The sequence below is a fragment of the Canis aureus genome, chromosome 34 (assembly GCF_053574225.1).
Source record: "Canis aureus isolate CA01 chromosome 34, VMU_Caureus_v.1.0, whole genome shotgun sequence".
In the NCBI taxonomy this organism is placed as follows: Eukaryota; Metazoa; Chordata; class Mammalia; order Carnivora; family Canidae; genus Canis; species Canis aureus.
In genome coordinates, this window is record NC_135644.1 from 4,916,355 (window position 1) to 4,987,198 (window position 70,844).

General features: G+C 47.5%; 1 protein-coding gene and 2 long non-coding RNA genes across 3 annotated transcripts; 2 read left to right on the top strand and 1 right to left on the bottom strand.

The window, feature by feature from the left end:
- Positions 1-1,687: 1,687 nt before the first annotated feature.
- On the top strand, positions 1,688-17,612 carry LOC144304650 (uncharacterized). The gene is made up of 3 exons (XR_013371578.1): positions 1,688-2,266; positions 12,980-13,065; positions 13,664-17,612. It is a non-coding gene; the product is annotated as an uncharacterized LOC144304650 (long non-coding RNA).
- Positions 17,613-19,860: 2,248 nt separating this feature from the next.
- On the top strand, positions 19,861-50,526 carry FRZB (frizzled related protein). Its single transcript, XM_077883657.1, has 6 exons — positions 19,861-20,356; positions 27,668-27,715; positions 42,367-42,432; positions 46,427-46,631; positions 47,035-47,098; positions 50,132-50,526. Exons 1-6 carry the CDS (start codon positions 19,876-19,878, stop codon positions 50,246-50,248), a joined length of 981 nt encoding a protein of 326 aa, XP_077739783.1. The 5' UTR covers positions 19,861-19,875; the 3' UTR covers positions 50,249-50,526.
- LOC144304535 (uncharacterized) lies at positions 31,358-35,165 on the bottom strand. Its single transcript, XR_013371488.1, has 4 exons — positions 34,990-35,165; positions 33,466-33,739; positions 32,420-32,989; positions 31,358-31,798 (listed from the first exon to the last, which is right to left on the bottom strand). It is a non-coding gene; the product is annotated as an uncharacterized LOC144304535 (long non-coding RNA).
- Positions 50,527-70,844: the final 20,318 nt, after the last annotated feature.

The window sequence follows — 70,844 nt, forward strand, 5'->3', positions numbered from 1 at the left end:
AGCCAAAGGCAGACGCTTAACCACTGAGCCACCCCGGCGTCCCTAATGAAGAACTTCTCAATGCTGCTGTGCTTTTGTGGAACAGTCAGGAAAGATTCTTCTTCATACTTATTCTTTTTTTTTTTTTTTTAAATTTTTATTTATTTATGATAGTCACAGAGAGAGAGAGAGAGAGAGAGGCAGAGACACAGGCAGAGGGAGAAGCAGGCTCCATGCACCGGGAGCCCGATGTGGGACTCGATCCCGGGTCTCCAGGATCGCGCCCTGGGCCAAAGGCAGGCGCCAAACCGCTGCGCCACCCAGGGATCCCCCATACTTATTCATTAATTTGTGACACAAATATTTTTTGAGTGTCTACTAGGCGCCTGGTTCTGTTGTAGGCTCTAGAACAAAGTGGTCAAATTCCTATGCTCGTGAGCTTACATTCTAGGCCACAGGATATCCACATATATATTACTGTTTGCTACCAGGTCCAAACAGCTATGGAGACAAATAAAGCAGTAGAAGAGGAATAAAGAGGCCATAGGATTGAGCATTTACCTTTTTAGATTTACCTTTTCAGGGAAGTCTTCACTGAGAAGTTAACATCTGAATTTAGAGAAGTTTGGGCTGAGAAATCCGTGCATCAGGAGCATTTCCATTCCCAGCATGTTCAAGAAGCAGCAAGAAAACACGTGGGGGGGTGTGTGTGTGTGTGTGTGAATGAGGCTAAGAGTAGTAGGCCATTCAGCCAGAGGGAAGGGGGATCCCTTGGAGCCTGGGTGGCCGCCGTAAAGACAGGGTGTCTGCGTTTCGGGAAAAAGAAGGCCGTTGGAAAAGTAACAGGATCTGACTTATATTTTTAAAGTGTCTTCTGTTGGGATTAGACAGTGAGGAGCTGAACACGGAGGCAGGGAGACGAGTCGGGAGGCTCTAGGAATAATCTAGACTTGTACCGCTGGGCTAACAGTCGCGGTGATGACAAGCAGTAGACTCTTTATATATTTTGAAGGTAGAACTGAAGGAAATAGAGGCCCAAGGATTGTGGCCTGAATTAACTAGAAGGATGGATCCATTAACTGAGGTTGGAAAGATTGCAAGTAGGCCAACTTTTTCATTCTTTAGTATTTTATTTTAGGTGGGTGGGGGTGGGGGCAGTAAGCAATCAGGTGGGGAAGAGCAGAGGTGCGGTTTGGGCGTACTAACTTTGGGGCATTCAGTAGATACCCCAAGGGGAAATTGTGGAGTAGGAAGTTGAGGAGAGTTCAGGGCCAGACTTGGGCTAAGAGACATAAACCTGGCGGTCATCAGTTTCTAGATAGAACATAACAAGCCACGGGATTGGATGAGATCACCATGGGAGTGATTGCCAGGGAGAGACTCGGATCTCACTGAGCTCTGGGCTCTCCAGTTCACAATCGAGGGAGATGAGGATTTCTCTTTCCTGGATTTCTCCGGGATCATCTTTTAGGTACAGAGCATACCAGGATTCTCCTACATACGCAAATAGTTCTCTGCTGCCACCACCACCACCACGACCACCCCACCCCCCCGCCACAACCACCACCACCACCACCCCCGCCACGACCACCAGCACCACCACTATCACCATCACCACCACCACCACGATGACCACCACCACCACTATTACCATCACCACCACCATGACGACAACCACGACCACCACCACCACCACAAACCCCCCCACCATCATACCACCATCATTATTACTTCCACGACCACATAGCTATTGCATGATGCTGGTTATGTGCACTGGATCTGCCATCATAGTGCTTTGCAGAGCAAGAGTGACCTCTTTGCGTACCCATAAGGGTGGTGAAATTGCTGAGTGCAGCCTTTGCTTACCTGACTTTCCTATGATAAGACATGCCTCTTATTCTACTACGATAGAATATGGCTGCAGAAAGGGCTTTGCCTTGGATTAACATGCCTTGATTAAAGAAGCCACATAAGCTAATTCTAGAGGAAAACAATAATCTCTTCTCCTTTGGGTTACAAATCCTAACCACATACCTTGGGAGTTGCTCACTGGGAAGTAGGGCAGGGTATCCAGAAGAGTTGCACTATGGCTCTCACCCCTAAGGCCTCGGAAATTGTTACATGTCTCTCTAACAGAGTAATCTGATGAAGTGAGGTGGTTGGGGATGAGTCACCGCATGCTGCCGGGACTGGGGAAGAGTTCGTGAAGGTCGTGCTCATGCAACAGCCTTCCTGGAGCAGACCACGTGAATTGGAAGGCTGCTCTGTGACTTGGAGAGAGGGCCAGGTAAGGTCTCAGGGGCATGGGACCAGGGCTTGGGAGCCTTGGGGTAGAGGTGGTTTGGGAGGGGAGCATGGCCACAGCAGTGGGAAGATGTCAGGGGTCCGGCCGTCCTGGGCCAGGCCTCTATAGGGTTTTGATTAAAACTTTAAAGGGTAAGTCTCAGCCCCAGCCACTTACACTGCTTTAAAGAGACGGGTTTGGGGAAGCCTGGACATCAGGACTCGGCACCTTCTCATACTGGAGGTGGAGGCTGAGCAGCCCCACTGACCTTCTGGGTCCTTCTTAAATTTCAGGACCGGAGGCGCACAGGGGTGACTTCCGAGGATAGCTTGCTTTCTTCCTTTCACGCCCACTAGATTTAGTGTTAGATTTAACCTCACTCGGAAAACGTGTTGTGAAATTTTTACTGGTCTTTTATATCAAAACGTTCTTAAAGAACAGAAAGTTGCTATACTGGACAAAAATGACACATATCCTTTTGCTTATTTTTTCATTCACTCTCCGCTCTCATAATCTACATTTATTGAACGTGTATAGAAGACATCGTGCTGAGGGCATAAAATGGGTGGAGCATAATTTCTGCCTTCTGTGGAGGTTCCTGATGTTCACATCATATGATGTTATACTTGGAATACTTCCTGGTAGAAAAAAAAACCCATTGAGGTAGGTGCCCCATCACATCCACTTCATAACCTCAAATAGTGGATTCAGTTTAATTTTGCACCTGTGAGCCTCCAAGGGGAAAGCAATGACCAAGCGTGTTGTTAAATAAAGCTTAACTGTTCTCTTAGTTGCAGTCATCATGTGCTCACCTTGAAGGCTAAGAGACTACAGAAGAACCCAGTGCTGAAGTTATTTGAGTTTTATCATTTTACTCCACTAATAAGTGATGCTTTTCCGAGAGGGAAAGAGGCATAAGGCATTCAGTGGGATAGGTCGTTTCAAGACTTTTCACTCAAAGGATTTTTATTTCACTATTAACAACCTCAGGTTATTCTCTGAAAGCTTTCTTTAGGAGAGACCATGTTGAACCTCAGAATGTATTTTAAATGCCTTAATCACTGTAATAAAAAAAAGATAAACACTGTGGCCGTTTTCATAAATTTCAATGTGCATTTTATGTCTTTGCTGCAGAAGAAAGTCAAAAGAAAAAAACGAACTCTAGGACTTTGGCATAGTTCATCTAGAATTTATTTTTTTATTTTTTATTTTTTTTAAGATTCTATTTATTTATTTATTCATGAGAGACACACAGAGAGAGGCAGAGACACAGGCAGAGGGAGAAGCAGGCTCCCTGTGGGCAGCCCGATGTGGGACTCGATCCCGGGACCCTGGGATCACGTCCTGGGCCGAAGGCGGCGCTAAACCACTGAGCCCCCCAGGCGTCCCTATTTTGTTTTTTTGCTCTCTTTACAGTTAGGGCTATATTTACCATTTGGGGACTGGGTAAATGCAGCAACAATGACTTTGGCAAAAACTTTTTATTTTTATTTTTTAAAGAAACTGAGAATTTTGGAGCATTTCCAAAGCATTACACTAAAGAACATTTAATTGGTAGCAGTAAAGTTTTGTTTAAGCTTAGCCATTTGCTATGTTATGTTTGTCTGAAAAAAATTGCCGAGCCCGTGGCTGCCAGAGAGCATACAATACACACCGTAAGTCAGATCTGAAGCTCAGTGTGGCATCTTGAAACAAAACGGTGACCTAGGGCAATTTTCAAGTCAATGTCACATCTTATGCGTCTGGGAAATATTTAGCGTGGGTTGTTGTCGAGTCTTCTCCTTTAGATTGCCACATTAATTCGACCGTCCTGGAGAGCCTGACCCTGAGGTGTTTCTAGTTAGTTCGCTGTAAAGCAAATGGATTTAGAATTCATTGGTGGATAGTCACAAATTGGAAGAGCCCTATAAATTAAAGTCTGAAAATCTTATTTTTTAGAATACAGTGGAATGCCTTCCCAAGGAGTTGTATTTTGCTCACATTTAATCCAGTTTCAAAGCCTCCTACCTTCTTATCGAGCCGGGCTGTGCAGATAAAGGCTCTGGGGGGACCCTGGCTATGGTTAATGGCACGATGGCAAGTGTAGACGGTCTTGTCTTCCTAGAGGCCCTAATAATGAGACAAGGCATCTAATTCTAACCTTATGGTGCTTCATTCGTTGAATGAGGGCCATGTAATCAGAGTTCGAAAGAGGGGAAAGAGGTGGTGTTGATAAATCTCTGATGAAACTGGTGCAGAAGGCGACTCCCCTCTCCCTCCTCCTGCAAACTGATTCGGAGCCCAGAGGTTTTCTCTGCATGTCTCGATGATCTGTTTTCTCCTTCCTCTCCATTCCCCTAAATTATCATTATCAACAAAACAATTAATACGTACTTCTGATCTAATAGAGTGCTTTAAGTTACATAAATCTAACTGGATTTTCTTAACATTGAAAATAGGATTAAAAAGCCCCAACACCGCCACCAACCAGACACGTCAAATTTCTACTATATTCAATCTGGCCCTTTGTTCTTCATTAGTCAAATTTGTTTGTTAATATATAGATTCAACCATAGGGACCAGAAATTTATTTTCTGTTTTCTAAGGCCATAAGACGTAGGCATAAAACATTGATCTAAAAATAAAATTGAGCATATAGATATGGGTATACGTGTGTGTGTGTGTGTGTGTGTGTGTGTGTGTGTGTGTGTAATGAGGGGGAGAGAAGGGGGAGGAGGAAGGAAGGGAGAGGGGAAGAGGGAGACTTAACCTTCCAGGTGGTGAGGGACCAACATTTGAAGGTCCCAAGGTGGAGAAGTTGTGCTTTCTACGGAATATTTGCAAATGTAAATAATTTCCAGACTGCATCTCCTCTTAAGGACAGAGGAATACATTTGGAAGATTCTAATTTCAGTTTTCTTCTCCGCTCCTCCTCTGTTGTCCCCTGTGTTAGTTTGAAAGTGTTATTGGTAGTGGTTCCCCGAGGCACTTTGAAGGACATGCTTAACCTATACAATCTAATGTTAATAATTAGACAATCAGGGATGCTTGGCTGGGGAGGGAGGGCTCAGTGGTTGAGCGTCTGCGTTGGGCTCAGGTCATGACCCCGGGGTCCTGGGGTCGAGTCCCTCATCGGGCTCCCCGCAGGGAGCCTGCTTCTCCCTCTGCCTGTGGCTCTGCCTCTCTCTCTCTCTCTCTCTCTCTCTGGGTCTCTCATGAATAAATAAATAAAGTCTTTAAAAAAAATTAAAGAATCAAATAATCCTTCCAAGCAATAAAGGATCACCACACCTTTTGGAATTACATGCTACTATTACCCAGTACGTAGGTACCTGTGTGTGGACATTCTTTAAAAAAATAAAAGGAGGGATCCCTGGGTGGCGCAGCGGTTTGGCGCCTGCCTTTGGCCCAGGGCGCGATCCTGGAGACCCGGGATCGAATCCCACGTCAGGCTCCCGGTGCATGGAGCCTGCTTCTCCCTCTGCCTATGTCTCTGCCTCTCTCTCTCTGTGTGTGTGACTATCATAAATAAATGAAAAAAAAAAAAATAAAAGGAAATCGGGGCAGACCCATTAAGGGTTCAACAGATGTAAATTTTAAAAACAATTTACGTACTAATTAATGTTGGAACTGTACAGGAATTTTTATCCACAAGGCCTCCGCATTTTGTAGCCATTCCCCATCACGGGACAACATATTTATGTCCTGACTCGAGCCTTGGTTCAGAGGCTCCTGCGAACGTACTCAGAATTCATGACTTTTATCAATGAAGAGTTGCAAAAAAAATAAGCAGGAGCATCTTGGCGACAGCACATGATACCCTGGTGGGACAAGTGGTAAGTTGCAAGTGGGGTGCACAGCGGCTCGGGGGTTTCATGGATCTTGCCTCAGAGACTTCTACTGTTTTATGGCTTTAGCTACACACTACAGTGCAGATCAGATTCCTGAACAGGACCCATAGGATAAAAAGGTACAACAGGATTTTAGCCTTAGAGAAACACACAGTGTGCTAAAAGCACCTCCAGCCCCCGGTTTTCTGGGGAGGGGGCAGGGTTATTTAGCACACCATCTGTTCCATCTTATATTTACGTCATGCTTAGTCTCCAGGGCATTTCTGTTCATAGGTGGGCAAAGAAGAGGCAATACGAGAGAGAAATTGGTGGGAAGGCCTTGGCAAACATGAGAAAAATAAAAATGGCGAGAGTTGAAGGATTGCTAAATAGTGTATTTATCATCTGTGACCTATTTATTCTCTATGATCCTACTTACAAAATTACACAGTCGTATTGACAAGAGTGGTGCACATCTTTTTGGAATCGAATCCTTTTTCGTGGTGTATCGCTGAGGCCTCCCTCAGCTGAGGCAGGGCCCGTTACCATTCATGTTCCAGGGGAACCGGATTCCAGCGGCACACAGTTGTCCCGGAGGCCCATCGGGTGAAGTTGGGCTGTTGGTAAATCTTGAAGGAGTCCAATCAACAAAGCCCTCTCTTACCAGTGCTGGGCCACCCCTCGAAAGACCACCTGGGACGCCAGGGGCAGTGGAAGGGCTCCCAGGGAGAGAGGGGAAGCCTGAAGTACTCTTTGCTCGAATTCACAGGTCAGAAAAATTGCCCCTTGTCCAGAATCCTCCCAAGGTCTTCCATCCTGGGGAGAAGAGTGCACATCACCTCCTATCTGTTGAAATATCTCCTGGTTTCTCTACCAGCATCAAGTTTGTCCCCAGCATCCTACCAGCCTGTTCCTTTGCTCTTCCCTTCATTCTCTTTCCCTTCCAGGGGTCAGGGGGTGCTTGCATGCTGTATCGATCACGGGTAGCCATCAAACATTATTTTCTGCATTTTCTTCTAATAACTTATCTCCATCAATGCATCCTAGCCTTAGGAATATAATATCAATATTAGTTATACCCATTTAAGATGCAAGAATGGGAACATGTATTTTATATACCTTGAGATCTATATGTGACTATGACACAGATCTTAATGATCTGTATCCAGGAAAGAAAAATTAATTTTGTACTTTGGTTGAAAACATGGAGTTTGTGAACACCTAAGGAACATTACATTTCTTAAAACTATGGAATAAGTTTATTTATATACAGAACCTACACATTTGTTTCCCTAGAGGGTACAATAAAAACAATTGATTGGCTGTCTATTTGGGTAATTTTTTTCTTTCTCAAATGTGACTGAATTCTGTTCTGTGTAGTTTTTTTTTTTTTTTTTAAGATTTTATTTATTTATTCATGAGAGACACAGAGAGAGAGGCAGAGACACAGGCAGAGGGAGAAGCACGCTCCCTGCGGGGAGCCCGATGTGGGACTCGATCCCAGGACCCCAGGGTCACGCCCTGGGCTGAAGGCAGACGCTCAACCCCTGAGCCACCCAGGTGCCCCTGTAAAGTAGTTTCTTGATTGCCTTTTCTTCCTTTGTTATAGCCTTACTATGAATTAAGTGTTACAGTTTTGTGGTTTTCTGTTTGGTTCTTCTTGAATACTTTAGGGAAAACCTTAGCTCTTGTGAACTGCATTCTTCAGAGAAAAACAAGTCCTAAAACAAAATGCATAGCAGATGGAAAGCCCTGAAAAGTTCCCCACCTCCTCTTTCACTATGGATGGTATCTGTAACACCGGGCGGCCCACCCCGAGTTAGTGATGCGGTGCTGGGTGACAGAGAGCTCCTTGTGGCTTGCACAAAGCTGGCAATTCAGGTCTTACAGATACTTCTGTGAACATTTTTTATATCTAGATGAGAAAATGCAATTTCCTGCAAAAAAAAAAAAAAAGCAAAAACAAAAAATAAAAAACCAAAAAACCATGTCCATGGATATTGTAGGGGAAGAAACAAAAATAAAAAGAATATAGGGACCTGTAAGTTGGTGAAATGAAACATTAAATGCCACCTGCCAGACAAATAATCATTTCAATTGTATACACTTAGGGTACTAAGTGTGACTAAATAAATATATACACCAGCATCACAATATGTCAGTGAAATGTAAGCAGTTTTTCAAAAGCTGTTTATATGCACTATCAAAAATGCCAAATTAACCATTTTTCTACCTGCCATTTCTTCCTAAACTTCACCTCCCAGGGCCTCCGTCTTCCACGTTAAGCGTAGGGCCTGACTGAATATGAAATGGCGATCTGTGACCTGGTTTGCAGGTGGACCTGGTTTGCAGGTGGAGTCGTCTACACTCTTGGAAGAGAAACATGTTCTCTCTTTCAATTATAACTTAATTTTTAAGGGAACAAATTCAGGACTTTATCAACTTCTACCTTGAACATTCTTTCGATCTAATGTAATTCTTTCTTGCTGTAGCATCATGTTGTAACCTGGTCCTTCCTTCCTCAGTTAAGACACAGGGCTGACCATTTACAGTTCTTTCCATTTTGTACAGAAAAAAAAAATGATCAGAATGCCAATTTTATGATGGCCATGACTTTGTTTATTGTGCTGCTTATTCCACCTAAAACTATCTGGAGCTTACAAGGCCGGCCGTAAGTGTTGAATGAATGAACGGGCCAATGTTCTTCTCCAGAACAACACTATTCTTTTAAGCTTTCTCCAGAGATTACATCCCATTCCTGCCCCTCAAAGAAGATGCTTCATGTTTCCCACCAATAGTTTGGTGCTATTGGACCCAGATTTCTGGACCTTAACCGCTATGTTCTCGTGTTAATCACCATCCTTATCATAATAAAAAAAATGAAAGCATTTATACTGTTTATAAAACTGTAAGTGGGAGCCCATGGACTCTCCTCTCCAAGGCCTTCTTGAAGACCTATAAACTGTTTTCAATTTTTTGTTTTTCGTTTTTTTGAAGATTTTATTTATTTGACAGAGAGAGAGAGAGAGAGAGAGAGAGAAAGAGCACGAGTAGAGGGAGGGCAGAGGGAGAGGGAGAAGCAGGCTCCCCGCTGAGTAGGGAGCCCCTTGTGAGGCTGGATCCCGGGACCCTGAGATCATGACGTGGGCTGAAGGCAGACGCTTAACCCACTGAGCCGCCCAGGTGCCCCTAAACTGCCCCTAAACTATTTTTGTTTAAAGCAGATTATATTATGCTTACCAATTAGAATCACTTAAGTTTCAAAACCGACGAGGAAGAAGAGCCAAGAAAAGAGGCACTCTGTCTTATTCTTAAAAGATATTTAAAGAATTCAAAATGTTTCTGTTTGGCCATTACTAGTGATGAACTTGCATCAAGACAGGAGGTAGATTTAGAGAAATTCTGTGCTTAGAAAGTATCTGGACGGCCTCTGATCTTCCCTTGTGTTGCTGCTTTCATAATTTCACCAGGTCTTTTTTTTTTTTCCACCAGGTCTTTATCTTTGACCGGCCAGCAGGAAGGATGGCTGATTCTTTGTCCCCATGTAATCAATCTTCTAACCTCAGATAGAATAATGGAGCAATGCTAACTCCATATAGCATTTCCCCTAATTCTCTCAGGGAAACACTCCACGCACCGTGCTGCCTTTCAGAGGACGTGGAACAAGGGAAAGGAGTGCTTTCCCAGACCTACGTGCAGAGTCCTAGCCAATCCTAAACTTCATCAGGTCAACCAATAAATAGGAGAGCCGGGGATCCCTGGGTGGCTCAGAGGTTTAGCGCCTGCCTTCAGCCCAGGGCGTGATCCTGGAGACCTGGGATCGAGTCCCACATTGGGCTCCCTGCATGGAGCCTGCTTCTCTCTCTCTATAATAAATAAATAAAATCTTTAATAGAAAAATAAATAGGAGAGCCTCTCACTTCTCTGTTACTTTAATAACGTACAGGATCAGACTGACAGCTGGGATTGAGGATCAAAATAAATATTACTTATAATTACTTATGAATTATAATTATTAAATATTTTTGAAATAGGCTTAGAACTGATTTCTTTAAAAAAATATTTTATTTATTTATTCATGAGAATACACAGAGAGGAGAGAGAGACACACACACAGGCAGAGGGAGAAGCAGGCTCCATGCAGGGACCCTGATGTGGGACTCGATCCCGGGTTCCCAGGATCATGCGCTGGGCTGAAGGCAGCGCTAACCGCTGAGCCACCCGGGCTGCCCCAGAACTGATTTCTTATAAAGGTTATAAGTAAAAACAAATTTTTATCTAGATGGAAGGTATAGAAGAGAGAGAATTATAGAATAATTATAGAATAATTCTCCCCTAGAATGATTCCAGAGACTGTCATGTATCATAATGTAAGGAATGGGTTTAACCGGATGTTTTTCCTTTGGGCTCAAAAAATCTTTTGCTATTGTGCTCAGTTAATAATATCGCATTAATAACATATCACGTCATACATTCAGGGTAGGATCTGAGAATTATCATCTTCCCGTCTTGCCTTATTATTTCTGAGAGATTGCTCAAGGAAGACAGGCTTTACAAGACAAATGTCCTGAGATAAAACCCATCTTGGTGTTAAGGTCTTCACTACTTACCATCAGATGGAATCAGGTTATCAAGAGAATCAGTGGAATGGAGTTAAGAATCCAGGCAGACCCTTAATGTCCATGTTCACTTGATTTTTTTTAATGTACTTAAAAACATTTATTTAAATCACACATTAAAGTAACAAAGACACAGAAATGACACAGTCAATAAAGTTGGATTCCAAAGCTTGATAGAAGCGCGAACTCTTCTCACAGTAGCCTTCCAGCTGTTCTCTCTTTAAATCTCAGGCCGAATTCGTAGGTTTTCAGGATGGTTTGGAAGTTACCTAGGTAAGTTGGTGGGGACAGGTGACTTGGGGATCCGACTCCTCCGCCAGCTTGCCCCGTCTAGGTGTTCACTTGATTTTTGACAGAGGTGTCAAAACAAGAAATGGGGTAGGAAAAATCTTCTCTACAAACGGTGCTGAGACAACGAGATAGGCACATGCAAAAGAAGGGAGTCGGACCCCTTCCTCACACTCTGCACGAAAACTAGCTAAAAATGGATCTTGGCCCTAAATACAAGAGCTGAACCTATGACATTTTTAGAAGAAAGTGGAAGAGTAAATCTTCGTGACCTTGGGTCACTCAAAGCCCGCTTAGATATAACACAAAGAGGGAACAGAAAAAAAAAAAAGATAAATTGAACCTCATCAATATTAAAACCTTTCTGTGCTTCAAAGAACACTATTGAGCAAATGGAAAGACAAACCGTAGGATGAGAAAAGATATTTGTAAATGATATATCTATCTGATAAGGGGCTGGTGTCTAGATTATATAAAGAACTGCTACGACTCAAGAACAAATCATCAATGACAAACAACCCAATTAAAAAATGCAAAGGGTCTGAATCAAGATCTCCTCCAAGATGATTAGTTAAGCAGCAAATCGGCACTTGAAGAGATGCTCACTGTGACTAGTTGTTAAGAAAATATGCACCCAAACCACAGAGATGTCCTCTTACCCGCCTAGGATGGCGATGATGGAAAAGACGTTGATAGTAAGTGTTTATGAGGAAGTGGAGAAATGAGAACCCCTTCCACATCGCTGGTGGGAATAGTGGTATTGCTACTTGGAACAGAGATTGGCAGTTCCTCAGAAGGTTTAACATAGGGTTATTATGTGGTCCAGCAAGTTCCCTCCTGAGTATGTACCCAACAGAAATGAAACACACGGGCGCCTGCGTGGCTCAGCGGTTGGGCCTCTGCCTTCGGCTCAGGGCCTGATCCTGGGGTCCCGGGATCAAGTCCCACTTCGGGCCTCCCTTCATGGAGCCTGCTTCTCCCTCTGCCTGGGTCTCTGCCTCTCTCTCTGTGTCTTTTATGGATAAATAAATACAATCTTTAAAAAAATATGTCCACCAAAAAAAATGTGTGCACAGATACTATGGCAGCATTATTCGTTGTAGCCCTAAAGTGGAAAAAACCCAAAAAATCCCAAACAGGTGCCCATTAGCTGATGGGTTTTTTTCCAGGTTCTGGCTACAATGTAGATGGACCTAAAACTTCGTAGGAGGGGAAAGCAGCCAGCCGCGGGAAGCTGTGCTGTACGGTCCCATTTGTGTGAGTTTGCATAAGTGTTAAATAGGCCAATGTGAAGAGAGATTCGCTGCCATCTAGGGCTGAAGGGATTAAGGGGGAAACGAGGAGTGACTGCGAATGGGTATGGGTTTTGGGGGGAGGTGGGGGAAACGGTCTCAAATTGACGGTGGTGACTGCTCGGTGCCTGTGGGCGAGCCAAGGACCACACGGTTCTAGGCTCCGGAGGAGTGAGCTGTGTCCGTGAAAGCCACCTGGGGGATGGCATGCGGTGTAGTAGGTAGAGGGTTTTTTTTTTTTTTTTAAGATTTTATTTATTTATTCATGAGAGACACAGAGAGACAGAGAGGCAGAGACCCAGGCCGAGGGAGAAGCACGCCCCATGCAGGGACCCCGGGGTCATCCCCTGGGCTGAAGGCAGGTGCCCCACTGCTGAGCCCCGGGGTCCAGGTAGAGGGTTTCTGTTGCACCCAGCTCCCCCCCAGCTGCCCAGGCCGCCGTGCACCGTGGGGACCCCCACCCTGACATGACCTTTGCTTGCGTCTGGGGCCTTGGGAAAATGGGTGACCCGAGACCAAGCTTCCTCATTCGTGAAGTGGAAAGAGGGACGCTGCGGGCGGCCGCTGGGCCGGTCGGGGAGGTGGAGGCCCCGGCAGCGCCAGGCCGAGCCAGGGCCCGCGGGCAAGCCCTTGTCGCCCGTCACCGAGTGGCCCACGTCCAGAGCCATCCTCTGGCGCTCTCTGAATTCCAGCTCTTTCTGTCTCCAGCTTAGTGAATAAATGCGCTGAGAAAGGCGCCTGTGCTCGAGGAAGGAAAACAGATCGCCCAGGGACGAAGTTCGAAGTTCGGGCAGGTAAGGAAACAAGGTGGGGAGGAAGCGTAGCATGAGGTCTGCGTTTGCCTCCTGGAGGCCCAGTTCTGGACGAGAGACGTGCGGGGAAGGACTGGAAGGGAGGGTGGCAGCCAGAGGCCGGGAGGTGGTGGTGGGAAGGGCAGAGTAGCTGAGGCCCCTGTGACGGTCGGGGCATCAGTTAGAAAGGACGGGGGCTGGGGGGATGCACGGGCTGGTTTTTTTTTTTTTTTTTTAAGATTTTATTTATTTGCAGAGAGGAGGAGGGAGCACAAGCAGGGGGAAAGCAGACTCCCCACCGATCGGGGAGCTGAGGGGCTCGATCCTGGGGCAGCCGCTTCTCGGAGTGAGCCGCCTGCCAGGCGCTCTTAAGGCTGATTGATGCCCTGGTGGCAGGAAGGCGAGCAGGTCAGGATTCGCACAGGGGCCCAATCAGTTGCTTGGTGACATAGGACTATCCCCCCAGTGCCCCAAAGGTTCTGTTAACACTCGGAGGATGCGTGGGAAGATTTAGGCCCCTAACCCGGCCTTGGTTATTCTTGAAATACCTCGCTGTGAGCCGAGGAGTCCTTCAGTAACCATTTCTGATATTCCGGTATAGGCTCATTCTTCAAAACCGAGGAGACGATTTTATACTTAAAAAACAACAACAACAAAAAAACCCTCCCTCATTGGTTTCGAATTGATGCGTCTGCCACGCTGGCGGACTCACGCTCTCGCTATCTACCTGTTCTTGGCAGAGAACAATCCATCTCCCAGGGTAAGCCTGCGATGCACGACTCACGTGCGACACGTCACAGGTGACTGAGGACTCGCTGGGTTCTGGCCTCTTACTGACCGTTTTGCAGGATTCCTAGTACCGTGGGGATCCTTTTCAGGCTTCTCTGACTCGGTCTTGACCGTCGCAGTCAGTTGCTCAGTTGTTCAGTCACAGCTCAAGCCTAAAGTCCCTGTTGGGATGACGGGTGAGCCACCTGACTTCCCTTCGCCACCAGAGGGGCACCCGGGGAGTAAATCGAGACTTTAAAGATCCAAGAGGAAAGGCGTAGCACAACGTGTAGGTCTGTCCCAGAGTAGGATGGCGGAGGGTTGGTCTAGCAATCATCTCTAAGTAAGTGTTGTCGAAGGGAGATTAGGAAAAAATTCGGGATCAGTTTCCCGCCGACGCCAGACAGAGGGAGCACTGGAGTCTGGAGTCCACTTGGATGTGTCCCACACCCCTCCTCCTGGACCCTCAAATCCTTTGGGGCTGTTTGGAAGGTTTGGATGATTTTAAGGGATTGTGAAAGCTGGATACCATCAGGTGTCATTATCCTACATACTTTCTATGGTGTCCCCAAACATAACTTCCGACGGAGGCTGCCGTGTAAATAGGTCATTGAAGGAGCACCCGAGCACCCGTTAACCGCCGTTGGCTGCATGATTCTGCACAAGTGATTTTTATCTCTGAGGGTTTTTTTTTTTTTTTTTTTCCAGACTAAGCTAGGGAAGGCTGGGAGGTCAGAGGGGGAGGAACAGGTGGGCGGGCTAGACTGCGGAGGTTCCTTCCATTGCTAAGATACTATGGTTACGTCTGGAACTTCTTTGAAGCTGGATCTATTGTTCTTCTGCGGCGGTGGCAGTGGAGGGTGCTAGTTTCCTTTAGCAAAGTCACTGGGGTCAGAGAGCCAGCTGATTTTATTGTCAGGGCTGGCCTTTGAAGGACCAGTAGGGAAATCTCATCCTCTTTTCCTCCCTCACCCCCCTTCAGAGTGTACCTTAGCTGTCAGGCTGCTTTATTGAAATTTTGTTTCTAGATTCCTCCTAAGGAAACATAACTAGGAGATAAAATAATGAAATCTTCGTAGCTTGCAGAATTTGCTGAGGGCAAATCGGAGCCTCATATCTAAGTGCGAAGTGTGGTCCGGGGACAGCAATACCAGGTCACCTGGGAAGGTGTGGGAAATGCAAGTTCTTGGGCCCGGCCCAGACCTACTGCCGGACACTGGGCTGGGGCCCGGGCGTCGGGGCGTCAGAGGCCCTGCGGTCCTGCACTTCACCAGGTCACCGCCCTGATGTCCAGGTAGCTCGCAGGCGGCAGCTTTCATGGGATGGCTTGTGGAGGCCGGAAAGGTGACACGTTCCCAAAGGTGCACAGCACCTCGAGGGAGGCCCTGAAGGCCCCCCCATTTGGAGAGCCTGTTCCTGGAAGGCAAAGCCAACATCCGACCAGGACAGGCCCCGGGAGAGACCTAGGTCCCCAGGGAGCAATGGCCCTTGCGCTTCCCGCATGCCCTCTGCCAAGGAAGTGATGGCTTGAGTGGGGGAAGGGGCAGGGTTCAGGTGGCATCTCTGGCCCCTCTGCAGCTGCCAGAGCCCTGGGAGATGCCTCATTGCCTGGAGCCTCGCCTCTTGGTGTTTGCAACTAGCACCTCTGCCAAGCACCGGCTGGTTTCTGCACCTCGCAGGTAGTGGGTACTCAGTAAACCCGGCTCCTTGCTCTCGGGGCTCGGGGGCCGACCCCCAACCCCCCCCTCCCCCCAGAACGGGACTGGCCTCAGTCTGCAGGCCGGACGTCCCCAGCCCCCCGAAGAGCCACCGCATGTGCTTTGGGGAGCCTTTCGAAGTCCTGGAACCAGGTCTCCATGGATCTTTCTCAGGAGGGTATTGGTACATTAGTTATTTGCATTTGCACCTCGACAGCCTTCTCAAATCTTCTCAAAAATCTTTGAATTCCGTCCTTAGTTCTAAAAAATGAGTTTTGTTTATTTTTAAAGATTTTATTTATTTATTCATGAGACAGAGAGAGGGAGAGAATGACAGGCAGAGGGAAAAGCAGGCTCCATGCAGGGAGCCTGATGCAGGACTCGATCCTGGGTCTCCGGGATCATACCCCGGGCTGAAGGCGGTGCTAAACTGCTGAGCCATCCAAGGATCCCCTAAAAAGTGAGTTTTAAAAGATTCCTATTGCTACGTGCAACAAAATAGCCCTTTATCTGATTCTCCAGCCACTTGTGTGTTGCCTGCAAATGATTTCGTCTGCCCTCTCTTCAGCAGACAGGGGGAAAGGTCTGAGGCAGTCAGCTGCCCTGCATGCAGCCCAGGGGCACTTTCCAGAAGGATTCTGTCCTTTTAACAACTGGTTAAATAAAACCGAGTGAATAACGTAAGACAAACAAGCCACCTATGATCCACTTCCTCGGAGGACCCGGATTCACCCTCCCTTAGATCTCTCTGAATGTGGGCCTGCTGGAAGGCGCTCACTTGGGGCTACGGCTCATCCACTAGCGGAGACCGCAGGTCACATCTGATTTGTATTTCCCTCACCATCACATCGCCTATTTTTCAGACTTCACTGTTTATTCAAATCGTATCTTATTTCTCTTTAAGATGGTTATTATTTTTTTATATTTTTGGCATTAAAATCTTAATATTTAAAGTATTGCGTTCTAAATTACATCAGCTCGCATTTCTCAAATGCCTATTTCGAAAGAAATATTAGATGAATTCTCTTCTTGAAAAAAAAAAACACACATGCCATCTAGGAGGGCAGAGGACACCCAGATGAAATAATAAGAGAAACAATTTTCAGGCAATAACGGGACAGGTGCTAAAGAATAATTTGCAAAGTTCAAGAGGAACTAACTAGAAAAATGCACGGAACCAGGCAGTGTACCCAAAAGCCTTGAGGGAGGCAGTGAAATTTAGTTTGGATTTTGATAAAGACAGATTTGGATTAGAGAAAAACGGTGGGGGCACCTAGTAGACCAAGTGGATCATTTCTGTGCCGGGGGAGGAAAGCAACCTTCATTTCAGAGACTCGCAGAACCATACAGACAATTAGCTTGTGTCTTCTAAGACTTACGATGAACCCGAGAACATTAATAGCACAGAATCTACTAGATCTACTCTTTGCTTCTTCCTTCTAATTTATGGAAAATCCCAGCCACCTATTAGATGCAGATTAGCCCCCAAAGGCTCTAATAGCCACGATTTTCCAATCCCTCCCCCACCTTGCACTTGCAGTATCTCTTTTCTTTTTCTTTCTTTTTTTTTTTGTATCACTTTTCATCTAATTCATTTCTGTAATTCTTGGCTTTATTTTCTTACACGACATGAAATAACTGCAGATCAAAGTTTGCATACTTGCTAAATGGCTCGTTATCTATCATCTATTATGGGGTGTTTTTTTTTTTTTTCCTCTCCTAAATGGAACAAACTTTCTTCTGAAAAAAATTTACTGACAAACTGCTGTTTACGGTCATCTTAGAGATAAAATTCCATAAACTCAAGGGAGCCGTGATGTTTTCGGGGCTGGGGGCTGGAAGATGGCATCTCCCCGTGGGCTCGGGAGGGGGGGGGGGCATCTTTTTCCTGCTTCTTGCTGCCTGGGAGAAATGGCTGGATTCAAGCAGCGAAATATCTCAATGATGTAGAGCAGAGGTGACTTCCTGTTTTGTTTTAGGGTTTGTTTTCCTCTCGTCTCAATGAAGGCTGTGTTTTCTGACATTCTGTAATCCTTCTGCCGAGTGAAAGGGCAGGGTGCTGGGCCTCCCCAGGTCTTCCCTCCACAATATCACAATATGCCCGGGAGGGGGGGGGGCTCATTAGTGGAGGGAGAGGACCGGGAGGGGATCTGTTTTCCATTTTCTTCTCTAGATTAAGCTACTTTGGTTGGGAAGGGTTTTCTCGTTGTCAGCGGCATCTTGATTGTCACGACCCGGGTGGTGTAAATTTCCTGCACTTTTCTCTCAGGCTTTGGGAGAAACCTTTGGTGACAAGAGATAAATAGGAAGTGCCATTTTATTGTAGTGAGTGAAATCGGGGGGGGGGGGGGGGGAATATCCAAATACTTCAAAGCAGGTAGCTTTTCACTCTAAACCTTAAGAAGCAAAACTCCAAACGTTCTAATTCTGCAGGCAAACAAGACGAATTTTCTTTTAAACCTGTTTCTTGCTTCTGGTGGCCTACTTGAAATTATGTGCACTGTGCTGCCTCTTTCTTTTTTCTTTTTTTTTTTCTTTCTTTCTTTCTTTCTTTCTTTCTTTCTTTCTTTCTTTCTTTCTTTTTTCTTTCTTCTTTGTTTCTTTCTTTCCTTTCTTTCTCTTTTTTTGAAAGGCAGTGTCCCCCCCCCCCCCTTAGTTCCTCACAATGCAGACTCTGTAGTCCTGACCTTGGGGCTGATAAAGCCCCACCACTGCGTGCAGGGGGCTGTTTTCTGTGACTTGGACATTTAAAGCGACACAGCTGACGTCCATCCTCCGTCTGGCTCGGCGGGGCCGACCCGCAGAGGGAGAGCTGTAGTTTGCTTACGGAGCTATCCCCAGGGCGCGAGGGTGCAGGGGGGGTCCCAGGGGGGCAGCCTGGGGTACTCCTCCGTGACAGGTTAGCGAGGGCCTGGGGGGGGGCGCTCTTCTTTGCAGCCAGTGTGGGGATGGGGAGGAGGTGCACGTCCCAAGTCCGCGCCGTGTCGGGCGATCGCATCCTGGCAGCTTCTCGAGGCTTCCCTCCCCTCCGCCTCAGCGCGCAGCCCTGCTCTCCCCCCTCCCCGCCCCCTCCCGGGAACAGGAGCTGCCGTTCGGGGGCTGGGAGTGCACGGGGTGGGGGGGGGTGCTCGGGGGCTGGGACTGCGGGTGGGGGTGTGCTCAGGGCTGGGACTGCGCGGGGTGGGGGGGTGTGCTCGGGGGCTGGGAGTGCACGGGGTGGGGGGTGAGGGCTCGGAGTGCAGGGGGGGTGTGCTCGGGGGCTGGGAGTGCACGGGGTGGGGGGGTGAGGGCTGGGAGTGCACCGGGTGGGGGGTGAGGGCTGGGAGTGCACGGGGTGGGGGGGTGAGAGCTCGGAGTGCACGGGGTGGGGGGTGAGGGCTCGGAGTGCAGGGGGGGTGTGCTCGGGGGCTGGGAGTGCACGGGGTGGGGGGGTGAGGGCTGGGAGTGCACGGGGTGGGGGGTGAGGGGTCGGAGTGCACGGGGGGGTGTGCTCGGGGGCTGGGAGTGCACGGGTGGGGGGTGAGAGCTCGGAGTGCACGGGTGGGGGGTGAGGGCTGGGAGTGCACGGGGTGGGGGGTGAGGGCTCGGAGTGCAGGGGTGGTGTGCTCGGGGGCTGGGAGTGCACGGGTGGGGGGTGAGAGCTCGGAGTGCACGGGGTGGGGGGTGAGGGCTCGGAGTGCACGGGGGGGTGTGCTCGGGGGCTGGGAGTGCACGGGTGGGGGGTGAGAGCTCGGAGTGCACGGGGTGGGGGGTGAGGGCTGGGAGTGCACGGGGGTGTGCTCGGGGCTGGGCCTGCGGAGGTCGGCGGGGGCGGGCTCGGGGGCCCGGCGGGCCGGGGGGGGGCGGAGCTGCGCCCGGGGCCGGGGCGCGGGACGCGGCGAGCGGCGGTGGGAGCTCCCGGCTCGGGCGGCTCCGGCGGCTCCGGCTCCTGCGGGCGCCCCCCCCCCCCGCCCCATCCCAGCGCTGCGCCCCCAGCCTGCGGGCCCCGGGCCCCGCCCCCCACGTGGAGCCCCGCCCCGCCCCGCCCCGCCCCGCCCTGCCCGGCCCGCGGGTGAGCTCCGGCCCCGGGTGGCTCCTTAGCCGGATCCGGGGACGCGACGGTCCGGGGCGCCCGCGGCCTCGGCGGAGTCGGGTCTCGCCTCCGGTCGCCTCCCGGGCCCGGACCCGCTCGGCCCACGGCCGCCCCCGCGGAGGGTCCCAGGGGTCCCCGGCCGAGCAGCGGCGCAGCCCTCGGGGCGCGGGGTCGGGGCGCGGGGCGGGCGGCGGGAGGAGCGGGGGGCCGGGGCGGGGGCCGGGGCGGGGGCCGGGGCGGGGGCCGGGCGGGCGGGCGCGGCGTCCCGCGGGGACCATGGCGCGCGGCCCCGGAGGGCGGCTGCTGCTGCTGCTGCGCACCGGCCTGCTGGCCCTGGCCGCGCCGAGCCTGCTCTGGGCGCCCGGAGCTCGGGCTGCGGCGTGCGAGCCGGTGCGCATCCCGCTGTGCCAGGCCCTGCCCTGGAACATGACCAAGATGCCCAACCACCTGCACCACAGCACCCAGGCCAACGCCATCCTGGCCATCGAGCAGTTCGAGGGGCTGCTGGGCACGCACTGCAGCCCCGACCTGCTCTTCTTCCTCTGCGCCATGTACGCGCCCATCTGCACCATCGACTTCCAGCACGAGCCCATCAAGCCCTGCAAGTCCGTGTGCGAGCGCGCCCGGCAGGGCTGCGAGCCCATCCTCATCAAGTACCGCCACGCGTGGCCCGAGAGCCTGGCCTGCGACGAGCTGCCCGTGTACGACCGCGGCGTGTGCATCTCGCCCGAGGCCATCGTCACGGCGGACGGAGCCGGTGAGTCCCCCCCGCCCCCCCCTCCCCATGGGTGGCTCCTGGGGGCACCGCGTGCGCCCCCCCCCCGCCTCCCCCGCGGCTGCAGGGTCTCCAGCGGCTGCAGGGTCTCCAGCTGCGGCTCAGACTGCGCCCCCCCCCCCCTTCTAGCCATTAGGAAAGCCTGGATGGTTCCAGGGACCTCGCTCCAGCCTCGGATGTCAGTGGCATGTGTTTGCTCGCAGTCCAGTGTGAGCAATTACCTTCACCCTAAATCTGCCCTCGTCTCTATGGGGTAGATTGTTCCCGCACTCCAGCCCCGGGTGGCTGGGAAGCTGCTGAGCCCCCTCCACATGCCACTCACCTGCAGCCCTTTTGTGAGGGGCACAGGGGTGAAAGGGGTTATGCCCAAGGCGGCTGTCACCATTCACCCGTGCAAGGGCATTTTAATCGCCCCCCAAGCTCCCCAGCCCGCTGTTGTGCTCTGCAGACCCGGCCCGAACACCTCATCTCATGCCCTTTGTTCTGCATGTGCATCACCCCCGGGTCCCTCGGGGTGTTCCCCTGCCCCCCAAGAGCTTGCCTGCTCTCCGACGGTTAATGGAATCAGTCACAGGTGGTTTTCTCACAACTGTTTGGTCTCATTATGACAGTCGTGCCTCTGAAGACCCCAGCGAAACCCAGCTCATGATGGTTCATTGAATTCTCGCTCTGTACCCCTCCCGCGTAGGACCCCTCAATTCAACTTGCACCCTTCATATAGTTTCATATATGGATATATTTATGGTTGGTGGTTGGTCTTCTTTCATCCCGTCCGGGGAGGAACTCTCTTATTAGATGTGATGACTTGATTGCCTCCCCTGTTCATTTCCTGGGCATCTCCCCCCCCCCCACTTCATCTGCTTCTCAAGTTGTTCAGCCTGTGCTCACACCCTTAGTCCATTTCTAAGGGATGGTTCTTGGCTGTCAGAGAATTGATGGGGAAAAACTGCTTTCTGTGCACAATGACCCGCTCAACATACAGTGAGCAAAGAGGCGAAAAGTACTGCAAACCCAGGAACAGAAAGATTCCAGAAGCTTTTCGATCATCCCCTCGCTCAGTGAGTCGGGCTTCTAAATACCTGTTGTCTTGCTGCTTTTAATCAAGAGCCCAGAACGGGCTGTGTGCTCTAAGCGGGGAGGAATGTATTTCTCTGGGCTAAAGGAACACTCTTGAGCCTTTGTACTCAGTAAAGTCACAGGCTGTGCGGATTCTGGAAAGTTTGCTCAGTCGCTGCCCTGCTTTGCCAGGCACTTAGAATCAGTTAGATGCAGGCGCTTCGCTCGCTCGGGCCAGCGACTAGGAATGGGGTGGCGATGGTTCACTCTGAATAGCTTTCCTCCCCTTAAAGGAAAAGACTTGTTCTGAAACCTCTCTTGGAGACGGACCTGGACCTCAGACGAGCGAGGTTTGGCAAGGGTAACAGCTCTCAAAAGCCATGGTCAATATGGTTGGGAAGCAGTTTCCTTAAGTGTCCCCGAATTACCTATCATTGGGGACCAGATGCAGAACAATTGCCTCATTGAAGCCCTCAAATAGGCCATGCATGGAAACAATTTGTCAGTATGTGGGACCTGGTTTCTGAGCTGCTTTAAAATGCCATAATATCCACTTTGTTGACAGCATCCTTGCTAGAAAAATAAGTAGGCTTAGGTGGCAGTTGGAACCATATTTTTATGACCGTCTCCCTTTTTTTACCACAACCTTCAGTGTGAATCAGAGAGCCTGGTGGCAGGAGGGGTGGGGAGGGGAATGGAGAGCTGGATTCCAACCCGAAGGGTCTCCTGGCTTCCGAGGCCAGCTTGCTAAAAATTGCATTCCCTGTCCTGGGTCAAACTGTCAGGCACCTGGACTTACTTAGTCACTACCATATGTGGCCGGTTTAATTTACAACGCAATATACTCTTTGGTTCAGCGGGATATGATAGTTCCCGAAGCACTTCCCCCCGCCTTCCTTTAGGTATAAACAGAATTGCTTATGTTTTAGGATTAGAATCCGGCCTCCGAATACGAAAATGAGGTCTCCCTGAATAAAAAGGGCCACCTTCGCATTCCTTCAATGCCAAGAGGACTTTCAAATCCTAGCGTTCAGGGATCTGTTCCTTCCTAGCACAGTATGATCCCACAAACGAGTCTAGGCCCCTTTACAAAGCAAAGTCTTACAGAAACGGAGCAGTGCTTCAAACTACTCTTTGCTTTCAAAATACTAAGGGCCAGGGTACATTTAAAAAAGAAAAAAAAAAAAGCTCACATCCTGACTATTATGGACAAATTTATATGGAATTTGTTCTTTGTCCACATTGTATATTTATCACGGGGTTGGGGCTTCCTGCGGCTGCTGCATCTGAGGATTCACGTCCTCTGTTCAGACCCCTGGTCCCCTCTCGAGGATGGGGGGGCGAGCAGGGCGTGGGCTCGGAGCCCGCAGACCAGGTGTTCAGTCTGGACCCCTCTCAGCTGTCATTTTGGGGAATTTCTGTAACCTGAGTGAGCTAAAGTCTTCGGACGTGTGCGGGGCCTGGGAGATGAGATGAAGCAGCCTGGTCCCTGGGGCGCGGGCCCTGACAGACTGTGCTGCTGCTTCTCTGTTTTGCCCTGATAACCGTCCTGATTACCGTCCTTCCGACAAGATGAGGTTTTCTTTTCTTAAAGATTTTATTTATTTATTCATGAGAGACACAGAGAGAGGCAGAGACACAGGCAGAAGGAGAAGCAGGCTCCATGCAGGGAGCCCGACGTGGGACTCAGTCCCGGGTCTTCAGGATCACGCTCTGGGCCGAAGGCAGGTGCTAAACCGCTGAGCCACGCAGGGATCCCAAAATGAGGTTTTTCTTTTTTGAAATGGTCCCCTGGTCAGTGCGGATGCAGCCTGGAGCTTTTGTCACTTCGGCTCTGGAACGCAAGCTTCACCCCCGGGCCCAGTGGGAAAGCGGATCTTCCTGCTGAACCCGTGAGCCTCAGGTTTCATTTTGCGCGATTGACCCGGGTCTCAGGCACCGGATCGAGTCCCTGGGGGAGCAGCGGGAAGGAGGAGAGAATGAGCCTGATGGGCGTCTGCTGGTGACAAACGGCGTGTCTGGGAAGCGCAGGGAGCAAGGATCCAAGCACACGTGTGGTCTGACATGAGCGGCCGCGGCTCCCGGCCCTGGCCCCGGCCCCGGCCTCGGGCAGCGCCGGTTTCCGGGCCGCTGTCAGCCTGTCACCCTGGCCCTTGCTCGACACGGTCCTCCGGGCCCGTCCCGCCTGCTGGGCCGCCGTGGGGTCACTCCTCCGCGCTCCCGGAACAGGCCGCCTTTTCCTTCGCCCTGGTCTACAGCTATTTGAGGGGCCAAATACCAAGAAGGCAGAATGACGTCGTGCGAGGGCCGGAGAATGGAATGGGAAGGACAAGTGGAGACTCCGACTCAGGCGCAGAGAGCACGGTTCTGTGGTCCCTCCTCACGGGAGACACTGCGGGGCGCTCTGGTGGCCCAGGGACGCGGGTCTCCGAGGGCCGCGGCTGACCTGCCCGGTGGGCATAGAATCTTGGGTAGGCCCCAAGCCTTATTTTAAGAATTCATTTTTTATCTCATTACTTTAAAAAAAAAAAAGATTTTATTTATTTATTCATGAGAGACCCAGAGAGAGAGGCAGAGACACAGGCAGAGGGAGAAGCACGTTCCCTGTGGGGAGCCCGATGTGGGACTCGAACCCGGGACCCCGGGGTCACGACCTGAGCTGAAGGCAGACGCTCAACCACCGAGCCACCCAGGTGTCCCTGTTTGTCTCATTCCTGCCAAATTTCCAAGTAGTTGTTGCGATAAGTAGCAAAACTAAGCTGTGCTGGGCCTTTCCCCTTCCAGTAGGTGAATAGAAGGACGGACACACGGACGTGACTAGTCCAGAACTGGTCTCATGTGCGCGGTTTCGCGGGTTTAGAGCGGGGGGCCCTCCGTTGGAACTCCGGCTTGGCGTGGCCCTTAGGCCCTGAGCGAGTCGGTGGAGAGCGACGTTGGCAAGAGGAGGACGGGCACTGGGTGTTATTCTGTATGTTAGTAAATTGAACACCAATAAAAAAAAAAAAAAAAAAAAAAAAAAAGAGAGAGAGGAGGAGCTTTTCCTTAGACATAAATTTCTCTTAAAGTACGCATTAAGTCAATTGATGTTAATGCCTCTCTTGATCCTAATAAATTATAACCTAAAAAATAAAAAAATAAAAAAAATAAAAAAAAAAGAGGAGGATGGAGGAGGACGGAGGCGCCGTACCCGGGAAGCGCCGGTAAATGGCACAGCAGGACGGCGTGGGAGTTAGCGACAGCAGCCCACTGGGCCACCGGGTCCTGGCAGGAGCGGGATCGGCTGCAGCGACAGGCAGGGCAGCGGCACCCCGTCCCCCTGCTGTTGGGGGGGGCGGCCTGGCCCTATGACGCCTGCTGGCTGCGCCGCCTGCTCGTGGGAAGGAGAGCAAGGCCAGCTCCGGGGACAGGGGGTCCAGCAGAGGCCACCCTCCGCCACCCTCCGCCACGCTTCGTGTCTCCTGAAGAAGGAAGGGACTCATAACCTAAGACGAAGAATCTGTCGCTGGCCCTCAGGCTGCAGTTAAAGGATCAGGTTCTGGGCATTGTCGCTTGAAGCCCCCGAGAGCTCCGAGGCGGCCGCGGGCAGGGGTTCCAGGACAGACAGGTACGTGCTGCCCCTTGGGGAGGACCAAGCATGTCCCAGGCCCCCGTCCGACCCCCAGACCTCAGGGGCAGCGCCTCGGAGTGAACTCTCGTCTCCTTCCCCGCGTCGGCCGATGCTTCCCTCTCTGTTGGCTCCAGGCCCCAGAGCCACCCTGATTCTAGCACCTCCCCCTTTTATGTTATTTAAAATTTTATTTATTTCTTTGGGAGAAGGAGCAGGAGCAGGGGGAGGAGCAGGCTCCCCGCGGAGCAGGGACCCCACCTGGGGCTCGATCCCAGGGCCGCGAGGTCAGGCCCCCAGCCATCGGCAGCCCCCGCTTGTAGCCCCGCGTTCAAGTGTCCCTGAACCTGCTCTGAATCCAGTTTCCTTCCTTTTCCACTGCGGCTCGTTCAGCTTGGGCTTCCAGTGGGTCCCCCGGGTCACGGGTCCGGGGTAGTAATGGCTTGCTGCCCACAGCCCGATGCCCTCTGTGCAGAGGGTGTGCTGCTGACATCGGCGGTGCCTCGGCCCGGCCTGCATGGGCCTCGCCCCCGCCTCTCTGGGTGCAGCTCCCCTCTCCGTTAGCCTCGCTGCAGGACTTGGGGGCCCTCGGTCACAGCCGCAATCTCTGTCCATACTTGTCACACATGATACTTTCTATTTGGAACCTGCCCCAGCTCCCCGACTTACCCCAGCAGCTTTGGGACTATTCTGGAAACTTCTGTGACTCCTCCTAGAAATCCTTGGGGCGTAAAACCCAATAATGCCTACGAATAATCTTCACTTAAGATGACTTTCTCGGAATGCCTAAGTTCAACTTTCTGAAAACAACTTTTTTTGGATGATTTTTGATCAGATAACTTTTTTTTTCTCTTAAAATTCTAACAACGGATACCTAAACGCTTTTATAAACAGAAATATCTTCCTGTGACTAAGAGTGAGAGAAGAAAACCATTTTCCTACGTTCAGCTATATCAAGAGTTTTCTTTCCCCCGGGAGAAGAGATTTATTTTTCATTTTTCTGTCAACATTTCAGGACTTAACAGTTATTTTACACGTGGATTAATATAATTTCTTCACTTACAGAGAGCTCATTTTTTAAAAAAAGATTTGAGAGAGAGAGAGTGCACGTGTGCACATGCGCGAGCGGGGCAGGGGCAAAGGGAGGGAGAGAATCTCCAGCAGACTCCTCGCCGAGTGTGGAGCCCGGAGGCAGGGCTGGATCCCAGGACCCTGAGATCATCACCTGAGCCGAAATCAAGAGACGGACGCTTAATCGACTGAGCCACCCAGACACCCCCAGAGAGATCATTTTTGTATAGATCGTATGTGTGTAACCATGATTATTGGACTTTTTCAGGAATAAAACCATTGGCATGTTACTCTAACACTTCATTTATCATGAAGAAAGTCTTTGAATAGAATGAAAGTCATTAAATTAATAGCATATGACTGAGTTGAACCTCACGTTTTAGAATCAAGTATGTGTTGCCTGGTGGTTACTGTCTTTCCTTGTATATAGCTTTTTAAATACCAGAAGAATAACAGCTAAGGAATTTCTTTAAAAATTGAAAAAAAAAAAAAAAAAACAGATGATGATTACCAAGCCTGAGAGAATAATTCACTAATTGTAATTTTGAGTGCTGTTGTCCTAAAATGGTGTTTAACCACTCCTTTTTAATCATGATATATCCTATGAAGAAAAAGGACAGAGCAAGGATGGTATTTCCTGTTGGGATCAGTGGATACTCAACTCCTATAACATGAAGTGTTAATGCAAAATTAAAGCTTGCGTAGGAGTACGGAGTTGAAGTGTCCATAAGAATCTATAACTAGAGGAATCACTGAACTCTACCTCTGGCCCAAGAAATACATCGTATGTTAATTAATTGACTTTATTATTTTTTAATTTATTTTATTTTTTATTTTTATTTTATTTTATTTTTATTTTTATTTTTTTAATGGACATAAATAAAATAAAATAAAATAAAATAAAATAAAATAAAATAAAATACTATATTGCTAGGGGCAGCAGGTCTCAGCATGGTGTCTTGCCGAGGCCTCAGTCACCGGAGGCTGCTTTCTTAGCTGGAACACAGAAGAGCTTTATACTCTTAGTCATCGTTGCCACGTCCGTTAATCGCGCTGGCTTGAGCGGTCCCAGCATGATGTGCTTCCTTTCTGCTGAGGGACGGTTTAGTTTACAGGCAACAAAGGGCATGAGAATGCATTCTGGGTGTTTTCCTTAGGCCCTAAGAATCTAAGTACATGCTAGGAACGCATGAGGCGTCTATTTGTTGAAGAGATGCGTTTGCTGCTTTTGGGTGTTGGGTGAGGACTTAATATGTGTGTGGACTTCATCGTGTCAGAAATTTTGTGAGACCCCAAAACTTCTTAAATCCTGAAATTTTATGCGTAGTCGGTGAGGATTCCAGAGAGAGTGTCATCCTTTAATCACACAAAAGGACCGACGGTTGTCCTTACTTGACCTGTAAGAGAGAACCAAGCTCATGTCACTGATAAGAATCGACTTCCTTGAGGCACCTTGGTTTTTTACCCAAATTAAACTCATGACTGAATTAGACTTTTATACGGGAATTCTCGAAATAATAATGAATAAATGATAATTGCTTATTCTGTCTGTCACCTTTCAGATTTTCCTATGGATTCTAGTAACGGAAACTGTAGAGGGACCAGCAGTGGTGAGTATACCAGTACCTTCCTACTTTTCGTTTGTGTTCACATGAGCCTTCGTGACCTATCTACTCAAGTCTCATTTGGGTACATTTGTGCCCTACATTTTAAAAGTAAACTTAAAAAAATCACTCATATTTTATTTAAAACATTAGCATTTACTAACATTGATGTTTTCTCTTGGTCATTAAAAATTGTGTGGATTTTGTGAGTTCTGTGGGTATTAATGCAGGAATAGATGTGCGTAACAGCCACCACAGCAAAGATACAGAACTATCGTATCCCCTCAGAAGAAACTTGCTCATGGTGTCTCTTCATCATTACAAGCTTCTGCCCCCCTTAACCGCTGGCGATCACTGATCCCTCCTCCGCTCTAGCTTTGTCTTTTTGAGACGATCTTATACATGGAATGGTAGGGTCTGTAACCTTTTGAGATCGGCTTATTTCACTTGTCATAATGCCTTTGAGCTTCATCCAAGTTGGTGCTGCATGTGGCACTATGGACTCGTTGCAATTGCTAAAGATTTCATTGCTTGAGTCTACTACCGTTTGTTTAGCCATTCAGGCCTTCGAGGATTATCGGGCTGTTTCTAGTTTTGGTCAGTCATGGGTAGATCCACTATAAGCATTGGCATAAAGGTGTTCGAATAAACCTGAGTGTTCATTTCTCTAGGGTAAGTAGGAATAGGATTACTGGGGCTATATGGTCAGGGTGTGCTTAATTTTGTAAAAAACGGTGAAACTGTTTCCAAAATGGCTGTTCTATTTTACACTTGGGGTGTCTCAGATTTCGAGTTGTTGTGCATCATCTGGCGTGTAGTATTTTCAGGTTTTATTTTTTAAATCTTAGCTATTTTGATAGCTGTGGAGTGCTAGTTCACACCCCTCAAGGTAGTGCCGTATCCTGGCTATAAAGAACCATTTTTTGTTTCATCGATTTTCTCTGTTTTCAAATTTATTGGTTTCTGCTCATCAGTATTTCTTTCCTCTGCTTGTGTAGGACTTTTTTCCCCCTTACGGAAGTTTAGATTATGAGTTGAGACTTTTCTTCTTTTCTACTATAGTAATTTAATGCTATAAGTATCCAGCTAAGGATGGCTTTATTTGCTTCTCACAAGGTTTGATAGGTTTTATTTTAATTTTTCTTCACCTTAAAATATTTTATAATTTCCCTTGAGATTACATTTTTGGCTCTTGAATTACTGAGGATTGTACTATTAAATTTGCTGCTGTTTGGAGATTTTTCTCTTTGCTTTATGTTGTTATATTTTATTCTAATTACCTTAGAGAACATACTTTGTATAATCTTGATTCTTTTACATTTGTTAAGGTTTATTTTATGACCCAGGATGTGATTTATCTTGGTGAATGTTTTATTAGCCTTCAGGAAAAGAATACATATATTCTGCAGTTGTTGGCTGGAATGTTCTATAATGTCAATTAGATTAGTTAATACTGTTGTTTAGTACTTTTATATTGTTGCCCATTTTCTGTGTATGAGAGCTATTGATCACTTTGAGATGAATGTTTAAGTCTCCTAATATTGTAGTCTTTTCTATTTTCTTTTCAGGGCTGTCAATTTTGGTTCATGTATTCTGAAGCTCTGTTGTTTGGTGCATTCACAGTTAGTATTTTTATGTCTAATTAGGGAATCGACCCTTTGTCATGTAATGTCCCTCTTTACCTCTGTAATTTCCTCTGCTCTAAAGTCTTATTCCTTGGTATTTAATATAGCTACTTTAATCTTCTTTTGATCAGTGTTTTCAAGGTATGTCTTATGTCTTTATCTTTTTATTTTAACATACCTGTATTACTATGTTTCAAGTAAATTTCTTGTAGGCCTGGAATAATTGGATAATTTTTTGGTAGGTATTGATTTCTTTGTCCATTTTACCAATCGTTATCTTTTTTTTTTCTTTTTTACCAATCGTTATCTTTTGATCAATGTGTTGAGACCATTTACATCAATGTGATTATTGATATATTTGTATTTAGATCTACCATTTTATTATTTGTTTTCTGTTTGTTCCTTCTCTTTTCATCCCTGTTTTGTATTTCCTAATTTATTTTGGATTAGGTGAATGTCTTTCACACACATGCACACATATATTTTTGTGTTATATATATATTCACAAGGTGTGTATACATATCATGAGAGTATATACAGTTGTATTTTTTCCAGACATTAAAAATGTTTTTTAAAAAGATTTATTTATTTATTTTGAGAGAGAGAGAGAGAGAGAGAGAGAGTGGGGGGGAGGGGCAGAGGGAGGAGAGGGAGAGACCGAATCTCACACAGACTCCTAGTTGAGCATGGAGCCCATTGCATGGCTTGATTTCATGACCCTGAGATCGTGACCTGAGCAAAACCAAGAGTCGGATGCTTACCTAGCAGAGCCAGCCGGGTGCCCTGACTTTAAAAATGTTTTAAGCAACTCAATAGGAGAATAGCTTACTGTGTTTACCCAGATGTTTTTAACTTCTGTTGTTTTCCCCATTTTCTAGTATTCCTTCTGCCTGAGGAGCATCCTTTAACACTTCTTTTAGAGCAGTTCTGGTGGCAATAATTCTCTTAGTTTTCCTTTCTCTGAAAGTGTCTTTCACCTTCATTCCTGAAGGACATTTTCCACTGGATATAGACTTCTGGGTTGGCTAGTTCATCCAGTGCTTTAAAAAGTTATTCCATTTACTTCTGTCCTCCGCGTTTCTCATGGGAAATTGGTAGTCATTCGAATCATTTTTCCCTGTATATAATGCATCAGTTTTCTCTGGTTGCTTTCAAGACTTTTTCTTGGTCTTTAGTTTTTAGCAGTTGGATTGTGCTATGTCTGGACATTTGGTTTCTTTGGGATTATCCTGTTTAGAGTTAACTGTGTTTTTTGAATCTATAAGTTTTAGCATTTGTCAAATTAGGGAAGCTTTCAGCAACCATTTCTTCAAATACTTATTTTTATAACACATTCTCTTCTATTTCCAAGTCTATGATGATGTGAATGGTAGAGCTTTTGTTGTTGTCCCACAAGTCTCAGAGGCTCTGTTCATTTCCCTCCCCAACCTTTTCTGTTTGTTCAGATTATATAACGTCTCTTGGTCTGTTTTCAAGTTCATTGACTCTTTCCTCAATCATGTCTGTTCTGCTATTGAGCCCATCCAGTGAATTTTTAATTTCAGTTATTGGAGTTTTCAGCATTCAAAATTTCCACTTGGTTCTTCCTTGTATCTTGTATTTCTTTGTTGAGACTTTCTATTTTTCCATTCATTTCAAGAGTTTTCACTATTACTTTTTGGAGAATTTTTATAAAAGCTGCCTTGAAATTATTGTTGGATACCTTTAACATTTGTGTCATCTGATTTCTTTTCCCCATACATTCTGAGATTTTTCTAGTTCTTCATGTGCAGAATAATTGATTGCATCCTGGTCATTTTGATTATTATGTTCTAAGAAATTTGGTTCTTATTTAAAGTTCTATGAAGAATGTTGATATTTTTGTTTTAGCAGGAGTTGATCCTGCTGGGTTAAAGCAGCAAATTCTGACTTGTCTTCTGTGAATTGTGATTTCAGTACCAGTTCCATTCTCAGTCTTTGCAATGCCTTTCAGGTCCATCCCATGTGTATCCTGCCCAGTGGCCAGTGTGAGATCAGGGCACAGTGGCCAGTGTGAGATCAGGGCAGTGACCTACCGCATGGCTTAGTTTTCAAAGTCTATAGTATACTGTTTCATGTCAGATTCATATATACCCAGGGGTGAACCTACCAGTTCATAAACAATTTTATGGATTTTTTATTTCTAAGTTCTTCCCTCTCTGTGGTCTTCTCAGTACTTTTCAGTTCCTTGGGGGCTCTTCTTTTTGGTCCTTTGGCTGGAAAGCTGGAGCTTTACTTATCCCACTCTGTGACTGACTGCATCTGAGGCCAGATGGTGGGAGGACAACGCAATGGAACTTTGCCCCAATCTCATTTTTTTTCCCCCCAATCTGTTGATACTACATATCTAATCAGAAGAGAAGGTTCTCCAACATCAGCAGTTTAGGATTCTGAGGGCTTCCCTTGGTGCAGCTGTTGTCAGCACTGCCCCAGGATTGCTTGAGGGCTGGAATACAAGAGAATGGGGTGTTAGAAGACGCTTTTCCTACTTTTGATTCTTTTTTTTTTTTTTAGATTTTATTTATTTATTTATGAGAGACAGAGAGAGAGAGGCAGAGACATTGGCAGAGGGAGAAGCAGATTTTTCGCAGGGAGCCCAATGTGGGACTCGATTTCAGGACCCTGGGATCATGACCTGAGCGGAAGCCAGATACTCAACTGCTGAGCCCCCCAGGTGTCCCACCTGCTTTTGATTCTTAGCTAGAGGGCCTCTCCTGAAGGACTCTGCTGCATGATGCCCGCTTACAGGCTATGGGCTGTGTTGAAACTAGGCCTGAGGAGACCAGAGAGGGAAAAATTGATGAACCTATTGCCACTTTGATAGTATTAGTCTTCTTCCCCAATCTCCTGCTTTTACTAGCCGAGTGCTTAAGTAGTTGCTTCACGTATTCTGTAACTGTGTTCAGGGGGAGAGACATGGTGGCATCTAGTTACTCCGTCTTTCCTAAAATAAGCATTCAAATGAAGTATGACATATGTGCAAAAAACATGTCATAAGCACGTAGCTCAGTGACTTGTCACAAAGTAAACATTCTTGTGTAACCACCACACAGATCAAGATACATACCGTGACAGCACTCCAGAAGCCTCCTTGTACCTCTTCCAAATCACTGCTTCCATCCTTTTTCTCCAAGGGTAACTACTAGCAGAAATTCCAATAACATCTATTAATTTTGATCTTTTATGAACATATATATAGGGTGTGCCTTCCTTTGCTCTTCATTACCCTGTGTATAGTAGTTCTTCTGAATTTTCAGTGCTGTATAGTATTTTATCATATGAATATACCACATGTTATTCTAATGTTCTTGGAATATTTAGGTCGTTTCTAGTTTTTATTTTTATGATTAATGCTGTATTTGCTCTTATAAGAATGTTATAACTACAATTAATTACTATATACCTTTTCATTTCACGTTCCTCTAGTAATTTGCACTGATTTGGGTCTCTGCGTCCTGCCTTGTAAGGTGTCTTTTTTTCTTTAAGATTGATTGAGAGAGAGAGAGAGAGAGAGTCCTTCCCCTCTACGGCCTTGAGATTAGTGGGAAGTTCCTTTCTACATTTGCTTTCATTGCTGACTTTGCCTCCACAGTCCACACATCCATTCCTTCTTCATATCTCCTTGAGTTCTCAGCACCTGCCATTCAAAGAGGAAACAACAAATAATGGTTGCACTTCCAAAAAAAAAGAAAGAAAGAAAGAAACCCAAAAAAACCCAACTTTAGTTGTCTTTCGATGTGTTGAATCCCTGTCCAAATAAAAATATTTAATGGAAGAAAAGCAGGAGGAATTAGGTCATATAGAGGCTGGAGAAGATGCTGGTGGTGGGAGGGCTTAAGGGAAGATCTAAGAATGAGAAGATTTCCCAGTGGAAAGTAGTCAATCTGGTTTTATTTGTAGTAACTAATCAAAAATCAGCTTTGAATTTCGACTTTTCTCCTGACCTTGTTAAATACCATTAACTCCATACTTCTCTCCAAAGTCAAGGGAAAACAGAAACGTAGAAGGAAAAATACCATTTTTTTCTTTCTAAGAATCACATGCCTTGAAACTATTAATGCTAAATTAAACAAACTACTAATATCAAAAGAATCACTTTAATTGTTCATTTACCTGTTCATCCTCTACAAGAATCATTCCATTGAAATGACCTTAGATCGTGACCTGAGCCAACATCCAGAGTCAATGCACTCAGGTGCCTCTGCCTTGTAAGGTGTCTTATATGTGGAAGTGGAACTTTTCTTTTATGGAGTTGTAAATAAGTTTGAAATACCAATTTTCATTAGACTGCAGCAGTTTTCACCGTTGATTTCCAATGAATATTGTTAAGAGTGACAGGTGTTCAACCGGAGGCCATGTCTGCCAGAGGTGTCCCACAAACATTTATCTGTGAAAAACGTAAGTGAGTGAAAATGATTTATTTAGAACGATTTCATTACCTTCTTGATACAGTTGAGAATGTTCTTGGAGTGTCATAAAATCACCTGGAAATTATTGGTGTCCAGTGATGGTTCTATTTTAATGATCACCCCTACTTTATATTTGATCAAAACAAACCACAAGGCTCATTTGTATAGTACAGTTGGCTAAGTCACCATTTTTGGCAACTGCATGCGTGTGCTATCAAATGGTCCAGAAGTTATAGTTAGAATAATACAGCCCTTCAGTGTGTAAACGGAAGATGGCATCAACAATACTATAAATAATATATGAAAATAGTTCAGTGTGTAAAACTACCTGGAATGAACGTAGTTTCCTGGGTTTAGGGTTGACTGTTCCTCTTTTACCAATGTTTTCCTGTTCCCTGGTATAATGGGAACCATGAAAACAAACCAGCAAACAGGCAAAACCAAGCTCATTCTGCTTGTAAAAAAAAATGTACTGACATATTCACATGTTCTGCAAAGAAAATATAAATTATTCACACGCAGAAATTCATGCCTTGGAAAAATGGAGCAGCCGAGGTTGACGAAACAAGGAATGAGGAAGATACAAAAACACTGTCACCCACATGTCCCCACTTTCAAAAGTGTTAAGCTGTTTCTGCTGGAATTTGGAAAAGAAATTCTTTTATTCCAGTTAAGTTATTCTTTGCCTAGAAGCTTCATAATTATTTTCTTTTCTTACCTTCCTTCCTTCCTTCTTTTTTTTTTTTTTTTGAGCTAATGACTGAACAGCTTCCAATCTGTGAGTATGTTTTATTTTGTAAACCCACTGTCCCACTAAGGGGTGCATCACTTCTAGTTTCCATAACGTGGAATTTGGGGAAAAACAGTTCTAGTTTTATTCCACTGAGTCATTTGGTCTGTCAAATCAACACCGAAGATTAAGGCAGGTGCTCCAGGGGTGCAATGAAAAGATCTATTTTGTATTGAAAGAATTCTCTCAGTTCCCCACTTTGTGATGGTGACTGGTTTATGAATTCCTATATTTGAAAAACACAAAGTTTCGGGGGGGGGGGGCAGATAGCGCTGGCAAATTCTGACATGAGCTAATTGACATAAGCATAACAGAATTACTTTACTGGTTGGTTTCCAAAGATATAAAATCAGACTGTACTGACTCTCGGTTTCCTTCTGATACATATTCAAATCCGGGAGACATCAGCAGCGTCCCCAGGGTAAGGTGGGCACTCACCAGGTTTGCGCTGGCCTCTCCCTGCCTGTTCAGGGGTGCTTCAGAGAAACTCCCCTGGGTGGCTGAGTACTGGGTTCCCAGTTGCCTGCACCTGCCAGGCCGGCCCCAGCTCCCCACTCTTGGGGTGGCCTATGCCCGGCTTGGGTAGTATAGATTCACTCTCTCTCCTTCTCCAAACTTCTTTCCTCCCCTTTGGCTTCCTCCTAATTTGGGGAAGGAATTTAGGTTTTTTGTTTTTTTTTTTTTTGCTTTGGGTGCACATGTGTACTGATTCTGGCAGCTAAATTAACTTGGGTGCAACGCCTGCCCTTTATTGGGAAAAAATTAGGATGGATTAAAAAGTGGTCTATTTATAAATTCACAGTAGCTTCCAAGTAGAGGCGCTTTTTTTTTTTTAAATTCTTTGACACTTGACTCATTTTTATTCCTAAGCATTCTCCTCTTTGAGCTGTTTGCCAAATTGTGCCAGAGCTTCCCCTGCCCCCCAGCCCCCCAGCCAGTGCAGGCCTCCGCTCCTCCCGCCTTCTGGGGGCTTCTTCCCCCTGGAGCGCCCGGCCACAGGGGCTCAGCTCTCCCTCCCCTGACTCCCCGGACCGGGTCTTATCTCTGTCAGGGGCAGAGCCCGCAGTTCTCCTTGGATAAACACCTCTCCCTGAGTCACCGGGCTGTACCTCAGATACAGCCTCGTTAATAATTAAGGCTCTCTTTGTATCGCAGATTTCCTCCTGGCAACTTTCTTTTTTAAATGTGTGGCACCATTGTTTTCTCAGGTCCCCAGGATTGAAACTTCAGAGTCCGTTTGTTGGTCCCTCCCCCCCCCCACTGGCCCTTAGAAGGGCCACTTCCTCCTACCAGGCCTCCCGAAGGCCAGGACTTGGGAAGAGGGAGTGAGCAGTGACTGCACCCCTGGGGGCTGGGGGAGGTAGATAGATGGCTGATGATCTTTTTTTTTTTAAAAAAAGATTTTGTTTATTTATTTGAGAGAGAGTGCTGGAGGGGGAGAGGGAGCAGGGAAAGGGGCTGAGGGAGAGGGGGAATCAGGCTCCCCCATAACACTTCCAGTCTCACGGGAGAAAGTAGACAGATCTCATGGACTACCCATATTTTGTGCATCCCCAATGATTCTTAGATCCAGAAGTGTTGTGAGGGACAGTTTATTTAAAAATTTCTGAAGGCATAAATCCTAAAGGAATACACTAAATTTCCTTTTCTTATTAATACAGGGTTAATCCCCTCAATCTTTTTATTTTATTTTTTTTAATCCCCTCAATCTTAAACAGTTCCCTTTTACAAAGTACAAATTACTATGAATAGAGACCTTTATTACAACATTTGAGGTTTGTTTTGTAGGCTAAACTGAGCAAGGGTTATTTTTGCTTTTTAAAGCCTCGTTACATTACCTGTGTTCACCAGTCAGCTGCATCGCCTTCTGCACATACTGCTCTTATCCAAAAGGAAATCTAATAGATTCTTTGCCTTATGCATACGACTGGGAAATAAAAATTATTCTAAACATGTAATGAACAGCTGCTAAGCCGTGGCACACTTCAGTTTATGGAAAAATGAAAGGAATGTCTCATGAATTTGTATGTTCCTGGCACTTTCTCGATATATAACTCACTTACAATAAAAGGCATAATGAAGCGTGTGCCACATTGAATTTTGGCAACTGTATACGCCTACGTGGCTCTCACCGTGATCAAAATAGAGAGCATTTCTAGCACCCTAAGGATCCCTCCGGGCCCAGTCACCCACCCCACTGTGAGGCAAGCACAGGTGTCGTTTTTTGTCACCCTACATTGGTATCCGTTCTTCAGATTCATGTAAATGGAATCATATAGAACCTATTCCTTTGTGACTGGCTACTTTTGTTTTGGGGTAATGTTTCTGAGATGTATCCATTTCTGGGTATCATTATATTTTGTGGAGTAACGTTCCCTTGTGGGACCGTAATACCAGTGTGATTTCTCAATTCTACCTTTTTCCATATAGTTCCCCCCAAAACCAAGTATAATACATATTCTGTCTCCAGGGGAAAAAAAAATCTAGTAGATTTTTATCTTTAAACGTGAACTTTTAAGTCTAAACTTTAATTTTTACACCAACTTGCAGACGATTTTCTGTTAGAAAAATCGTCTCTTCTGCGTCATCAACCGCTCTTGAATTTGCATAAAATATCTTCAGATCTTTTTGGTTTGTTTATGTATGACTCCTGCTAAGAGCTAATGTTCAGTGAATGATTTACTCACTAATAGGCTCTGCGCCAAATTGTTTAAGTGAATTATTCTTTAAATTCTTAACAATAACCCTACGCGGTAGATAGACAGTCGTCGTTTAGACCTAGGCTTTGCCGAAGGTAACCGGCCCAGGGTCACACGACGGGAAAGGCATGGAGCTGGGAGGCAGACCCATGGGCCCTTAATCACTTTGTCATATTCTCTTACATTTTAATACGTATGAGAATGGTCACATATGTGATCATTTTGGCTTGCTAAGCTTGATCCTTCAAATTTGGAATACGTACATGACAATTCGAAGGGACTCCTTGCATGGGGACAGAAATGAGCTTGGTCCACCTGGACCAAAACAGCAGAATCTGGCACCGTTGAGAAGCCTGATTGCCTGAGTTTGGTGGGCACCACGGTTCAGTGGGTGACAAGGGACCCTGGAAAAAATAGTGCTTCTCTTACCCATTAAATGGTCTTTATATATAACGGATTAAAAATCCCAGTGAATCTTGATTAAATCTGACAGTTACGAGGCAGGTATACCAGGTGCTGTGATAGGTATTTTATGTGTATTCTCTCCTCTAATTCTCCCAGTACTTCTATAAAGGAGATGTCTAAAATTACCTAAGGGCATGCTTATGGACATGCCTTATAGGTGGTGAAAAATACAGATCTGGATCTCCGTAAAGAAGTCATAGTTAAGAATATAGACGTTCAAATTATAAAAAATAATTTTTTATGTCTGTTTTAAAACTTGTGGTTTGCTCCTATTTTTTTTTTCAAATGGAAGGAAGGGGGCAAGTGGGCTCCTAGGGTCGAATGCCAAGATATGAAACATATAATACATTTGGTACAAATTAAAATTATTTAAACTCTAATCTGATTAGAATGAGTCAATCTTGAAAGAATTACACTGGAAATTGTAAAACAAATAGGATTATACTTTCTTTAACCCCCACGTACTTTCTGACAATAGATCCTGCACACAGATCTAAGATGTTTGCTTCCTAGAAAAAGCAGAAAAATACTAATTCATAGAGAGTAGTATTCCAAAGTTATGGTACCTGAAAACTACAGGGGTTTTGAAATCTGGCAAAGGAGGTCCGTTAGGGTCCTCCGGCTCTGGATGAGACCCAGCAGTAGTCCGTTTCAAGGAAAGGTCAAGGTTAGAAAGTAGTGTCACCCTTATTAGGCATCAACTTGAACAGATTCCATCAAGTAGCTAAGGTCCACTGATAATCGAATTTCATAGTTGTATTGGGTACTTCTAATTCTTTAGCTCTTATGAAACTATGTGACTATTTTTTTTAAAGATTTTATTTATTTATTCATGAGAGACACACCGAGAGAAGCAGAGATACAGGCAGAGGGAGAAGCAGGCTCCCTGCAGGGAGCCCGATGCGGGACTTGAACCCAGGATCCCAGGGTCACGCCCTGGGCTGAAGGAGACACTCAACCACTGAGCCACCCAGGGGCCCCACCATATGACTCTTTAGGAAGACTATTATCATTATGTGTTTTCAGTAAATGAGCCCATTTTTCTGAACCAAATTTCAAATAAAGAAGTTTGTGATTACTTTCCTCTCTGAACTATGTTTGTAAGGCGCCTCATTGCTCAGGAGGCTGTTTAAGGCTCGGGCGCTGCAGTGCATGGGGCGGGGGGGGGGATCTCCTCTGAATTGCAAACCAGATTCTGTGGACCTCCGGCACGTTAATTTTGCAAATGAATATTTGTGTGAGGGTGATAAACTCGTGTTTGTACGAGGATAGGAAGCAGTGTTCACTTTCATTAGCCGAGGAGGGGGAAACCACTGATTCTGGGAGAGCGGCCGACCAGGGCCCGCGGACGCCTGTGGGATGTAGGATGATGAGGATGATGAGGATGCTCTTCTGCAACTCGGACGTTCTATTCAATCCTGGACGTGAGGTGAATGAATTGTTCGTCTAAAACCTTCCCCTCGTTTGAAGAATTCTTTGTCACGTCCAGCTCCTGTGACTTTTTCATATTCCTTAGATAAAAACCTCAAGGCATTTCCTTTACAACCTTTGCTTCTCAGCAGTGGAATGCAAGCAGATCAATCGCTAAGGGTTTTTGTGCAAAGCTCAGTAAATAATAGATTTTATCTTGCCACTGTAGAAACCAAAATTTAAAACCTTTGTGCGAAAATAAAAAAATAAAAAATAAAAGAAAATAAAACCTTTGTGCAGTTTGGGAAGCCGGGAGAGGAAGACTACTAGAAGAGTTATTAGCAAATCAAAGTAGAAATGATGGTAGTATTACTGGCTCCGTACAAAGTCCGAGGAGTCAACTACTCATAGTAATAGAAGAAGAAAAAAGGAGGCTGTTATAATCTGACTTAGGGTGGCAGGTACGAAAAACCTAACAATGTGTGTACCGTATCCCTCCGTGATTCTTTGTAATTTCCTAGTTTTTGGGCTTTTGGGGATATATAGGTAGATGTGAGTAAATGTACTCTAGAAGAAGAACCGATCTAAGATGTATTTTTCATGAATACACATAATCATGTTTGACTTGAGTTAGCATAAATAAGTGAAAGGAAGTCCTCCCCTATTTGAGCCCTTTGTAGATACAAATTTCCACTTCTCCTTTGAGTCAGCTATTTTATTGAGCTACTAGTTACTTTACCTAGGCAGATGTTTGCTTATAGCAAAAGCGAGGGATAGAGGCATGGCCAGGGTCACGTGTATGGCATGGCGTCGCCACCTCTGAGGCTAGCAGAAACGAGTGAGCCGTAGAGAAGTCAAATCTAGTTCCAGGAATATAATTGCTTTGCTCCTTAGCTATCAGGAAATGGTGCAGCTCTGTGTATATATGGTATGTGAATACCGATTTGAAATCTTTCTACATCACTTTATGATCTAATTTTTGAAAAATCTCTGCTTGGGAAGGTTATGGAATCGCTTTGTTTATGCTTCAAGCAGAGTCCTATGGCAACAACCCCATATTCAACTCAGCCCAGTGATACTTGGTATGGTTCTGCCAAGAATTTTTATTAGCGTATTAGCAAATTTCTAAAGAATTACAAATATGTCGATAATTTATCTACATTATGTTTGACAAATATCTATTTTTAAATTATGGAGAAGCACAAATCCCTCTGAGGATAATCTGGAAATCAAAGACCATAGAGTTATAGCTTCAGAAATGGTCTCATCTCCAGAATATCTTTCCATCAAAAGGAACCGTCGTGAACTGTTCATGGGAATGTAAATTGGTACAACCATGGTGGGAAATAGTATGGAGGTTCCTCAAAAAATTAAAAATAGAGGGGTGTCTGGCTGGCTCAGTCACTATAGCATGCAAATCCTGATCTCAGGGTTGTGAGTTCAAGCCCCACATCGGGCATAGGGCTTACTTAGGGAAAAAAAAAAAAAAAAAAGAAACCCTGTATGATCCAGTAATTCCATTACTGGTATTTACCCAAGGAAAACAAATACACTAATTTGAAAAGCATATGCACCCCTTTGTTGCAGCATTATTCATAACAGCCAGATAGGGAGGCAACCTAAGCGTCTGCTGATAGATCAATGGATAAAGATGTAGTGTGTGCGTGTACACACACACACACACACAGGAATATTACTCAGCGAAAAAAAGACTGAGATCTTGCCGTTGATGACAACATGGATGGACCCAGGGGGTGTGATGCTAAGTGAAACACGTGACTCTGAGAAAGACAACTACCATATGATTTCACTTATATGTGGAATCAGAAAACCAAACAAACGAACAAACAAAAGAAAAGCAGAAATGGATCCAAAAGTACAGATAAGAAACTGGTCGGAGAATGGGCGAAAGGCATGAAGGGAGTGAGCAGTGTCGGCTCCCCGCGGTGACATGAGTCCCGGGGATACAGGCCAGCAGCCCCAGCCTGGTCAGCGGTGTTCTGGTGGCAGCTGGCGGCGGGCGGTGGCCGCGGGGTGGTGAGCTCAGCGGCACGGAGGACCCGTGGAATCCGTGTCCTAACCTGCGGCCCCCGTCACGTGTCCGGCCAACCCTATTTTAGTTAGAGAATATGTCGTTCAAACCGGGTGACATTTCGGTGCAGAGTAGAGCGGCCGCGCCGGAGAGCGGGGGAGCTTCCGTCCTGCACAGGTGGGCATGCAGGTGTCCTGCCCAGGAGCGCCCTCGTTGGTCTCCACGGGGCACCAGCACGAGGCTGGCGCAGGGGTGGGTCCGAGATCTCTTCCCCGACACGCGTGTCAGGAGTCCTGTGCCCTGTGTCCTGTGCAAGGGCGCTGCTGTGTGGGGGGGAGACAGGCCTGGCGCCCCGGGGCCCGGGGGAGGCCGCTGGCTGCCGTCGGAGGGGTTCTGGAGCTTTAGGGGCCTGGGGCCGTGGCCGGGAAGCAGGGGCCCCCGAAGCTCAGCCGCGAGGAAGCCGGGCCTTGGTGGGAGGACGGCGGCCGGCCGGGCCTGCAGGGCCGTCTCCCTTCTGCGGGGCGTCCTGGCAGAAAGCACTTAGGACCCCTCTCGTGTTGGCTTCCTGTGATTCGGAAAGAATCTTTGCTTTTTTTCCCTTTTTCTGCTCTTTTTTCCTTTTTCTGCATCAAAACGTAAGCAGGTGTCATCCACGGCTCACGAAGCCTTCTCGGGCGCCGGTTACAGGCGCCTCACCCCGCTGGGCCGCGGCCTGGGTCATAGGGGAGGGGGAATGGGGAGGATGAGCGAATGGGGAGGATGGGGGAGGATGGGGGAGGATGGGGGTGGGGGGAGAGGGAGGATGGGGATGGGGGAGGGGGATGGGGAGGATGGGGGATGGGGAGGATGAGGGTGAGGGAGGGTAGGGAGGGGGGATGGGGAGGATGGGGGAGGATGGGGGTGGGGAGGGGGGATGGGGAGGATGGGGGATAGGGAGGATGGGGGGATGGGGAAGATGGGGAAGGATGGGGGTGGGGGGAGGGGGATGGGGAGGTTGGGGGGATGGGGAGGATGGGAATGGGGGGCTGGGGTAGGGGAGGATGGGGGGATGGGGGAGGATGGGTGATGGAGGGGAGAGGGCGCTGCTAGGAGCCGCCTCACCCTCACCCCCAGCTGCAGCTCCTCGTACCAAGAAAAAAAATGTGATTGAATAAAAAAGAAAGCTCAGGTTGCATTTTGGGCCAAAACCAAAAACGTTGTATTTTTCAGAGCGCTGCAAATGTAAGCCTGTCCGAGCCACGCAGAAGACCTACTTCCGGAACAACTACAACTACGGTAAGGGTGACGTCTCGGGGCTGGGGGGGCGCTGGGGGGGCGCAGAGCGATCTAAAAATACGGCCAAACAGGGACAACTTTTAAGCGCAAGTGCCCCGTCCCTGCCAAATAATTAAAATGTCTCCTGGGCAAAATTCTGTCTTTTTTATTCCCCCACGGGCAGAATTCTTAACAAATGCTTGATTTTTTAAAGTTAACTTTTTATGTTTATTTTTTTCTAAAGACTTTTCTGTATTTATTCATGAGACACACAGAGAGGGACAGAGGCAGAGGGGCGACCCGATCCCGCGACCCCGGGTCACGTCCTGGGCCGAAGGGCACTGCAGGGCCGAGTCCCGGGCCCCACATGCTGGGTTCTGAAGCCTGGGGGTGAGCGTGGCTGGCACCTGGTGCCCTGTGGGTGCGGTGGGGGCCCCTCCTTCCCCCGGAGGCCAAGGCCTGGCCCAGCTTGGAGCCTCGGGGCAAGTTGCCTGCAGTGGGGAGCAAGGGTCAACCCCCAGCTCGAGGGACCGATAGTTGACAGCACAACCTGGTGTCTCCGTCGTCGATCTGTCTGCTGGAACGTTGGGACCCAGTTGGAAGGTGACACGGACAGAAGGTGTTCGTGTGCAGTGAAGGAAATGGCTTTGTTGCTCTAGCTGGACCCCGGAGAGTGACCTCCTGTTGAAACCTTAGCTGGAGAGCCACCAACCCACATGTAGCCGCAGGCTTCACTGAGGGGGACAAGGCCTCCTGTCCCACCAGGTGCTGTGCTGGGTGCGTCCTGTACACCTGCCCCGTGAGATGTAGTACTACCCTAATTTTATCAGGGATAATTTAAAAAAACGGTGTTATTTATTTATTCATGAGAAACACACAGAGAGAGGCAGAGACACTGACAGGGAGAAGCGGGCTCCCTGCGGGGAAACCCCAGGCGGGACTCGATCCCAGGACCCCGGGATCACGACCTGAGCCCAAGGCAGAGCTCCCCCACTGAGCCACCCAGGTGTCCCATCACTGACTATTGAACCTGGGTTGTCCTTTCTTAATTATTTAGAATATACTTTTAGGCCCTGGCGGGCTTCAGACTCACAAATACCAATTACCACTATCTTTGCAAGGCTCAGAATTTCCCAGCTGATAATGTAAGGGACAAGTCAACATTTGCTGTCATCCAGAGGCATCTTATTGTGACTTTTCCCCCTTAATGTCTATGAGATTGATAAAGGGTTGCAGGACTATCTCTGTTGATGCTGAGTCAACGAATGAACGTGACGATTAGATTCTTAAAGGAAAGTTTATTATTAGAATGGGCATTTTATTATTGAATTTATGTGCCTCCTTTTAGAGGACGCAGGACATATGGCACAGATTTGTTTCTATTTCTGTACTGTGGGGAATCAGAAGGAGAGAAATCGGTAAGACTCCGTAAGAATAATCTTTAATATCTATGAAACTGTGTATTAGAAGGTATTTAATAGGAAATTCTCAGTGTAAGTAAATCTCTTTGAAATAAATGGTTTCCCAAGTTTTTTTTTTTTTCAATGGAATCAATTTTTATTTTTTGCTCACCACTCATCCTAAGAGGAATCCAATTTCTCTTAGCCGGTGGTGGATGCACTGTGCGAGGTCGAAAGGTCATGTTTTCCTGAGAGGCCGAATGCCTGGCTGCTCCTCTGAGAACCCATTCCTCTAAAAACTGATGTGAAAAATCACAGGAATGGAGGTTCTTGATTTTTTTAGGAGATTAGTTCTTCAAGATTGAAAACTGTTAGGTGAACGTTTAGTATAGTTATGCTAAAAACAAAGGCATAATAAAAATGTTATTTCAGGGACATTTCGTTGACTTTATTTTTCTTCTCTTATCCGTTTGCACTCTGTCTCACTTTCTTAGTGCTGTGACGGTGGGTGCTGCGTATTTTGGTTAAAAGTCGAAATACTACTAATACTTGGGTTGCAAGTCAGGGAAAGAGGAGATCTTTGACAAGGTAGCCGAGGGAATATTACGGCGTAAAATGAAATACAGCTCACAATCAATGGGAAGGAGATCCTTTCTTCCTCGTACCCAAATAATGACCGGGTTGCCCACAGTTGAAGGATGTTCACGCATCTGCTGCCTACTCAGCTGCTTTGGGGGAAGGCGGGCACTCAGATGCTTAAATGGAAGGAAGAACTCTGAAAAGCAAATGCAATTCAAACTCTAAAATACGGTGATTTTGGTCACTAGTATCTGCCCGCGTGGAATGAGAAAACAAAGTGGGGGTGGGGGTAAGATCCTTCAGACAATCTCTGCTTCATTCAGATGAATTCAGTAAAAGCTCTTGAGCTTGAACCAAATTACTTGAATAATAAAGTCAGTCTTGTAGAGGGATATTTATTTTGGAGTGGGGACATGTGCTAAAAATTTCTAATGAAAATAGTAGACACACTGGGTAAATAAATCATTAGTTTGAGAACATTTGCACAGTTTGCTAATCTCTGAGAGCTGATGGAAGCTGTGAAGCACATTTACATAAACCAGGACACCCAAAAATGTCTGCCAGCCAGGGCTGTCGATTTATCATCAGTTCTCCCAAGTGACATTTCAAAAAGGGCCATCTTATTTCTTGTTCAAATACGGACTTGAGAGACAAGGGATTCCTTTGCTCCCCAGGAGCACCCGCAGGGACGGCTGGCTGGCGCTCTTCCGTGCGCTGGAGTGCTCCTGCTTTCTCCGGAAATTGAAATACCTGTGGAGCAAAAATGGGGTTTTGTCCTGAAGCTTTTAGAATCAGCAACTTAATTTCTATCCACCATCTGTCCTACTGATGGAATGTCGCTGAACATTTCTGCGTGAGGTTGGGGCATCGACGGGGGAAACGGTTTATTAGCTGGCTTTATGTTTTCATGGAGTACTTTTTCCCCATTCCTTTGTAGTCTAAAAGACCCTAAAATCCGTGGGAAGGCACCCAGATGCAAGGAGTATGCAGATATGTGCTTAGAGGCTTTCAAAAAGTGGATTCATTTGTATGCATTGTGTAGTTTTCTGTATAACATCCCTGGGTATGGGACTAGGGAGCTGGGGCAAAAGCCACTAGCTTCTTGCTAGTTGACATTTTTACCTCTTTGCAGGCTTTTGCACCACCCACCCCCACCCCCCCCAAAAAAAAAGAAAAAAAAAAAGAAAGGAAAGCTCATTTATCAGAAAGAGGAATCTAAAAAATCTGGCTTTTCCAAGGGACAGAATATACAGCGTAGAAGCAGCACTGTACTTTCTAGATTCTGAGTCAAATACTTTGACTTTGCAGCTGAATTGGTACTTTTAAGACAGTTTGTATGGAGACGTGAAGCTGGCTTTTGTGAGCCAGGTTGGGTGCCAGGGTCTCCACCGGGAGAGGTATATGGTGCCGCGGACGCAGTGGAAGGAAACAAAGCGTATCTAAGTACCAGGTCTTTACCTAGCGTGAAATTAATATAAATTCCTTTTGGCCGCAACTGAAAGCACATATGCACACATTCAAAATAAAATTTTGGAGGAAAATCACATCAGATTCGCTCAACTTTCGATTAAGTGGATTTCTCACAATGAGATACAGGTGCACACGTGTGTGTGTGTGTGTGTGTGTGTGTGTGCACGAATATGTGTGTGCCCGCGAATTGGAAGGGGGTCAGGGCTGACCAGTAAAAGGGGCAGGTGTGTTGTGTCGTGTGCCACTCCCCTCCACCTAAGACAGAAACACCTGCTTAGAGCAGCCCAGGGGGGCTCAGCGGTTTGGCGCTGCCTTCAGCCCAGGGCCTGATCCTGGGGACCTGGGATCGAGTCCCACGTCGGGCTCCCTGCATGGAGCCTGCTTCTCCCTCTGCCTGTGTCTCTGCCCCTCTCTATGTCTGTCGTGAATAAATAAATAAAATCTTAAAAAAAAAAATACCTGGTTGACTTTCACGCATCGACCGTGAGAAAGCCGACTTGTCTTTTTGGAATGGAGCATCTGTTGTGTGTCGTTTTACCATTTCAGCTTTATTTTCTCTTATCCAGTCATTCGGGCTAAAGTTAAAGAAATAAAGACCAAGTGCCATGATGTGACCGTGGTCATTGAGGTGAAGGAGATTCTAAAGGCTTCCCTGGTAAACATTCCAAGGGACACCGTTAACCTGTACACCAGCTCTGGCTGCCTGTGTCCTCCGCTCAGCGTCAACGAGGAGTACGTCATCATGGGCTATGAGGATGAGGAGCGTGCCAGGTAGTGGCTCCCTGGTGCAGGATGCTTGCCTCTCTTTCCTGCATCTCTCCGGACCTCTTACTCTGCGGTTCTGACCTGGGGCCCTGTCCACCTGCTAGGGGACGATAGTTAGGTTTCAGTTGGGTCCCTCACTATCATGGATTGGGTAGCAAAGTGTAGGTGTGCGGTTTGTGGGCGTGCATTTTTCTGGGGGGAGAGATCATAGCATCATTTCTTTTTTTTTTTTTTTTGCATCATTTCTTCTTAAAGGAGCCCGTGACTCGTAAATTGTTGAGGGTTGCTAATCTAAAACTTGGCTGTCCTACAATGAACAGGAAAGCTTTTTTGACCCATGACTCCTTGTATTTCTCAAGAACATGTTTTAACCTGTCAAAAATGGTTGCTTCTCTTTAAAAAATTACAGATTACTGTTGGTGGAAGGGTCTATTGCTGAGAAATGGAAGGATCGACTTGGTAAAAAAGTCAAGGTAAGCCTGTACTTTGTGTTCATAAAAGAAATAAAAGGAGAAAATCAGCCATTTGTCATTTAAACGAAAGAGTTGCCCTTTAGGAGAAATACTAAAACCTGAGGGGTGTGTGTGTGTGTGTGTGTGTGTGAAATTCTAAGGATGGAGTTTGTTTTGAACTGACTGAGCTACTCAGACACCCCTGGACTTTGTTTTTAATGTCCACTTAATTTGAGGAATGAATTCTCTGTAAGCGTATCAGAGATTTAACCACAATAGTCTCATTTCTTGCAACGAGAAATCTGGCTGTGGGGAGTCGAGTCCTGGTTGGGTGGCTGCACGTTATCATCAGGGCTCCAGGCTCCTCCTGCCTTACTCTTCTGCCCTTTGAAAGGATATCACTGCCGTGCTCAAGTTCACCTGGAGGTCACCTCCAGCATCGCACCTACGTTTTAGGGAGGAAAAAAAGGGAGGTGCAAAGGCAACTTATAGTTAGGTTTTAGTCTCGTATCCATCCCTAGCTGCAAGAGAGGCTGGCAAATGTAGTTTTTTTTTTTTCTTTAGCTGGGCATATTGCTTCTTTGAACAGATTGCAGTTCTGCGAGTCAGGAAGGGGAGGATGGATGATGGGCAGGAAACTGCCAGTGTCCCAAATCATAGACCCCAGTTCTTCTGTACGAGGTGCAGCCACATTCATCTGCGTGTAAGAGACCTGGCTCAGTTAGGTCCTTAGAGCAGTCGCGCAGCTTTATTTTTAAGCCAGTTATTCTCAGATTCTGGAAGTGATGCGTTTTTTAAAAAATCACAGTAAATTACCTTACTGTAGAAAGTTGGGTTTCATTTCTTTTTACTCTACGAAGCAAATCTGTTTCAAAGAAAGGAACGTATGCGTAGAATGGCCAAGAATTGAAAAGGGTGCTCACGCGCGCATGTGTGTGTGTAGTGGGCAGGGAGGGAGAAAGAAAGAGTGGGAATTGTACCGAACATAATACATCCTCCTCCTTCGGTGAGTTTGAAGGCTTGGGAAACATTTACAGGGTAAGTTAAACACCCCTGGGCGGTTTATCTTCTACATCTGGCACTTGACACAGCAGACACATTTGAGCCTAAGTGACCTACAAAAATGTAAAGGGCATTATTATTTTGCAGGGAGAAACTATCCTTCAGTAAGTTCTTCCCCCCTGCCCCCAGTGTGTTTGTCAAAAGGGAGATGCATTTCGGGTTCAGGCTTGTGGGAATTGTCCATTTGTATCTCTTTTCAGTTACTTTGGTATTTATTAAAAAGTGGCTCTTCAGTACGTTGGAATCTCTTACTGTTCTTTTAATTTGGTTTTCTGCTTGCTAATGCAGAACAGGAATTTGTCCTAAATTCCTGTACCAGTTGGAAGACCTTTCAACATCCCTGCTGCAAAGCATGTAACGAGGCTTGCTGCTTCTCTTTTGGTACCAAAACAATGACTATCATGTAAAGACCCAGGACGCATGGCTTGTTTATCCTGTTTCTTAGGCAAACATACGGTGTCCATTGCTTTCTACTCACAGAGTTGTTGTGAAATCCTTTATATTCTCAGTCTGGATTTAAACATGTTAAAGGGAAGAACTAAACCCATGATGTGAACCCAATTTCTAATTCACATGCAGATACTCATGGCTAAAGATCTTGGGTAGAAAAATCTCTTTTGGCTAGAATTACTGCGATTTTTACTTTAGTTTTCTAGTCAATTTGAGGATGTCAAAAAGTTTTATGGAGGACACTTTTTTTTTCAGATATGAATTTCCCTTTTCAGCTGATTTTTTTCTTTTTGCTCAGTGAATAGAATTAGAAATAAAGACCTTCTTATGATTTTGCTGTACAAATGGTTGTTTACCTAAGTCTCTGACATAACAGGTTGTTCAAATCAAAATATTTGGTCTGCCTTGGGCAGCTGAGAATCAGACTATTTTCTCATATGAAAAACAGTAAGATTGTGGAATAGAGTATGCTAAAATAAAGAATTCCTTACAGTATTTGAAAAATGATAATTTATTATGTACTAAGCCCTTTATACACTTTTTATTTGATAATCATCGCAACTGTCTTCTAAGTATATTCTATAATTAATTCCAATGTGTTAATGATGAAAATGAGGTTGAATAAGTTCAAGAAACTTTGCACAGTAACCAATGGAATTTGGATTTGAATTTGGGCCTTTGGACCAAATTAGCTCCTTGCTGCTCGACGTGTGGTCTCTGGACCCGCCACACTGGCATCACCTGGGAGCTTGTTAGGTGTGAAAATCTTGGGCCCCATCCCAGACTTACTGAATGAGAACCTGCAATTTTAACAATATCTCCAGTTATTTCTATATTTATTGAAATTTGAGAAGTATAGCTGTAGTCCTTATTCACTAGCTGTGATACTCAAAATATAACTCCCTTTTAATTTTAATTAGTTCACATGTGGACACTGTTGGCATTGTTAATATGAATTATCAGTGAGCTTGATTGTGGTTATTAGAAATACTGGTGATGTCTGCTTTGGAAAACTTTGAGTGCAGAACCCTGTCCGTTGTGATTGGTCCACTTGGTAGACGTTTTTAAGAGATCCCATTTGCCCCCCAAATTTCTATTTTTTTCACTGCTTAAATTCCATATGTTTTAAAAGACTGTGTTCTGATGTGTCATAAGAGAAGATGAAAAATAACCCTTCGAATTCCCCGTGCAAAGCTTCCATTTGTTGGTCACCTGTGAAGTGCCAGATTTGTGTATGTCACTTGCAAAAATACTTGCAGATTTTGATAGATTCTTTTGTCATCACTTGACATGGAGATTTTGAGTTGAAGGTTTGATATGAAAACATCACTGATACGTCAGAGGGGCCAGTTTTGCGCTTCTTATGATCAGAGAATCATGTCCATTTAGCACCAGTTTTGTTACCCTGAGATAGCGAAGGCTTATGCTGTTGGAAAATGCTTTTGAGACCTGACTTTGCGGCCTTGCTTAGTTGTTAGAATAATTGTAATGATGACCCTGGTGATATGTGCACGTGACCATTTCCTGTTTTGAATTTCACAGCGCTGGGACATGAAGCTCCGTCATCTTGGACTGAATAAAAGTGATTCTAGCCACAGTGATTCCACCCAGAGTCAGAAGTCTGGCAGGAACGCCAACCCCCGGCAAGCACGCAACTAAATCCTGAAATGCAGAAAGAACACCAGTGGACTTCCTACTAAGACTTGCGTTGCTGGATCAGCAAAGGAAAATTGCACTATTGCACGCCATATTCTATTTTTTACCACAAAAATCATGTGGTTACTGATATTACTTCTATTTTCTCTGTTTTCTGTTTCTCTCTCTCTCTCTTTTTTTGTGGTCTGAGTGCAGATCCTTAAATATATGTATTCTGTTTCACTAATCCTGGGAAAACTGTTCTTTGCAATAATAATAATAAATTAAACATGTTGATACCAGGTGCTCTTTGCTGGAGTAAATGTGAATTTGCTGTCCTGCACCCAGACTGGGGATGCAATCCCGGATGCAGAGGGAGACTTCTGGGGCACATGCAGAAGGCCAGGCGCGCCGTGAAACGGAGTCTGCTCCTCTAATTACGGTCGCCTCATTTTCACATGCCTTTTGGGCCTTCTCCTCGCGCTTCAAAGTTCTGAATGTTTATAAAGGTAAAATGGCAGTTTGAAATCAGACGCCACACAGGCAGAGCAATCAAGCACCGGGAAGCATTTATGAGGAAACGACACACAAGATAAATTATTTGCAAGATTGGCAGGAAGCAAAATAAATAGTGCTGGTAGCTGGGGAGAGAACATTTCGCCTGATTGAGAAGCACAACTGAAACCGGGAGCCGTTGGGGTGTTACCAGTAGCGTTTTTCTTTTGGCCAATACACTTGGTTTGCTTCTGAATGTATTAATCAGCACTAGGGAAGTGAGTTGGAAGGAGACCTCTGCCGTTAGCAGCGGAGCTCTGTTACATTCGCTTCCCTGGACTTAAACCCATCGGCGTAAGTCTTCCCCCCACCCCAATCTTTTAAGATAAATCTTGACTTGCTGCGCTGACCCGGAGAGGCAGTATGCATGCACGGGCACCGCGGTGTTGCTTTTAAAAGATGCGTAGCTCTAGAAGATGCTGTGGTTTGCAGGATGGTGAAGTGTGCGTGTGCCTGCGTGCGTGTGCACTCCCACCCGAGCTGGACCCAATCGCAGGCCTGTGCTCCTGTCGCCTGGATTTGTGCTGTTTCATGTTCGGTGAAATCTGCCCAGTAAAGGGAGTCCTGGTCATCGGGGGGAGGTTGTTGGACCTTGGAGCCAGCAGCAGCCAAGCTGTGCACCCCCCACCCCGGGGACCTGGGGAGGCTGTCGCGGCTCTCCCCCCCCCCCCAGCAGAGTCCCTCCCCTCCCTGTGGGACATCAGCAGAACCACGGTTCTGAGCTTCGGGCCTGGACAGCAGGCCAGGTGTGCACAGGTGTGCAGCCCCCTGCTGCGCTTTCCTCGGCTACAAGGGCCGTTGGGGGGCAGTGAGGCATGCGTTCGGGAACGGCCCCCCAAATAGCAAATACGTCTTGTAAGTCCCCCCTCTTGAGAGGGAGCGGGCACCCTGACGGCCGGCTCATGCCCGGGCCCGCAGCTTCTGGAATCCCGGAGGACCCCCCCACCTGCCCACCTGAGGCGCCCGCCTCCACCCGCCCTGGGCCCTGGCAGGTGCCTCCCTTGCCAGATGCGCCTGTCCTCGGGGTGCCCCCAGCCCCCAGCGGCCCCCTGGGATCCCCAGGAGGGGGGCCCAGGTGGTTCTGCGTGGTGGGTCCTGCTTGATTCCTGCGCTTCTCAGGTTTGCTTTGGTCAGAAGGGCCAGAAGGGGGGACGGCGGGAGACCTCCAAGGCTGGGGTTCTTGAACCCACAAGGCGTCCTCCCCTCTCCAAAGCATAGTGAGACGTTTTTTGAGAGAGCAGGTGAGCAAGGGGGGGAGGAAGGGGGCGGGGAGAAGCCAGCAGGTGGTGTCCCCCCCCCCCCCCCCCCCCCCCCGAGCAGCTGGCCGTGGGGTCGCGGCCTGAGCCACCGCCCAGGCCTGGTGGCTTAACCGCCCCCCAGGAAGTCTAAGTGAGGGACCTCTTCCGACGCCCCACGAGGGCGCAGGTGTATCCAGCGCCTGCAGTGTTGCTGAGCGGCGGGAGGCAGCAGCCGCAGGAATAATTCGATTCCACGTGCACGTGTGACACAGTTTACGCTCAGGACACCTACACTCAGAACCAACAGAGGACTGCAGCTTTTGATCCAGCCGTGTCCTCGGCCACGTCCCCGCCGGCCGAGGGGCGCAGCAGCTGCACCCCGAGTCCGTGCAGGCCTCCCCGGGCGAGGAGGTGACGGTCCCCAGGTCGGGCAGGTTCCTAATCCGGCTGCAGAGTCCGTTCTCCTCCGTAATCGCCAAAATGCAAGTGCGTCTTCTTGGCGCCTCTGTAGGGCTCTTCGGCCGGGCGCTAACTCCCAGAGCCACTAAACATGTAATATATATGCACCCTTGTCGGTAGCCTGCAGATCGAGAAAGTTCATTTAAAATTCCTTAGACACCAAATCCCTTGAAAAAAAATAAATAAATAAAATAAAATAAAAAAATAAAAAAATAATAAAAAAAATAATAATAAAATAAAATAAAATAAAATAAAATAAAATAATAAAATAAAATAAAATAAAATAAAATAAAATAAAATAAAATAAAATAAAATAAATAAATTCCTTAGAAACACCTTGTTCACCTCCGGGATTTTAATTTCCCCAGCCAGGTAACAGCTCCAAAATGTTCGGCGCCCGCTGCGCAGGCCAGCACAAACGAAAATAGCAGCAAACTTGGATTCTCTTCCCAGATTTGTGAGTATTTTACTGTGTCACATAGAGAGTGTAACCTGATTCGGTGCCATATGTTGCACTGAGCATTTGGGGGTGGGGTGGGACAAGTCCACGGCTTTCCACATCTGTTAAGTATTAAGAAGGCAAATACAAAAATTACAGTCACTGTGAGTAAATAGCACTACTTATTGCCTTCTGCAAGAAATTGCTTGCTATTATTTTTTCAACAAGTAAAATGACAAATAAGTATTTCAAGACTGGTGTTTATGCAGACTGTGAGTTTTAATACTTAAGTAATATAAGTGTTCAAGAAGATGGTAAAAATGAGACAAAACAGAGATTTCTTTTTTATTATTATTATTTTTTTAAAACAGAGATTTCTAATACTGTTACTGAAATCCAACTGATAGAGTTTTGGAATATGGTTCCCAGCTGTATTAATAGGAAAAAATGGTACAGTCAGGTCTTTTTTAGTTGTCTCTTTGGGTAATAATATCTAACAGGGGCTAGAGCTTTATAGAAAACACCTGTATGTGTGTTACCTCATGTAATCCTGCAAGGGCTGTCAAGTAAGTATTATTTCCACTTTATGGATGAAGAAATCAAGGACTGGGAACGCAGAGTTTCGTAAGCAGCAGAGCTGGGCCTCAGACCCTCTTATTTTTATTTCCCAACTTATGTTTCCCACCATCGCAATTGCTGATAAAAAGATCAGGGCATCCTGACATTGTAAAAAAAAAAAAAAAAAATAGTGTCAGGCTTGGAGTGGGGTGCTGATATTTTTTTCTTCGATGGAGATCTACTGACTGAATGCCAGAAAGTGCATGTAATAGAGTTCCAGTTCTGATCCCAAGCGCTGTCGTTTTTGCTTTTCAGTTTTCCCTGCCCGAAAATCAAAGTTTTTTAATGGAATGATTCTTGTAGAGGATGAGCAGGTAAATGAACAATTAAAGCAATTCTTTTGGCATTAATTGTTTTGTTTAGCATCAATAGTTTAAAGATATGTGATTCTTTGAAGAAACAAAAATGGTATTTTTCCCTCTACGTTTCTGTTTTCCCTTGAATTTGGAGAGAAGTATGGAGCTAATAGTATTGAACAAGGTCAGGAGGAAAGGCGAAATTCAGAGTTGACAGTTACTCCAAATAAAACCAGATTGGCTACTTTCCACGGGGAGCTCTTGTTTCCCACTCTCAGATCTTCCCCCAAGCCCTCGCACGGCCAGCGTCCTCCCCAGCCTCTACATGACCTAATTCCTCCAGCTTTTCTTCCATTAAATATTTTTATTATGACAGGAATTCAACACGTTGAAAGACAACTAAAGCTGGCGTTTTTGTTTCTTGTTTGTTTGTTTTTGGAAGTGCAACCATTATTGCACTTGAACGGCGGGTGTTGAGAGCCCAAGGAGGAGCTGAAGAAGGAAGGGATCTATGGACTGTGGAGGCGAAGTCAGCAATGAAAGCAAATGTGGAAAGGAACTTCCCACCAATCTCCAGGTGGTGGAAGGGAAGGCCATCTCTTAGTGGCATCGTAGTGCCGGGGCTGCCCTTCCAAGGAGCCAGCAGCCCCTCCGCACACTTAACATTATGAAATAGGATTGAATAGGCTTGTAGGGTTGGGTCTTAGGAGAATTTGGGGCATCACTGGGGATCCCTGGGTGGCTCAGTGGTATAGCGCCTGCCTTCGGCCCAGAGCGTGATCCTGGAGTCCAGGGTTCGAGTCCCCCATCAGGCTCCCTGCATGGGCCCTGCTTCTCCCTCTGCTTGTGTCTCTGCCTCTCTCTCTCTCTCCCTCTTTCTCTCTCTCTATGTGTCTCTCATGAATAAATAAATAAAATCTTTAAAAAAAAAAAGAAAAAAGAAAATTTGGGGCATCAGCGAGGGTAGGCCGGGGTGATCCATGAAGCTTCTGAGATGGTAAATAGTCTGTGAAACAGAAAACAAAGTGTTTCTTGTCTATACTGGATGGCAAATAAGCTAATGAAGTCGATCTAGTTTACTCTCATTTTATTTCCATGTTCTTTTGGTGACTCAGCAGTGGAAGGATCAGGGCTTCTCAGATAGGATCCCTATGCTAGTATTAACAGAATTTGAGGTAAACAGTTATGACTTAACTGGACAAAAGAACATATGAATACAAACAAAATCTCTACTGTACAACCCTTTCCCTGTGACGTGTAACTCAAAGCTTTAAAAAGAAGCACGAAGCTCGGAAATAGTACCCCTGCAAAGACTTCATTGTCCTGTCTGTGCACATTTGTCTCTTCCCGTCTTGTTCATCCTTCCCTTTTCTGTTCCTCCTTATATTGCTGTGCCAAGTCCAATACAGGCCAGTAGGAAATAAATTCAGAATCGCGAGAAAATCAAGCACGAAACAAATAGAAGAGATGGACAATCCTCAAGCCCATTGATCAATATCCACGAAGCTCATCTGAATTTCTTTCGAATCACTGGTTCACGCAGTCTTGTCTTCTCTTCTCTTGTGTACCCGGTACCAATAGCCTGAGACTACAGTTGCCTGCACTTCCTCCTTAGAAACACTCAGTCACTCAAAATGGCCCCATTATCACACCCTGAAAAGAGCTCTGAAGTTAGGACCCCTGGATTCAACTTCTTGCTTTGCAAGTTACTGTGCGTTTAGCCTTCTCCCCAAGTCTTAAGATCAGGTGAGTTGAGCTGGGCAGAGCATGTTGAGCAGTGCCTGGAGCGGGGTAGGTGCTCAAAAAATGTCAGAACGATTCCACCTTTACTCTTGAATTCTCTAAGGTCCACGGTTCTCAAACATGGTGCTAGTGCATGCTTACCCAGCCAGGAAGAAAAAGTGGCTTCCAACACATCTTACACCCTGACCTGTTCTGGCCCCACCATCTTCAAGATGCCAAACTCAAAAAAATCCCTTTCATCCATTCTCAGGTTGAAGATCGAAATCCTCTTTCTTTCCTTCCTCTTCCTACGCAGACGTGCTTAGACAGTAGCACGGTCAGGAGACCAGATGAATTCTTATTTAATTTAAAAAAAAAAAAGAGATACAATTCTGGAAAAACTTCATAATACTCAGTTCGGCAAGTACTTATAGAACTGATAATAAATTTTTTTTTCTTCCAAATATGATTTGTTTTGGAAATCGAGAAACCAAAGTGCTTCTCTGACGACTTCTGAATACAGAAGATGGTAAACTTACGGGAAGCTTAACATCTTTATGTTGGTTATCTCCATGGAGATGTGAACTTTCCGATTGATTCACTTAATCTTCCAACTCTGGAAGTGGGCTTTTATGCTTTAATGTGATTCGTTTTAGGTCATTTCACGTAAGGGAACCAAAGAAGTAAACCAATATTTTTCTTGATGTTATTGGTAAAATTCTGGTCCCCGAGAAGAGCCGTTGTTCACTGTTTAGGTGAGCAAGACGACGCCTCTTGCAAAGATATGCGCTCTCCGTGCGAGCTGAATTTTGTCAGAGGAGCTTCTTGGTGTTTTTCATTTCCTAGGGAGTTCCAGAAGTACTAAAATTATATCGAGATGAAGTGTTTATGTTTCAAAAGTGCAGGCTCTGCATTCCAGGCTGCACACTGAGGGTTCTCAAAACAGAGGCAGCTTTAGTTGAAATTTGGGAAATAAGGGTAACTCCTCAGGCCTTGGACTAGAACATATTGGAAAAGCAGAGGATAACCTATCAGCCAGCTGAAACAGGGAACAACCAAATTCTAGGGTTGGCATGCCTTTCTGTAAAGGGTTGCACAGCAAACACTTGAGGCTTTGTGGGCCGCGCGGCCTCTGTTACGAGCTCTGTCCTTCAGGCTTTGCAAGCCTTACCGGCTTACAAGCTGTAGTTTGCCTGCCTTTGTGGGTCGTCTAATCAAATGTCCGCCAACTAGCTTCAATGATCATTTTTTGGGGGCTTAATGAAATAGGTAGTTTTGGTGACATAGACGCTTTCCTGGGAAAGGTTGGGCTTGTGCTTAAATAGGACTTTGCCTAACATTTTACCAACAGAGTGAATCTACTGCGTAGAACACTGTTCTCTTCAGGAATGAAATGCAAGGGCTTGGGAAATATATCAAATTACCCCTTCCTTAGCATCAATTAAGTAACGAGGGCCGAAAGAGGCCCTAGAAGTTGCCAGAGAGTACATGGTACCTGGCCCGGGGAACAGGAGATTGAAAGGAGCCGGGAAAGGGAGATGTTAGCTGCCTCCCTTAAGCAATTATCCACAGGACTCGGCTGACCACCCGGTAATAGTTTGTTGTTTTCTACAAAGGCATATTCTTTGGGATGATCCAGCGGGGAAAATCCATGTATAATACACGATGGTAGGATCTATAAAAGAAATAAGAACAAGAGGTAATTCTTTGAAAAGTCCCTCCGGCTGCTGGTCTCATGTCTTCTCTCTGGCCTCCCCTCCCATTCATTCTGGTTTGGTGTCTTGAAATGTGTTCCTACCGCGAACTATCCCCTCTCTTTAAAGCTGGGCTGCCTGTAATGATGGGAGACTATCAATAGGACTGGTAGCTATCATTTAAAAAAAATGTTATTAAAAATAAATAAATAAAAAATTTTTAAAAATGTTATTAACTCTTTGCTATTTCCTTAATATTTCCATTTAAGTTGCTAAAACTAAAAAAGAAAAGAAAAGGGGAAAAAACAGACAGTAGGAAGTGCTGCCCACGCATCAAGACCCTCTTGTGTGTTTAACCCATTCGCCGTGAGCTTGATTTACAACTGCTTTCCCGGCCTGATGAATCCCACATGCCCCATAATTTAAACATCTTAATGTGCCTCTCACTGGAGTCCCTTTTTATTTGAATGTAAATTGATTCTGAAACTGCTCCCAGTCAGAAGTTTGTGTTTGAAATACCGTAGCTTTGAGTCAAATATGGTCATACTAGGGTTCAGTCTGCGAGCTTAGAGGAACGAGGTTCAATTGCCGGCATAATTAACCTGCCTCAGGTTAATTTAACCATAAAATATACACTCCAGCTGACTGTTGATCCTGCCATAAATAAATAAATGGCAGAGACCCTGAGCCATTCGACAAACGGACTGCAGTTTGCTCGTACAAATACAAAAGAACTTTGAATTTGTGAGTTTATTCCTTTTTTGAGGACTTTTAGGGACTTTCCGTGAAAGGCAGACATGATTCTTGCAGCATTCTACACCTGAGAGCAACCCCAGTAATTCTTACCTAGTCTAGGTAAAGCCAAATATACTCTATATAAGACAGCGACTTATCTATCATCTATCTCATTCAAAAAGAATATTCTGGAAGACGTATCTCTTTTTGTAGGTAATTCTGGAATTTAAGAATCATTTCTTAAATTCCGCTGCAGGCTTTTAGCACAAGGAAATGTCAAATTACACGAAATATTTAGCGACAATTATAACTGTTTTACTTTTTTTTTTTTTTTTTTTTTGAAGTACTTGTTCAATACCTTACACTTAAATAGCCAGATCTGTATTTTGGACTTAGATTGGATATTTTCCTAATAAGTCTTGGTAACATTTTAAGTCCTACCTTTCTCCTTCAAGCTCAGGGCAGAATGTGTTAGCTTCAAATATGCCTGGGTTCAGGCGCTAGCTGTCCTTGGAGACAAACCACAGGCCCTTGACCTGATCCCCTTCTCGGAGCCACAGCCTGGAGAGCTGGGAAAATGTCTTGTGTGCTGAGGCCAGGCTGCCTAACATAGCCAAACGAACAAAACAACAAAAAACATGAATAAAGGAGGCAGTGGGTGCACAAATGTACCCAAAGATAGGCTTTGAGCTTAGAAAAGTCCAGAGCTCCACAGAGGAGGCTAGTATCTTGGCCCTAGTCTAGGTCAAAGAGCCACAAGCCATGTTGAAGCAAAAATCTTCCTCCCAAACACAGTGGATGGTGACTTCCACCCAGAGAACCAACCTCTTGGACAACTGTTTTTTTTTTTTTTTTTGTCTCAGGAAATTAGGTTGTGGTGTTAAAAAATTCCTGAGGCCTGGAATAGATAGAAAGGGCACAGCAGTTGTTTCCTCTGCACCAGAAATTGTCCATACTGCAAGCTTCTTACCATGGGAGAAAGGAAAGGAACAAGCCTGCTTTAATAACATGCAAATTTAAGTTGTCAAATAGCTCTTTACATTTTTTTTTTTAGATTTTATTTGTTTATTCATGAGAGACATAGAGAGGGGCAGAGACACAGGCAGAGGGAGAAGCAGGGAGCCTGATGCAGGACTCGATCCCGGGACCCTGGGGTCACGTCCTGGGCCGAAGGCAGACGCTCAGCCGCTGAGCCCCCCCAGGGGCCCCAGCTCTTTACATTTATCTGGCAGTGTTCATCTGAAAGGACACTTTGTCATTTACTCATTCAAGGGCACGTTTTTACTGAGCGCCGCTGTGCCAGACGCTACGTTGGGTGGAGGGCATTCTCGCGTGGTGCCTGCCCTGCTGTAGCACACGACGTGGTGCAGGGAGCAGACAAGTGACGTGCTGTGAGAGGCGCTGAGAAGGATGAATAAGATGTTAGAGGTGGAGGCGGGGGTGCAGAGGGAGGGGATGGGGAGCTGGTATCTGCGGAACAAGGGGAGTCACCGAGGTACAATCACTGTGGAGCTAATGACACTGAGCTTCAGTGTCCTTCCCATGTCCTGGCCTCTTCCAAGGCCCAGAGGCACCCCGTCATCATGTGTCTTTGTGAAGTTTGCAAATTTAAGATTCTAAAAAATTGGTTTTCCGTAGAAGAAGATTCCCTCCAATTGCATGAGTTTTAGGGCCCAAGGAGTCTGGATTCATGCTTGGTGGCTAGGGGAGATCTCTCAGTGGAAGAACTATTTCAGTTGATTCCAACAGGATCAGAAGGAAGCTGCCACGCTTCCTTCCAGGATGGTGGGGGTGGTGGTCCGGGTGGGCCGCTGGGCCATTTGAAACTTCCGAAGCTGGAAATTGCTTTGGGAGGACCTGTGGAGGGAGAGATAAGCCTGGAGACGATAGCAGGGGCCAACGCGGAGGCCGCGGAGGCCGGATTACCTAGTTTGGTTTGTGTCACTGGGGCATGTGAAACCATCAGCATGTTCGGAGCCGGAGAATAACACGATCAGATGGATGTTTTTAAGAGATGACTCCGGGGCCCCTGGGTGGCTCGGTCATTTAAGCGTCCGACTCTTGCTTTGGGCTGAGGTCGTGATTTTAGGGTCATGAGATCGAGCCCTGTGGGGGGCTCTGCGCTCAGCACAGAGTCTGCTTGGGACTCTCCCCACCCCACCTCCCACACCCGACCCCACTATTCTTCTGCTCCTCCCGCTGCTCAGGCATGCGTTCTCCCTTTCTCTCTAAAATAAATAGATGATAGATAAATAAATAAAACTTTAAAATCTTAAAAAAATGACTCAGATTCTGTAAGAATGCTTGATATAGGGTTGGGGGCCATGCTTAGAGAAAGAGGCTGTTGCAATATTCCAAGTGAAAGATGCTGGTGGCTCGGGTTATGGAGGAAAGTGGCCAGACTTAAGGCCCACCTTGGATTCTGGTCCACGGAACCCTAGGACTAGCTGATGGGCTGGATGGACAGAGCTGGAAAGAGACAGAGTCAAAGGCGACAAATGATTTTCTGACTTGAGCCACTGGATGGAGCGTAGTGCTACCTGGGGCCCAGGAAGAGGGAAAAGCTGGGTGGGTGGGTCTGGGGGGAAATGAGAGTTCTGATTTGTTGTATTAAGTTGGCCATGCTTACTACCCAACGGGAAGAGAGTGAGATGACATGGTCTGGAACATAGAGGAAAGCTATAGGTGCAAATTTAGGAGTCGCCAACGTACGTATGATAAAGAACACATTTCCGGACCCTACAAGATTCCTACCTCTGCTCTTTTGAGTGGTTCTTCATTCCATAATGTAATCAAACGAGGCAGGAAGAAGCTCCTAAGCCAGATTAAGTAGAACTGCTCAGTTGCATAAAGTTGTACTTTATGTGGAACTACGGGATCCTTATAGAAAGACGTTGGAGTCTGGAGTACAGCCGGCAGGTTGCAATAATCACAAAAAGTTGTATCAGGAATTTCTCGAAAGGCATTTATTAACCTTATAGTGGATATGGCTTTGTAAGTGTAAATATGCCCATGTTGACATCTCTTTGAAGGTGATATAAAAGCAGGATTATGGAGTTAGACGTGATCCTGTGTTATTTAATCCCACTCGAGTGTGCAGGAATGAATTAGGCGTGTGAAATATGTACACCGTCTCCACAAATCAGACGTTAACTTTGTTATCCGAGTAAGTTTACTTTTCTTAGTGGCCTGCGAGAAACAATGGTCTGGCTGACACTGAATCATTCCAGTCAATGAACAGACCCGGCTTTTAGAGCGTACGTGAAATGGGGCCAACATTGTGTTTGCCTGTGATTAAGACCTTGACTTTAGGAGGTTTCAGGAGGCTTGTGTTTTCCCAGAAGTTAAATACACGTTTTTGCAAATAAGCAAGGAATAGGAATCTTGGCTCATCTGGCTGAAAAGTCCTGAATGTCAACTTTATTTAAACACAATCTGAGGGTTCGGGATCCCGACAAAACCATATTTCTGCGTGGTGTCGGTAGCACTGGGGACAATTTCAAAGAGCTGTGAGACGGAGATACTGGAGTATGAGGGCAAAGGAATCTGTTACGCTGGCCTTTCAAAAATGCTTACATGGGGATCCCCGGGTGGCTCGGCGGTTTAGCGCCGCCTTCAGCCCAGGGTGTGATCCTGGGGACCCGGGATCGAGTCCCACGTCGGGCTCCCTGCATGGAGCCTGCTTCTCCCTCTGCCTGTGTCTCTGTCTCTCTCTGTGTGTTTCTCATGAATAAATAAATTTCAAAAAAAATGCTTACATTTTCCTTATGGAATTTAGGCGAGCACACGTAGTCAGGACTTGCACATGCAAAGAAAGTTGTGCTGTTCTTAAACAGCTTCAGTCTCAGCCTTTAAAAAATGCACAGGTATTGAAATCACTTTGGGATTCTGGAAGGAGATTCTTAGGCTACAAAGTAAGGTGGGTCGGGGAGGACACCTGTAGCTATGAAATGTAAAGATGCCAGAATCAGGGCGGCGTTGGACTTTGTAAGCGTTTTTCCACGGGGGATCTCGTGGGAATGACCCCCGTCTTATTACAGACCCGTTTCTTTGGATGCTTTTCTGTTTTTGGTGAGACTTGGTGACCTAGAAGGCCTTTGGACCTTATCCTTATGGGATTTCTGTCCTCGACTGCCCTCATGCATACCATTCCCAAAATACCTCTTTTTTTTTTTTTTTTTTCCAAAATACCTCTTTTGAAGGTTAAGCGGGATTTGAATAGAAATCTACTCTAGAAAAAAAAAAAAACAAAAAACAAGAAGGGAGGCGTGAGGAAGGTAGCGGAGAGTAGGAAGCACCAGCGACCCCCGACCTAAGCACTCTAGGGGCGAAAATCACACTCTTGCGGCCGCCTGACATTAGTGTTAAACCCTAAAGAGCGACACATTCATGACAAGAAAAAAACGTTGGGAGGACGTGGAGTAAGAGGCAAGGCCCGAGCGAGGATTACCGAGGACCACCCGGGGCCACCCTGCTGGAGAGGAGAGACACGCGCTTGCGGGCTCTGCTCTGGTGCATTCCTGGTCTGTGAGCCACGGGGACAGCTGTCACCCTCGGCGGTCGCGGCCTCGGGAGGAGGCCCCTCTGGGAGCACCCACTCTGCCCCACCTGCTTTGAGTGCACCCATTCTGCCCCACCCACTCTGGCTCCACTCGCGTGTACCCACTCGTCCCACCTGCTCTGGGCCCACCTGCTCTGGCCTCACCCACTCTGGCCCCACCTGCTCTGGGCGCACCCACTCTGGCCCCACCTGTTCTGGGTGCACCCGCTCTGGCCCCACACGCTCTGGCCCCACCTGCTCTGCGTGCACCCACTCGTCCCACCTGCTCTGGGCCCACCTGCTCTGGCCGCACCCACTCTGGCCCCACCCACTCTGGCCCCACCCGCTCTGGGTGCACCCACTCTGGCCCCACCTGCTCTGGGTGCACCCACTCTGCCCCACCTGATCTGGGAGCACCCACTCTGGCCCCACTTGCTCTGGCCCCACCTGCTCTGGCCCCACCCACTCTGGCCCCACCTGCTCTGGCCCCACCTGATCTGGGAGCACCCACTCGCCCCACCCGCTCTGGCCCCGCCTCTCAGCCACCGTTGGCACATAGCCTGGCTTGCGGCCGTCGCTGTTCCCTCCCGGGCAGGGGAGGCAGTGAAGGGAGGCCCGAGGCTCCGCTTGTGGGGCTGAGGAGGCCGCGGGGAGGCTCCCGGAGCTCAGCCGCGCCGTGTGCACCTGCGCCTGCAGGAGTGTGTGGCCCAACTAGCGGAGAAACGCTTGACTAAGAGTTACCTGCCCTTTTGCCCTATGGACTGGTGTCCCCCCGAGCGTGAGGACCCGGCTGCAGGCTCCGTGCACCGCGGCGGACACCCTCCCGACCAAGGTAGAAACCCGGCAAGGACCCTCCAGACCCGGGCCCACTGTTAGGGCTCAGGATTCACACCTGAGGGACACACACCTTGTTATTTGTAACCGTGGCGGTGCAAAGGTTACTAGGTCCCCACGTGTGACGGCACAAGACGCCGCACCAACACGACAGCTCCCTTCCGCACCCGGGGAAGGAGGCGACCGCAGGCGTGCAAGCTGGGTTAAAAGAAATACCGGTGGTATTTGCAGGCAAGTGGCTGGGTTAGTGGTTAGGCGGCCTCAGCCCAGGTTACCAGTTTTTCACACCGGGTGAAGTCCTCTGGTTCCTAACCGCTTACGACCTTGACATGTGGTTTACCCCCTAAAGTTATTCATAAAGTTGTGTTAAGCTCCAAATGACATCTCAGTTGGAAGTATTCTTAAAATCATCCCTGGGGTAAAATACCTGCAGGATTTTTTTTGCCCCCAAAGCCATTCTCGGGCGGTGGTACCGTGTAAAAGCGACGTCCGCTTTAACCTAGGAGAAGCCACAAGAAAGATGGGCCCAGCGACTCCGGAGGCACATTTAAAGCTCTCAGTTAACATTTTTCTTAAAAGTAAGCTTTTGAAAATAATGTAAAAGCTTGAAGGCTGCTAAGATGGTTTAGTCCACCTTGTAAAATTGTTCCGCGTGAAGACAGGCATTGCAGCCCCACATTTTAAGATGGAAATTACATAATAAGAGTGAAAACATATACAAATTTTAAAATGATGATTTTGTTCAGTCTTTAACATTCTAGTGGACGAGAGTTTCTGGGAAGTATATTTGAGCGTGTGTGTGTGTTTATTCATACCTGTATATGGCTATTTGTTGGGAGTGAAAATATTTCAATCAGCTGATTCCAATTGGTCCTTAAGTATGTTTTTCAGTTAGGGTATGACCTACTGCAGTAATTTAATTCTTTAAGGATTATTTTTGTTATTTCAAGTGCGGACCGTAAGTGCCTTTACTGTAGACAGCAGCAACCTTTGTTCTGTCAAGTAAAAAGCAGCTGTAATAAGACTGGCTTCTTTGCTTCTGTCTCTATTTTTAGTAAATCAAGGATAGGTCCTAGAAAATATTTCCTATGATCTCCCCCCCCCCCACCCCCGCCGCCTTTCCTTCCAGCGCCCAGTGAAAACTAATCATCTTTAGGAAAATTAAAGTCTGTGGATTGTGAGCACAGATCTGACTTTTTTTTTTTTTTTAAGATTTTATTTATTCATGAGAGACACAGAGAGAAAGGGAGGCAGAGACACAGGCAGAGGGAGAAGCAGGCTCCATGCAGGGAACCCGATGCGGGACTCGATCCCGGGACTCCAGGATCACACCCTGGGCCAAAGGCAGGCGCTAAACCACTGAGCCGCCCGGGGATCCCCAGATCTGACATTTCTAATAGCAAAAACGATTGCAACCAAGAACGCAGGACGGATAAACATTCTATTAGGCTGCATCGCACCTACACCTCACTCCTGCAGCGCTTCTGTGTTCAGTCAACGTAGGTGGACTGCGGTGACGCTCAGGGAGAGGTTGTAAACCCAAGGGCTGGGAAAAGTTCTTTCTCGCTCTTCCCATTTTTATTTCGTCCTTGTTTATAACCATCTTGTGGCAAGAATTGCTGGTATTCCAAACATCTGCTCTGAAATGACCGTCTTTGCTTATCGATTGGAAGCAGCTGTTCAACCTGAGGGGCTCAAGCGCGTTTCCAGCTTCCATAGGCATTCAGAAATGCCCACGCTGGATCCCACATGATCAGGATTGTTTTGCATTCTCGGGATAAAAGCTTGTGGGGCTCCTGGGTTCTCCTTGGGCCTCGGCGAAGGCTTTGCAATTCCTGTGTGCGCTTTTAAAAATACTCAGGTACCAAATGAAAACTGGGCGACGAAGAGAAAGCCGGCGCGAGACGTGGCCCCGAAATGTTTGCAGTCAATTAAAGCCCTGTTCAAGGTTAGGCTGGCGCTCCTCCAGCTGTGGCGTTCCATGTAAAATAAAATAGTGCCAGCTGTGGTCAATTATTCGATTTCCCCCTGAAACCCGAGAAACGTGTAATCACTGTTAATATGGTAAAAATTGATCAAGTGTGACGTGCTCCGTAATTCACTGATTGCAATAGCCTTGCAGGTAGCGGCTCGGGGCGCAGTGCCCACGGATGAAGTTCCTGGGCCTCTGGAGCTGAAGCAAGAGTTAGGTGAACTTTTTTTTTTTTAAAGATTTATTTATTTATTTATCAGAGAGAGAGAGAGAGAGAGAGAGAGGCAGAGACACAGGAGGAGGGAGAAGCAGGCTCCATGCAGGGAGCCCAATGTGGGACTCGATCCTGGGACTCTAGGATCGTGCCCTGGGCCAAAGGCAGGTGCCAAACCGCTGAGCCACCCAGGGATCCCCTTTTTTTATTTTTTATTTTTATTTATTTTTTAATTAATTTTGTTTTTTTAGGTGAACCTTTTGACTTCAAATTTAGCCTTAGGACCTTGATGGAGGAGTGGCTAAAGACCCATGATCCATCCTCCTGAGAAAATAGAATCAAGTAGCAAACGTCTGTGTGTTCAATGCTTGTGCTACAATTTGAACAAAGCGGGACTCAGGGTTGTATATGTGAGGGTTACAGTCGCATGAAAGAAAAATCTGAGGTTAAAATCTAGAACATCAAAACATCTTTTTTTGTTCTGGTTTCCCTTTCTACTAAGCTAAACGTATTGCCTCAAAACGTGCAAGTGGCAACGTGCATGTGACCTGGGTCAGCAGAGCGGTGGCCGGGCCACGGTGCGGCCGGGGTGGCTTTCCCCGTCCACGGCGGGTCCCTACCTGGTGGCAGCCCAGCCGGAGGGTCGGGTCGGGGCGTGGGGAGCACCAGGAGCCCAGCCGAGCTCTGCATCCCCCGCGGCGGCCGAGTGCCTCGTCCGCTCCCTCGTCCACCGCAGAGGGGCTCTTACTTCCCAGGCCTTTGGTCGGGTCCCCGGGTCCTCTCGGAGGACTGTCCCCTGCCAGCTCTGGAGGGTTTGCACCCCTGTGCACGCATCGTGTCTCCTGCTGGCCCGGCTGCTTCCGGGCTCCGGCCACCAGCGGCCTGCGGCGAGAGGTCCGAGGTGAGCGCCCCGGACGTCCAGCCCCACGGGGATTCCGGACACCCTCGAAGGTGGATGTCGTGTGGGTGTGACACGGACCCCGTTCCAGCTGCCTCTAAAAGTGGTGCTTCCCTCCACGTTTGCGGTCCTGGAGTTGGTGGATGCCTTCCAGGATTACGGAACCACCGGTTTATGGGGCACTCAGTGGGTCACTCCTGCCAGGGGTGTCTGTGCCCAGCCCTGTCCCGCCTGGGGCTCACTTGGGTAGATGCCACCTGCCCCCTGGGGTCACTCGGGTAGATGCCACCCGCCGCCTGGGGCTCACTCTGGTAGACGCCACCCGCCGCCTGGGGCTCACTCTGGTAGATGCCACCCACCGCCTGGGGCTCACTCCATGTAGATACCACCCACCGCCTGGGGCTCACTCCGTGTAGACGCCACCTGCCCCCTGGGGCTCACTCCGTGTAGACGCCACCTGCCGCCTGGGGCTCTCCCCGCCGCGGGCCGCCGGGAGCCGGTTGCTGGCTAGCCGTGAGGGGTGTTCTAACCAGGGCACTCGGGCCACCCGGGTGAAAGTCCCGACACCTGAATCCACCGGTGGGCCCGTACTCCGCCCGACAGGGTCCTCCTCCTTCGGTCACCTGCTGTGCCAGGACCGAGGCTGACAGCCCCCGAGTCACAGGGGCTGGTGGGGACCGAGGCAGATGAAGCCCGGGAGGCGGAGGCTTGGGTGACTCTGTCACCCCTGAACGGAGACTTTACTGCCCTCCCCCCCCCGCCCCCAGCAGTGTGTCATCGCCCGGGAGCCTGCGCTGGTGCCCTCCGGCTGGTGTCCCGGGAAGGAGGTGGCGCCCTGATGCCCAGCCCGGGGGCTGCAGCGCTCGCTGCTGTTAATAAAAGCGAATTAAAATGCGGCCTTTGTCGGAAGAGCCCGGCGGAGCTGCAGTGTGCTCCCGGGTGCGGGAGGCCCGGTGCCACCGCAGGCCCTGTCGCCGGGGCCGCCACGTGTGCCCGGAGTCGAAGGACCGTGCGGGTCCCACGGGAGCAGCTGCCACGCGTGGGCCGCTCCTGCCCCCTCACCACCACCTCGCAGCCCAGGGGACAGCGTCGGCACAGCCCACCTGAGGCTGGTCCTGGGGCGCTGGGTCCCCGAAGCTCCCCGGGCCCCTGCTCCCCGGCGGTCCCGGCCGCGCTCGCCCCCGGAGCCCTCTGTCCAGTGCCCGGCCCGGCCGCTGCCCAGGGGCCACCGTGAGAACCGCCCCCCAGGCCCCCGACTCGACCCGCCGTCCTGCCGGGGGTCGCCCTAGAAAACATCCAGAAGGGCCATGCTGCTGGGGACGGGGCTCTGGGGCGGGGGGGCGGCATCGGTGCCCAGGACGAGAGGTGGAGGAGGGAGGCCTTGGAGGGAGACCGAGGGCGGCACAAATCCAGACGGAGGCTTGAATTCGCGAAGGCGTCCTGGGCAGAGCCGGTATGTCAGAGATGTCTGGGGGGGGAACCAGGGGGAGCAGTAGCGGGTGTAGGGGCACCTAGGGGAGGCCGCCGGGCGCGGCTGGGTAGGGGCCGGTGCGCCCAGGGTCGCGGGGTCGAGGCCCGCCTCAGGCTCCTCGCCCCGGGGGGGGGGGGGCGTCTGCTTAGAGCCTCTTTCTCCCTCTCTCTCAAAATAAATCAAGTAAATAGTTTTTAAAAAAGGATTTAAAGGAAATTCTTAATAAGGGTGTTGGGGTCTCCCCTTCCTTGTGAATGTCCCAGAAATGTAAGTGCAGGAGGGTTTGTGCGTGTGCCCCTCTCCTCTCGGCCACCCTCCGCGTTCTTACGACCTCTGCCTCCCCCAGGAAGCCCCCACCCGCCGGCCTCAACAGCTCCCTAAGAAACGAGGATTAGGAGGAGGGAGGTTTCAAGGACTCAAAGGACTGGACTCTTGGGGCCTTTTGCTGGAGTCTGGGGAGACCTTGGAGAACTTGCCCAACGGTTCTCATCACCCTTGGTCGGGAGTAACCCTGGGGTGTGAGGTTGGGGTGGCGGGAGGAGGTGGGCCCTACCGGGGAGGGGCGCCCCAAGCGCAGGCAGGCTTCCCCTGGGGAGGTGGGGTTGACTCAGGGCCGGGCCACATCAGGGCTGGGGGGCTCGGGGCGGGCATGCAGGACAGGCCTGGGACTTGGTCCGGGGAGACGGGCACGGCTGCCCGCGGGGTGGGGGGCCCCCGGCACCCCTACCAACTCTCAGTTGCTCCGGCAGGAGTCGCCACGTGAAACACCCGCCAAGGCACCGTTCGTTTGCCAGTTCTGGCCGCGCTCACCAACTCTGCAGGTCCGGCCCCGGGGGGTCCCCCTCGGCCCATAGTGGCGCACGCTCCCTGCTGCAGGAGGCGTTAGCGGGCAATTAGACCATGACCCCCCAAGTCCAACTGGGAATCCGGTTCACGACGAGCAGGTTCACCGACTCCCGAATCCGTGAAACAGTGGGTGCCACTGGGGCGGGAAAGAAGCGGAATTTAAGACGCAGACGGGTCAGATGGGGTTCGCTGTACCTTGGTGTCAACGGTTAATTTTTTCATCCACGAATATTCGCAAATACTTTCGGCGACCCGGTGCCTAGTAGGAAACAAACTGGCTTAACAGGCGGAAAACCTGAGATCTAGTCCTGATTCTGTCGATGGTGTCGTCTTCTTCCAGAATGACCGTCTCTCAGGGCAGCCCTGACGCTCTGTCCTTCGTCGGCCCCCGAGGGCCGTTGTCCTCGAGGCGTGAGCGAGGCCTGTCCTGTCCTCGGCGTCTTCAACTGAGAGTCAAATTGGAGAAAACGCGCGTTTGTTTCCTTGGGTTGGGGGTGAGGCCGGCTCGAGGCTTAAGAGCACCAGGAGCTCAGCAGAGCCTTGTCCTCTCGGTGGGAACGTGCGGGACAAATGTTAGGACGGTTCGTTTTTGGTAAACAAGGAGGTTGGCCCAGTTAGAGCCCCACGGTAGAGCTCAGTCCCTTCAGGGTCCTCCTCTTCTCTGGACGTGGAGGGAAGGTCACATTCCTCAAAGGACGTTGTTGACCAAAATAGAGGAGCCCGGGACTGGAATCTTTTCTTATAACAAACAGCAAACCTTTCTTGGTTTCTTCCGTCGTCATCTATCGGCTCTGACGCGGGCAGCCCAGAACAACAAAGACCTTTTTCGAGATCCGGCCCTTGATTTTATGTGACAGTTGAATAATATTATTCAATTATTATTCCCGGTCCTGTTTCTACCTCCAAAGGTAAAGCGTTTCGTAGCTACGGTAGAAAGTTCTTCTAAAGAATTAAAATTCCGACGGAACGAGTGTGAACTCTTAAGTGGGTCATCGACGATTTAATCAAGAATTTAAAATCTGATATGAATACTGGCTATTTCATGTAATTGCATTAAATAAGAAAATGATAATATTAAATAATGAAAATCCTTTACAGATCGTTTGTGGCTTGTCAGTGACATTCTATAGTCCTACTAGAACCTAATTTTCATTCATTCATTCATTCACTTATCTCTTTTCTTTCTTTTTTCTTTTCTTTTTCTTTTTTTTCTTTTCTTTCCTTTCTTTTCTTTCATCTATCTATCTATCTATCTATCTATCTATCATCTATCTATCTATCAGCGACCCAGAGAGAGAGGCAGAGGGAGAAGCAGGCTCCCCACGGGAAATAGTCTGATGTGGGACTCGACCCCAGGACCCCGGGGTCACACCCTGAGCCAAAGGCAGATGCTCAACCACTGAGCCCCCCAGGCGCCCCTGAAACGTAATTTTCATTGGATTCTCAATATAAAACTTATCCTTCCACTAGTTCCTGGTCCCTCCTCTCATCTTCTGGCAGAGTTTTCTCTATTTGTGCCCCCCCCTCCCATATGCTCACGAGGTTCCCATCCTGAAAACCATTAGATCCTGTCCACGCACTGCCGCGTTTCCCTGTCCTGCGCTCTGTCCTTTCATCCCTTGCTGCCTCCCTTGCTCTCTTTCTCCACAGCCGCCTTCCCCGTCCTCCTCCTCCCTTCTCCCCCCGCAACCTCACTCACCTGGTGGGGGTGCCGGCGATGTGTCTGACACTGTGGTGAAAACAGGAATGTGCTGGAAAGACCGGGCTGTGTCCTCATGGGGCCTAATATTTGGCACAGAAGACAAACACTTGATAAACAGGGGGTGGAGTCGTCTCGTCCTCACTTCCTACCTCCGACTTATCCCCACTGGGCTTGATACTCCAGCCCAGGCCAGCAACGACCGCAGTGGACCTTTTTTGTTCCACTTTTAATGTCTCATCGGAGTTCATCACATCATTCTTCTGGAAACTTCGTTCTCCTTTGCTCTGTGTCCCCATTCTTCACTGGGTGTCTTACCCCCTGGGCCGTTCTGGTAACTCTTCTTATGCTCCTCAGTGAAATAAATGGGTGGCATTTCACAGTGCTCTG

Bases quoted from the DNA above. Each gene is read 5' to 3' on its own strand.
- FRZB (XM_077883657.1), top strand. From the start codon at position 19,876: ATGGCGCGCGGCCCCGGAGGGCGGCTGCTGCTGCTGCTGCGCACCGGC. The intron at 27,716-42,366 runs GTGAGTATACCA...TGTATTTTTCAG, and splicing joins CTGTAGAGGGACCAGCAGTG to AGCGCTGCAAATGTAAGCCT. The intron at 47,099-50,131 runs GTAAGCCTGTAC...TGAATTTCACAG, and splicing joins GACTTGGTAAAAAAGTCAAG to CGCTGGGACATGAAGCTCCG.